Source organism: Oreochromis niloticus, unplaced genomic scaffold, assembly GCF_001858045.2.
Source record: "Oreochromis niloticus isolate F11D_XX unplaced genomic scaffold, O_niloticus_UMD_NMBU tig00000768_pilon, whole genome shotgun sequence".
In the NCBI taxonomy this organism is placed as follows: domain Eukaryota; kingdom Metazoa; phylum Chordata; class Actinopteri; order Cichliformes; family Cichlidae; genus Oreochromis; species Oreochromis niloticus.
This window is the reverse complement of record NW_020327243.1, coordinates 547,651-619,739: the sequence shown is the minus strand read 5'-3', so window position 1 is coordinate 619,739 and position 72,089 is coordinate 547,651. Positions and strand designations below refer to the sequence as shown.

The window sequence follows — 72,089 nt, the reverse complement described above, 5'->3', positions numbered from 1 at the left end:
TGGTCTGTCTGGTTTCCTGGATGCTGTTTCAATCTGTCTGACCTCATGTTCATCATTGACCTCTGCAGTCCCTCCCTCTGTGATGTAGAGCTCTGTGTAGATCTGATTCAGAAGGGTTGGGTTTCCTGCTTTAGCGATCCCCTCAAACACACACTGGAACTTCTTCTTCAGTGCAGATTTAAAGTTATGATGACAAACTCCAATGAGAGTTCCTAAAGGAACAATGGAGTAATTATCTCCAACAACAATTTATCAAATACAGGGCTCGCAAAATTTCAAAATCCCTTGTAGCCCTTCGGGCAGGAACTCTTTAGTTTTTGGTAGCCCAAAATAAATTTAAGTAGCCCTAATAAAAAAGGGAGCAATTTTTTATGTTTTGTTTCCTGTTTTGTTTCCGTTACAATATTATACATTAAAGTATAATATTGTAACGGAAACAAAACATTAATTAAAAAATGGTTGAAACACAAATTACAACATTGTATAAAAATTACAATCATCAACTCAAATACTTGGTTCTAATTGAACAGAAATTTCTATGAACTTGTAAGAACTGTGTAGAACATGAATCAGTCTGTGTCAGATCCTGAATTTGAAATTTCCACTAAAGTCACGGGTAAGAGGCAAGTGGAACCAAGATCTAGGACATTTGCTTTTTGAAGTTTGCAAAGACTGCTACATTTTGCCAGTGGCAGTTCACTCTTTACAACACAGTACGCTGTTCTAAACATATTTTTCAGGTTGATTTTTAGTATGTTATTTGCAGACTGAGCAATAATGCATTTCTTGCATTTTTCATGTGTTCTAATGGGGGCCTTTCTTAAAATTACTGGTCCCAGTAACAAAGGCACTTGTCGACTCAGAAATCGAGAGAAACCAACAACACACCCGGCAGAACATTATGTTATTTACAGGAGTGCACATAAGTGGTCCGCATATGCACATTCGCTGTCAATATAAAAGACGTGCACCAGATAAGAAGATGAAACGCGCGTTTGCATCCATATAAAAGGCACTGTTTTTGTCCGCTAGAGTGGGATTTTCACGGCACATTCTGCACCACATCTCTGTGCATTCATTATTTGTTTGAAGTCAGCTCACCTCCTGCAACCACTTTTCCGAGAATACGCGGTTCGGACTCCTTCTGACATTTCTTTGGAGGTGGAGGAACACCAAAGTAATTGCTTAAAGGAGCTTCTTCGACATCTTTAAGAGTTCTAAACAAATGTCTGTCCTCCTCCAGAAAATCTTATGTAGGCAAACACACGTTGCAACTTCTTATCTTGTGCGCGTTTTTTATTTTGACAGCGAATGCACACCTGCGGACCACTTATGTGCACCCCTGGTTATTTAGCTCGTCATATTGCAGCCACAGAAATTCTTTTGTCCATGAAACCATAAAGCTGCACTTTCTTTTCCCCTCATAGTCTGATTTGTCATAACTTTTCCGTTTTGTGGTTGGCTTTTCTTTGGCTGTCACTTCTTCACCCTGACCTGTCTTATTTGGCTCAGCAGAACTAAAATATATATCCTGCTGCTTTTACACACGCACTCACATAACGCTCAGCGATTCTCTGCGCGATCAACCTCTCACATGTTTAAGCTTGCTGCGGGAGAGTTCACTTGTCATGTTTGCATAGTAAGCTAACGATTGATAAGACGATGTCAGAGGAATTGGTGTGCAAATTATCGTCACTCTCCAATCAGTGCTGCCGTTCTCTATACACAGTTCACGCGATTGCAAAGTGAAAGCAAAAAACAAGCGCAAATTCAAACGCGATTTCAATGTGTCACATATTGACAGTGGCTCATCGATGCCAATGACATAATTACCCAGCTACATTTCCGAAAGAATGCAAAAGCATTGACATATATTTTTCCTTCCTATGATAGCCCGACGGGCAGGGCTGAGATAGATTTTGGTAGCCCGACTGGAAAAATCGCTAGCCCCAGGACGTCGGACTAGCGATTTTGCGAGCCCTGAAATACACATGCAAATTTCTACCCCCACAAAATAAGTATTTGGATAGATGTTCCAGTCATCAAGCAGCTTAAATTTTCAGAGAAATACTCTTACTGCTTTGCAGACGGTCAGCCAGCTCCTCCTGCTTCATTCTCCTCAGGAAGTCCACTGTGACCTTCACAAATGCCTCTCTGCTCCTCCTCCTCTGTTCATCATCCTCCCTCTGACTCTCTAAGCATTCTGGGTAATCTGGACTCAGAATCTTCTGGATCTTCTTCAGCTCGTTCTTCACAAAAGTGATGATGTTGTCCTCCAGCAGCTGGAACAGAATACTTTATAAATGAGCTAATCAGAGTGAAATCATGGATCCAAACATCAGATCATGTTGGACACACTGACGATCCACTGGTCTACAAAGAGCAGCATGGAGATGACTGTGAACAGAATAGATGTAAAAGTAGTTGTTGTACATGTACAGACCATAAATATGGAGTCCAGCTGTGTTTGATGCTGCTGGGCAGACTGACCACTGGGAACCTCTGAGCTCTGCTGGTCCACTCTGTGGAGGAACCATGGAGATTTAGATCAAGCACAGGATAAAGATCCAGTCAATTATATTTCAGCAAAGACAGTGATTTAGGTGACTACTAATAGTTCAACTAATCCCACAGAGAATCAACTGTTCAGTTTTTTTGTTTTGCGTTTTATTTGCTCTGCTGAGCATCAATCATCAGAGAGGTTTGAAGTCAAAAGTTTTAAAATCCTTAAATTGCATCTCAGATACATGCTTTAAAGACCTCAACCTCAGGACTTACCTCAAGCACTTGAGGTCCAATTAAGATCACTGGGAGGAGTAACCCAGTTACACATGACAATGTCTTCCAACAAAATACCAACATCAGCCCTCCGAGATGTTGTTAGTCCTTTCTCAGCTCAATAACTTTGGATGAAATAGATTATTCCGGCTTCCAAATTTCATTTCATTTCATTTCAAACTCAACTGCAGAGCTGCTAATTAGATCTAACTCAGCTGCTTCCCAATAGTCAATCATACATTTGACTACAACAGGATAATTATATTAGTTTAAATTGATCAAGGCTATTGAGTTACACCAACTGTGAGAATACTCGAATCACAGACAGAGGAGGAGTGGCAGCAATCTTCCAAGGTTTTCATTTTGGTGGTCTCAGAATCTCTTCTCTGCTTTTCGCAGATGATGTGGTTCTGTTGGCTTCATCGGGTGATGACCTCCAGGTCGCACTGGAATGGTTCGCAGCCAAGTATGAAGTGGTGGGAATGAGAATCAGCACCTCCAAATCCGAGGCCATGGTCCTCAGCCAGAAAAGGGTGGAGTGCCCACTCCGGGTCAGGGACGAGTTCCTGCTCCAAGTGGAGGAGTTTAAGTATCTCGGGGTCTTGTTCACGAGTGATGGTAGAAGGGAGTGGGAGATTGACAGATGGATTGCTGCTGTGGCGGCAGTGATGCGGACACTGTACCGGTCCGTCATCGTGAAGAGAGAGCAGAGTGTAAAAGCAAAGCTCTCAATTTATCGGTCGAGCTACATCCTTACCCTCACCAATGGTCATGAGCTGTGGGTAGTGACCAAAAAAAGATCACAGATACAAGTGGCGGAAATGAGCTTCCTCTGAAGGGTGGCTGTCCTCTCCCTTAGAGATAGGGTGAGAGGTTCGGCCATCCGGGAGGGGCTCAGAGTAGAGTCGCTGCTCCTCTACATTGAAAGGAGCCAGTTGAGGTGGTTTGGACATCTGACAAGGATGCCTCCTGGGCGCCTCCTGACTGAGGTGTTCTGGGCATGTCCCACCAGGAAGAGGCCCCGGGGCAGACCCAGGGCATGCTGGAGGGATTACATCACTCAGCTGGCCTGGGAACGCCTTGGTGTTCCACCGGACAAACTGGAGGAGGTGGCTGGGGAGAGGGAGGTATGGGCTTCTCTGCTTAGGCTGCTGCCCCCGCGACCCAGCCTCAGATAAGCAGAAGAACATGGATGGATGGATGGATGGATGGATGGATGGATGGGTGGGTTCTCTGAAACTGTAAAAGCCACCCACCACTTTAATCAAACTGTAGATCTTTTATCTGACATATGGCATAGAAAGAGATTATTAACAGTATTTCCTGAAAACCCTCTCTTGTCTGATCATTTCCTAATAACGTTTAAATTTACAATAATGGATTGCACAACAGTGGGGAGTACATTTCATTGCAATAGCTGTCTTTCTGAAAATGCTGTATCTAAGTTAAGGATATAATTCCTCCACTGTTATCTTCCTCAATGCATTGCATCAACAGATTGCAGAAGAGCTACCTGAACTCTTCTCCCACAGGGGTCTATTATTTTGTTAGTAGTGTTACATCCTCACTGTATACAACTCTGAATACTGTGGCTCCTCTGAAAAATAAAGCCTCAAATCAAAAGTACTTAACTCCCTTGTAGAACTCTCAAACACGCTCCTCAAAGCAGATAAGCGGCATCACACCAATTTAAAAGATTATTATTTTACCTGGAAAAAGAGCTTTAGCCTGGCTGACAAAGAGTCAGAACCAAGGATTCCTTTAACTGTAACTGGTAATGACTTCAAAATGTAACTAATAGAGAAAAAATGTTCACATTTATCATTGTGCAAAGCTAATTTCCAAAGTATTGATATTTATGTAGTCTTTTTCTCTATTGATCTTTTTGAGTTAACTTCAATAATGACTTCCTCCAAACCATCAACGTGTCTTTTAGACCCCATTCCTACAAAACTGCTCAAAGAAGTCCTGCAATTAATTAATCCTTCAATCTTAAATATGATCACCCTATCTCTAATAATCAGCTATGTACCACAGGCCTTCTATCACGATCCTAGGTCGGTGACCCAGTGTTTTGAGTTTTGTACTTTTATTTTTTAATTTCATCATAGCTTATGACTGCTAATACTTTGGTTTCTCTTTTGTATTTCTAGCTCTCTAGCTCTTTGTTCTGGGATTTCTAGTTCTTAGGTTTTGTTCTGGTGCCCCCATGTTTAGTGTAGGTTTAGTTCTGTCCTTGTGTTTGTCTTGTTCCCCAGTCAGTCATGTCGCTCCTGTCCCTGTACTCAGTATTCCGTCCGTTCGGTGTCTGGTCTGGGTCTCTGTCTGTCATGTACTTCCTGTTTCATTTTGACTTTTATTTTGACTGAATGGGTGCAGCGTTTAGCACCATCACCTCAAAGTGAGAACATCGAGGATTCGAGTCCACCGTTTGGCCAGGGCCAGGGCTTTTCTGTGTGGAGTTTGGATGAGGTTTGGTTAATTACAACAGACTATGGCTGCTGGGATAAGCTGCAGTAATATGCAGAAACAACCACAAATACGGGGCTCTGTTGTTAACATCTGGGGTAAAGCATCAGTGACAGCTGAAGGATGGAGCTAAACCTATCACAGCTCTGAAAACTTCACCAATGCAAATTACACAATATTTACTGACTTTGCAAATAAACAATCACTCATAGCAACAATGGTCACAGCCTTGCTTTTTTTAGGTTATCTGATGCAGTAAATTTCTCTGCAAACCTCAGTAATAACTGATCCTTTTGTGTTCCTTAACAGGCGACCATTCAAACAGCTCTGCCAGCCCCCACAGAAGGAGGATTTTACAACAAAACAACAAACAAGCTTTATTCGTCACATACACAATCATACAGAGTACCACATGTAGTGAAAGGTTTTGTGTCTGGGGTTTTGTGTCTGAACTGCGGACAGGCTGCAGACATAGTTGCGCCATTCCAGGGCTTTTTTTTTTCTTTTCTTTTTTTAGCATGGGGGGGTCTAGCCAGGACCCTTACTGGATACTGGGTGGGAATCGAACTTGCGACTCAAGCTCCAAAAGGTGTGCAGTCCAAAGGTGTGCAGTCTTACCACTACCACTTACCACTACCACAGACCAATCATTTCTCTATAGTCCTTTAGTACTGTGATACAAATGATGTGCGACAAGTGAACAACAAGCAGTAAAACTAGAAAAGCAAAAACTCTCATTCCTGATGTTGCCCTGCAGTTCAGAAAAATTAAAAATGAAAGTTTTGCTTTTCTCATTTTACTGCTCGTTGTTCAGCTGTCGCACATCATTTGTATCACAGTAAAAATTATGTCACCTCTGGATGTGAAATAAGAGCCTCCCTCTAATCAATGATTGCAGCTTATTGTTTCTGTTTTTTAGGTAGTCGTGACTACTACATGCTGCCTTTGACAGCTGTTTGACACGTCGGCCATCTTACTCCAGAACTTTCTCAGTTTCCTGCCACCTTAATAGTTTGGCTAACTTTGTTTATCTGGAATGGACTTCATCATCACATAAAGGGCCAAATCAGGATCAGCACACAAAATAACAGAATGATGCTGGTCTCTGCAGCAGACAACAGCTGACTCAACTCAGCAAGTCAAACAGCACAGCCTGTGTGGACAGATGGATGCTGAAAGCCTTCAAACATTTACATGGAAAAGCTTCAAATTTCTCTTTCTGTCAACAGTTCAGTGAGCAGAAGATGAACTGATCTCCAAAAGGCTCAAAGTCAGAGAGGAAATTTTCTTTTCTACATTTTAGCAGATTACAGTTTGAGTTATAGAAAAGAGGAGAGTGACTTTAGTTTTTAGAAGTTAAAATAATAACCAGTGTTTGAGTCATTTTTGATGCTCTGAGTTTTATGAGTAAAGTTGAAATCTGTGCAGCAAAGTTAGTGTTACCTCCTCTAACTTCCTCCAACATACAGCACAACACGACTGATGAAAACATGAGCACGAGTATCACTTCCTGTTTGTTGAAGTGGATTTTCAGTTGTTTAGAAACCAAAGGCTTGTTTTTGAGAGACAGTTTAAATGGGACTGAGTGAATGACGTGTTTGCACTGCAGTTTCTATCCAACAATATCAAGCTGTTAAATCAAAGAGTTCATGTTACTAACAACTCACCTCTCTGCAGCAGACGCCTGGTGGGTTTTAAAACTAACGGGGGGATGTTTGGACCGGCCACTCTTTAAGGACACACAGCTGGGTTCAGGTTCAGGTTCATGTTTACGTTTAGTTCCTCGTTTCTTCCTGTGAATAATGATGGAGCAGTGATGTGAGTGCTGAGCTGTGACATGGAGAAGAGTCATGGACAGTTAGAGATGGTCATCTCACCTCTGAGCTTTGGTCTGGCTCTCATGTTCCCCACACAGAGTGCTTTTAGAGGGAGGGACTCCCTCCTCTCTGTCCTCACACAGATCCATGCTGCTCAATTCACATCAGCTCACACACACTTTCTACCTTCACCTGCAGAGGAAACATAAATCATTCATGTGCACATCAACTGAAATCCTCCTTTCCATCATGTGTGCTGTCCAAATATCAGCTGCTTCTTTCCTGCTTCATCTCAGTGTCAGCTGAGAGAATGACAAACCCACTATGTTTCAACATGTGAAATGATATTGACTTAAATCTGTCCTGATGATAATGAGAAGCTTTGATGAGTTGTGACTGTCTGAGGTGTTACTAGGATGTAGAAACACTGGGGCTCAGCCCTGAAATCTTTGCTATTTTCACTTGACCACAGCAGCTGTTTAAAGTTATTGAGTGTGTTTGACAGTAAAGTGAATGTAAATGTGAGACACTGTGTGCTCACAGCTAAAGGCTGCAGTCAGCTGTGTTAGAGGGTCTTTCACACAATGATCCTTTAATAAACACTCAGAGCTCCATGTTGATCAAGCAGTCATGTGTGAGCTTGTGTGCTGACATGTTGACAGTGTGACTTCAGCTTTTACAGGCTTCCTGTTTCATATTACACTTTCTCCTCATAGTTGGCCTGATTGCCCAGCTGCAACTAAATTTCCTTAAGAAAATACACAGATGGCTGAAAGTGAAGGCATCACTTCCTGTATGCGAAGTTACAGCTATAATAAATAATCATTTACAAAGTCTGCTGCTCTCTCTTTAACCATCTGACCATCAACTAACTCTGCTGAAGCTGCTCGCATTCCCAAAGTGCAGAAATATATATTTTACTTGTGTTTTTAAGAGCTCTTAGCATTAGCTTAGTGTTAGCATGCTGTCTGGCTAGCTTAGAGTTAGAGTTCTGGCAGGTGTCTCGTGTGTAAATATTAATCACAGTGACGATAAAGCAGGTAAAGGCAATATAAACACTGCAGCTGAGCTGTGACATCTTCACGTACGGTGCGTCCTTGGATTCTGTGGACTCTGAGTGAACTCACAAAGTACAAACTATAGCTGTGTCCCAATTCATAGGCCGCATCCTTTGGAGGCTGCATTTGTAGGCCCAATTCGAAGGCTGCTCCAAATGCGGCCCACAAATGCGTCCTCCTTTTCCCCAGACTTGAAGGATGGATCGGGTATATTCTTCGTGGCCCACTCACTCTATGAATCCTCATTCTTAGTGCGGTGGTGGCGTTGAATAATTTTTTTGAAAAAATGGCAGACGGCTCAAACGGGGCGGCCGAAGATTAAACTTTTAAAAGTAAGCATTGATTTTTATGTCACTAGTGATGTTACTACTTAACGCGTCCAGGTTGTATTTGATTTTAAAGCTGTCAGGGGCTGAGTCTGTGACCAGCGTTTTGAGTTTATTTTGTATTTTTGAGTTTCTTATGTTAAGTTTGCGATAATAAGTTCTTGTGTTATTATTAGTTAGGATTTAGTTGAGTTTTAATCTATTTTTGGTTTCATCTAGGTCTCCTTGGGTCCATGTTGTCAAGTTGTGTCATGTCTATGTCTCTCCATGTTTCCTGTTTTCTTTTGAAGAGTCGAATGTTTCCATGTACATTGTGTTTTGTGAACTAGCTCCCCTGTGTCGTCATGTTCATTTGTGTCAGCTGTGTCTCCCCACGTCTTTCCACTTTCCTCATTACCATCCTGTGTATTTAAGTCCTCTGTCTCCTTCTGTTCTTTGTTGGGTTGTCTGTTTATGTCATGTCAAGTCACAGAGTCTTGTTTTCTACTGTTCAGGTTCATGTTCATGTCAGGTTTAGTTTTCTTCACGTTCATGTTTCATTTGTTCCTTTTCAATTTCATGTTCTAATTGTCTTAGTTGTTTAGCTGCTCCCAGTGTAGGCTTAGTTTTGTTTTTCCATCACGTTGGCTTGTTTTCTGTTTTGTTATCAGCTGCAATAAAGGCTCACTTTTTGTTATACTTTGTTTTTCTCCTGTGTCTGCGTATTGGGTCCGCTTCATAAACACACTGGCGTGTCCCACCGTAACAGTACGACCCAAGCATGTTGGACACAGCGGGCGTTTATTTCACAGACTTTTTGAGTTTAGTATCTGGGTTACTCAACCCCGTAGCCTATGGACCTTCTCCCCAAGAAAAGACAAGGAGTCCGTTTGGGCTCAGCTGGCTCAGATAGCCACGGACAACCCAGGGTTTATAGACTGAAGAGTCAAAAAATTTTCTCCTGGCCACAGTCTCCTCAGGCTTGGATTCACCTCCACAGCAGCCACCCTGCAAGCCAGCGCCACCTCCACAGCCTCGCTGCCCTGGGGCGATTGGAGTCGCCACACTGCGACTTACCTCAGCCTTCTTGCATCCCTGCGCTTTGTCACCACTGCCATCAGCGGTTCGCTCAAGGAGGAGGAGACGTCACCATTACGAGGAATTCATTGAACCGGACCACCAGGACCTCATAGCCACTCAAGCATTTTACCAGCTGCTAGGGATAAACATGTCTCCACCACAGATAAGACGCTCTCCCTCACCATCTCAGTTGCCACGGACAAGCCGCTCTCCCTCACCTTCAGTGTTGGTCAAGTTACTTGAAAAAAGTAATCAGTAACTAGTTACTGATTATAATAATTTGCATTTACTGAATATGTATTGACTGAGTACCACTGTTCAAAAGTTGAATAAAGAAACAAACTAATTTTTGCCTCTTTTTTTTTTTATTAAAACCACTTTATAGAACATCACATCAGTTACAGTGTAGAATCCATGTCATTTATAATTTATAAAAGACAAAATGTTTACATAAAATCATGACAGTGTTTACATGATATCACCCACTACTAACATTATTTTATTTACTGTATCTTTTGAAAAAAAATACCACTATTTATACAGCAAAAGACTTAAGAATATTTAACAGGAGCAAGTTTCATTTTTCCCTGGTTTTACTACCACACTGTTCACCGAACGCAGCAAACCTTCACCATCTTATCCAGAAGGGTCACCTCTTCACCCTCACATGGAAGAAGTAATCTGATTGGCATGGTGGTATGTTTGAAGCAGGTCCCTTGTGTAGCGCTGGAACCCAGTCACGATGTGTTTCATCCATTTCATAGGCTGGTTTGCCTGCAATAATGCCAAATAATTAGCAACTCTATAAATAGAAGGTAGTTCTGCAAAATCCCTCAATTTGTTCTAATTTGCTATGACCTCAGAGTGCATCGAAAATAAAACTAATAGGCTATAAAGAGTGATATGAACATATTTAGAACTTACCGGAATGAAAATGTCTGGAGCACCAACAGATGGAAGGAGATGGAAGAGAACTGGATATCAGCTCGTCTCACAGCTGCTATCCAGGCCAGACGCCTTCGTTTGGTAACATCGATACACGAGCTGCCTCATGTTGCTTCCAGGTTAGGAAAGAATGAAAAGATAAACCCTTTTCAAGCTTATTCTCTTGCCGGTCGTGCGATCGAACATTGCAGCCGACCACACGGCAAATACGAACCATGGCTGTTGTGTGTGCCTTCACTCCTTTTTCGCTTGCGCTTTGTTTTGACCCCGAAAATGGGCATCAGGCCAAAATCCTGTTCACGCCCACCCCCGTGACATCACGCTCCAAAGCCCTGTTGATCTGCACACAGCTGTTGTCATGAACGTCGCACTCGCTTACGTCACTGTCATGAGACATTCTCGCAAAAAAATCACGGTTTTAGTAACGCAGTAACACAGCATTCCTACGGGAAAGTAACGGTAATCTAATTACTGTTTTTGCAATAGTAATCCCTTACTTTACTCGTTACTTGACAAAAGTAGTCAGATTACGTGTTACTGCCCATCTCTGCTCACCATCACAGTCAGACCTCTCGTCACCTGCTTCATTTTTGGCAAGTGTACTGGAAGATTTCTTTATTCTATGTATTAATCACATATTTTAACCATATCACTTTAGTAGTAGTAGTAATATCACTTTCTCACAGTGTGGTATGCATGAATGTTATCACAACTGGGCCTTCATGTTTTATTGCACCTCCACAGAGGGCCTTTTGTAGAGTTGAAGATGTCCAGGTGCCCTGCTCAAGGGCGATAACGCTGAGTGAAAAACAGTCATAAGTCTCTCTGTGAGGGGGAAGGTTTTAGGATGGGGCTGAAGGTATAGCCCCCCTGTGAGATTGGGCCAGCATGTAAGAGCTGTGTAATGTTCTTTGTTTGAGAGTTTCTGTGTGTGTATAAAATAGTTCAGGGCAGTAGCTCATCTTCAGACTGCTTGGGTGTTTGACCAGAGCGTCTCTCCACATTGCAATGTGTTTTATTAAAACCACTTCAAATCACGCTCACGAGGTGTTTGCAGGTTATTTTTAAAACATCCATGACACAAGCATGTGAGCAAACAACGAGGAGTCCACCACCGCGTCACCCTCAGCTCCGGCGTCGGCTTCCCTCGCCACAGCTTCCAAGATGAAGCGGCGTCTGCGGGGCCGTCGAACTGTTCATCAGCCAATGTTTTTGGGGTTTTTTTCGCCTCAAAGCCTCCCTGAAACAAAGGAGAGCGAGTGTAGCTCTGAGGTAGCAGTTCATGGGCTCAGGAGTAAAGAAACTATTAATATTTCAGAGACAGAGACTCTTCATGTGTTTTGTCAATTCTATGGCTAGACAGTGCCTCACATTGCTAAAGACTGTTTTCCAGGGGTTCCAGCGATGAGGCTGCGCCCACCGTCCCTCTGGTAAATAATTTTGAAAATATTAATCATAAACTCACGTTTGGTATTAAAGATGTAAATATAACTTCTGATCATGGGCACTTTGACTTTGGAAGGAATACACTGCCATTACTTGACTGTAAAGTTAACCCTTCCAAAGGTGCCACAGACCATTCATTTCTGGACTCAAAGCCAAACAATGAACTGTTAGATAATGTGTTCATGAGCAATCAGGTGAAAGATGGGTTTTTTGGTTTTTGTGAAACTGAATCAGCTCTGCCAGAGACTGAGAGCCAGTCTGGGTCCCAGTTAAGAACCATGGAGACTGTTACAAATCATGCTAAGAGAGCTACGAATAACACTGTTTCTGACTCTGAAAATGTAAATCAAACTGTATTGAATGAACTAGCTCCCCTGGCACCCACTTCCGGGTGCCTTGGGACCGTTTTCACTGGAAAAGGGTTTGGTGCTAGGTTTGCCGTAAAGCTCAGCTAGGCCCCTGTGGGGCTGAGACCTGGGGCAGGTTGGATCCAGAAGCTGAGTCGAAGGACCCAGTTTGTGCTAGACCCCCCGAGTAGCCTGTGACAATTACCGTTGGGGTTGCTGGGAAGTTTGTGTAGCAGCCTCCTGTGCCAGCTGAGGGTTCAGGAGTTTCAGGTGAACCTAGCCAGCAGTTTTCATTGTCAGCTGGAGGGTCAAGAGAACCCTTCCAACACTCCATTACGTCAGTTGGAGGCTCAGGAGAACCTGTTCAGCTTACTGCCACGTTGCCGTTGGCTCAACTGCACAACCGCCTGTGGCTTTCACGCTGCTGCCTGCAGCTCCACCACTGGTTCAACCTCGTGCGGATGCCATGCTGTCACCTGCAGCAGCCACGCAGTTACTGGGTCAACCGCCTGCAGCTGCTACGTCCCTGCCAGAGGTCTCCACACCTGCTGGTCCTGCATCTGGTCCCACTGGAGGGCCAGAAGAGTTGCTCCAGTCATCTACGCCTGCCACTCTGCCATCAGCTCCACCACCTGCAGCTGCCACTCGTTCAACCGGTGATGGCCTCAATAAAGGCATCGGGTCCTGCCACGTCTCAGCCAGAGGTCGGCGCCTCACCTGGTTTTGCCTTTCCACATTCTCCACATCCTGCAAGGCCTGCACGTCCACATCTTGCGCCCAGCTTCAACAAGGCCACCTGAGGGCACTCATACACACCCGCTTCAAAGTCGCCGGCCGCCAACCAAGCCACCCGAGGGTCGTCACCCACGCCCGCTTTACAGTCACTGCTGCTGACTCTGGTGCCATCGACCTCTGGGTCGACCTCCTATACTGTTGGTTTATGGACACTTGTGATGTCGACCTCCAGGACATGTTGCTCTTTGATTTGGACCCTCCATCCTTGAAGTTGAAACCAAGCACACCATTGTTTTTCTTGTGACATTACCAATAAGTTTGATGTGTCACATGGCCCTCTTCCTATTGAAAAAACAAAAGTTGTATCCAAGATGGCCGACTTCTAAATGGCCACCATGGTCACCACCCATCTTGAGGAGTTTCCCCCCTCACATATACTAATGTGCCACAAACAGGACTTTAATATCACCAACCATTCCCATGTTATTACGGTGTATCCATATAAATGGCCCACCCTGTACTTTCTGTAAAGTGGTTTCAATAAAACAGAAAAGAAAAGTATGTTCATTTTACATGGCAACGCACAGCTGGCATCAATCGTGAATCGTTCATGTAGAGCAATTTTTGGGCCAGGTGCTGAGGAGAAGTCAATGTTATGTGCAACCTCTGGCTGTATCTTGGTCATATGGTCAACGTACTCATAAGCGTGGTTTAAGCGTGGTTCTGGCAGTCCTGCTATCAACACAGTGTGTTTGTTTTGATTTGTGGCCTTCTGACATGGCGCCGCGATCCCACAATGCACTGCGGTGTGACGTCAACTACAAAGCCCTATATGACCAAGGACCTTCCTTTGTTTCTATTGCCCAATAGTGTTTTATTGTAGGAAGACATCCTATGTGAGGGTTCTGTTTTCTTGTTTTGTAAACTACCTGCCTTTATGACCCTTTTGGTAAGCAGGAAGTCACACAAACGCTCCCCCAAACACAAACACACATTCAAACATGCGCACATGCATACACACACACACACACACACACACACACACACACACACCTAGTGCCTGACACTATAGGAGGGTTTTACAATGGGTGTCTTTGTAAACTGTGTGTAACAGAATAAAAGGCTGCAGGGGAAGGTGGTTCTTCAAAGTGGTCTGAGACCGAGGGCAGAAGGGCTGCTCTGAGATCCTTCCCATGCTAGCATGTGAAAAACCGGTTGAGCTGTTCGTCTTGCTTCGTTAACGGGAATAAATCTCTAAACCAGCAGGGCCTGTGGAAGCGCAGACCCAACACTTAAAATTAATGTTGGGTATTGAAATCAAACCCAACAATCCTGTTTTTACAGTCCCGTGACTCAGCCTCAGATACTAAACAAATTAAAAAATCTCATAAAAAAAACAAACAAACAAACTAAATTTTCTCCTTCATTTCTGATAAACACTGCTGCATAAATCGTTACCGTGAACTATGGAGCGGCAGATTTGTGGTGGAACTAAACTGCACACAGCTGACGTTAGCCAGGAAAACATTACACACTGACTTTAATGGAGAGACCAGAAATAAAAACACACAGTTTGTTGTGTGAAGAAATCAAACATGAGCTGAACAAACTGTAAAGTTCCTAAAGACAAACTGTTAAAGGAGGAAACAAAGCAAACTTACAGTTTCTTCACACACACCAACAACAAGCTCCACTCCACGAAGTTCAGCAAAGACAAAGTTTGAGCAGGAAGAAAACACCCAGAGAGGCGTTTGAGAACACCCAGGACCATCGAAACAAGGGTGCTGCGTTCAGGTGAAACTCGGAAATTCCAAAACCTCTGGCAGGTTGTGATTTATTTCTGCTGCTTTTCCTGTTTGAAACACACACACACAAACATCTGTCATCACTTTGTTGTTCTTCTTCCTGCAGCGTTTGAAAATCTTAGAAATATGGTATCTAACCAGAATCTTACTCTCGATAACTGTAACACTGTGAGGAACTTTGGAGTCATTTTTGACCAGGAAATGTCCTTCAATGCACATACTAAAAAAGAAATATCCTGTCTCAAAGTGACGCTGAAAAACTAGTTCATGCATTTATTACTTCTAAGCTAGACTACTGTAATTCATTATTATCAGGATGTCCTAAAAACTCCCTGAAAAGCCTTCAGTTAATCCAAAATGCTGCAGCAAGAGTCCTGACAGGGACTAGAAAGAGAGAGCATATTTCTCCTGTTTTGGCTTCCCTTCATTGGCTCCCTGTTAATTTATCTCCGAACCCATTGCAGGTTTTTCCAACGGTTCTTAAAACTACTGTAACTCTTCAATGGTTTGTGCAATCTCTAATATTCAAATGGTTCCAGAAGACATAGCATAAATTTTCACTGCTATGCAGATGACACGCAGCTCTATCTATCCATGAAGCCAGGTAACACACACCAATTAGTTAAACTGCAGGAATGTCTTAAAGACATAAAGACCTGGATGGCCGCTAACTTTCTGCTTCTTAATTCAGATAAAACTCAGGTTATTGTACTCGGCCCTGAAAATCTTAGAAATATGGTATCTAAGCAGATTCTTACTCTGGATGGCATTACCTTGGCCTCCAATAACACTGTGAGGAACCTTGGAGTCATTTTTGACCAGGACATGTCCTTCAGCGCACATATTAAACAAATATGTAGGACTGCTTTTTTCCATTTGCGCAACATCTCTAAAATTAGAAATATCCTAGATGGCGGCTTGAAGTAAGGTTGTACCAGAGAGTGCCAGCACACCGGTTCACTGATTTTACACTAACCCGCAGTTAAAGCTGCAACACGGATATTAACTTTTTGTAAGTCTGGGATGAGCATCAGCAACTACTTTTTGAAACAGTCCGACAACATGCCGCGAAGGAAAGCTGCAGTGTCTGACACCGCGGAGAGCTCCAACCTACAGAGTGGAGGAGCTAATGAGGAGACGAGCATGGGAGCTGACTCTGAGTTTGTTATCAGATCGGAACCAGCGGTCCACGAGGTGATTCGGGAAGTAACTGCGAACCTCACTAAAGTTATTGAAGATAAACTTGGAACAGTCTCTCTGCTTTTACAAGCGCAGGGAAAGCAACTGGAGGACCATGAGACAAGGATAAAGGAAGCGGAGGCCCGGATCTCGGTTTTGGAGGACACCACCAATCCAGCGCTGGATAAGCTCCAGTCGCTGGAGAAACGGGTAAAGGAGCTCTCGGAGTGCGTTGATGATTTGGAAAATAGAGGGAGGAGGAAAAATATTCGTATCATCGGTCTCCCGGAGGGCGTAGAAGGTAGCAACCCTATCAGTTTTTTTGAGTCCTGGCTGCCTGAGCTTCTCAATATCAAAACAAAAGCTGGTCGAGTTAAAGTGGAAAGAGCGCACCGCACAGTAGCGCAAGCCCCGTCCTCTGGACAGAGAGCACGTCCTGCACTGGTGAGGTTGCACAATTATCAAGACAAACAGCGGATCATGAATGCAGCATGGGCGATAAGCAGGGATAACCAGCCCTTGAAGCACGGGAACGCCACAGTGATGATTTTCCAGGACTACTCAGTCGCGGTTGTACGTAAACGGAAAAGTTTTGATGAGGTAAAGAAGTGCCTTAGGTCCATTGGAGCTGACTATAGGCAGATTTACCCCGCTTTGCTTAAGGTGACCCATCGCGGATCCACTAAGATCTTCAGAGATGCGGCTGAGGTAGAAGGCTTCATCGAGTCGCTGGACTTAACCCCGGCGGCTGATGACGAGTGAGTGCTGATTTCTCTTCCTGATTTTCGGACGTTGCATACACGGAGTTCCACTATCATTATCGTTCACTATGAGGTCTACTAGAATCATCCTGCGGAACATTTGTGGCACGTTGTGAGCGCTGCTAGAACTCCTGGTGCGTTTTTTTTCTTTCTTTTTTCTTCTGGGCAGGGAAGTATCTTCTGCTGTTAGGAAACCTCTACACTCAAGCTCCTCAATTTCAGGAGGGGGACAGTGGGTTCTTCTTATTTTTGTTTTGTTTTGGTAATGTTTAGTAGTGTTTGTTTAGCTTGGTATTTGTTTACCTGTTTTGTTTTGGCCCGGCTCTGTTTTTATGTTTACCTGTGTTACTGTCATTATTTAATTTTAGGAAGATGTTTAGAATACTCCAGACCCTATCTGAATAATAAAAGACCAGCATGTCAACAGTGAACATATGCACCTGGAATGTGAATGGTATCCATACGCCGGTTAAGCGAAGAAAGGTCTTGAATTGTCTCAGGAGCGAGCAGGTCCACATTGCTTTATTACAGGAGACGCATTTGAATCCTGTGGAACATGCTAAACTAGCGCAGGGGGGATATGGGCAAGTTTTTTCTTCATCCTTTACATCAAGGAGCAGGGGTACAGTTATATTAAAAATCTACCATTCACACCTCTTGATTGTATAAGGGATACTGATGGCCGTTTTGTTATAGTGAAAGGTGTCTTATACGGAGAGGAAATTGCCATTATGAATATTTACTGCCCCCCTGGTCATCCGGGAGACTTTTTGATTACAGCCTTCACAAAATTTGTGGACTTAAATGTTAGAAACTCATTCATTGGAGGGGACTTTAACTGTCATTTTAATCCAATTTTGGATAAATCTCCTCAGGGTAAACCATCTCTTTCACCTCAAGCCAAGACCCTCGTTACCTTATGCAGGGAACTGTTATATCAGACCATGCAGCAGTTTTTCTTCATTGCAATGTTAGGAATCGCGCCCCCCAGGATAGACTACCTCATAGAGGAACTTGGACAGTTCTTGTTAATTAATATACCTTCCACGGATAGCCCGTCGCTACTCTGGGAGACATTAAAGGCCTACTCAAGAGGTCTCATCATTTCATATACTAAAGGGAAAAAGCGTAGCAGAGCAAAGGAAGGTTTTGGAATCCAAGCTAAAACACACAGAAGGCGATTATCTGAAAAAACCTTCTAAGGGCAAACTCCAAGAAATCTATGCTCTACGTTCGGCATTAGACTGTCTACTGACGAAAGATGCAGAGACTAAAATTAGATTTGCTAGGCAAAAGTTATATGAACATGGTGACAAACCTGGGAAATACTTAGCCTACTTGACTAAGAAGAAATCAGACTCTCAGAATATCATTTCAATCCAAGATGTAAATGGTAAACAGTTTTTTGACAACATCATCATTAATAATATATTTAGAAATTTCTATGAAGACCTTTATGAAACACAAATTCAGACCAATACAGCAGACCTGTTGGATGTATTTTTTGCCCCTCTTAATCTTCCCAGGGTGTCTGAAGACCAGAACCTCAAATTGGATTTTCCCATATCGAAACAGGAAGTATTAGATGCCATTAAAGAGCTGAAGGCTGGTAAAGTAGCGGGACCAGACGGACTATGTGCCGAGTTTTATAAAGAATTCAGAGAAATCTTAGCTGGCCCGCTGTTGAATATGTACAATGACTCCTTTAAAAAGGGTCTCTTGCCCAATTCTCTAAGGGAAGCCAATATATCCCTTATACTTAAAAAGGGTAAGCTACCGGAAGATTGTGCCTCCTACAGGCCAATCTCTTTGTTGAATGTGGATCTGAAAATCCTCTCCAAGATATTAGTAAAACGTCTGGAACTTTTACTCCCCTCGCTCATTAATGAGGACCAAACGGGTTTCATTAAAGGGCGCAATTCATATAATAACATGCGTAGGTTGTTGAATATGATCCAGTTCTTCCAAGAAAAATCTCTACCTGGTGTGGTAATTTCCCTTGATGCCGAGAAGGCATTTGACCGTGTTGAATGGTCTTATCTGTTTTTTACATTACACCAATTCGGCTTCAGTGAAAACTTTATAAAATGGATTAAGCTACTTTATAACAATCCCTGCTCTGCAGTCTTGACAAACGGGGTGCGGTCCTCCAACTTTCGGATACAGAAGGGAACCAGACAAGGCTGCCCTCTCTCACCTTTGCTCTTTGCCTTAGCCATAGAGTCATTGGCAGAAGCAGTACAAGTTCAGGCGGATATAAATGGTCTATCTGTAGGACAAAGACAGCATAAGATTATTCTGTATGCTGATGATGTACTTGTTGTGTTGACTCAGCCGGAAACATCAATCCCCTCTCTGGTTGAAACTATTAATAAGTTTAGTGAAATCTCAGGCTATAAAATTAATTTTAATAAATCAGAAGCGATGCCATTGGGCAGCCTGAAACAAGAACCACGGGTCCCTTCTCCATTTCCCTTCACTTGGTCCCCACAGGGCTTTACGTATCTGGGGATTAGGGTCACGCCCACCTTTGAACAGATGTATATAAAAGTAACTTTACCCCCCTATTTGAGCAGGTCAAACTAGATCTGGAGAGATGGAAGTCCTTACCCTTATCCTGGCTCGGTCGTATTGCTCTTCTGAAAATGAACATTCTACCTAGGCTACTTTACCCAGTACAGATGGTCCCGACTCTTTTCCCACATAAAACTATCCAAACTCTAAATGGCTGGTTTAGCTCCTTTGTTTGGGCAGGGAGGAAACCTCATCTTAAAATATCCACGCTATGTCTTCCATCCTCAAAAGGGGGCCTTGATTTCCCAGATATAAGGAAATATCAGCTGAGCACCCATATGCGTATAGCTGCCGACTGGGTACAACAGCCTTCTCCTGTCTGGTTGGATATTGAGAGCTCTATGTCTAACTTCCCTCTGAAAAGTTTGCTCTTTGTGGGGAAACTTAAGACCTTAATGACGCTCTGTAGCAACCCACTCACATTAGCTACTGTTAAAGCTTGGCGAATGGTTCAAAAACTAGAAGGAAGGTCTCACTTAACATCTCTTTTCACTCCCTTATCCGATTATCCTCTTTTTGTGCCTGGGACCACTGACCCTGGCTTTTGGAAATGGGCTGCGAATGGTATTTCTACCTTTTCTGACTTAATGGACGGGTCTAACCTTATGTCCTTTAACCAGCTAATCGATAAATACAACATTCATAGGCATGACTTTTTTAGATATTTACAAGTGAGGGACCATATACAAAGGGCTACAACGATACTTACTAACCAGACCGTCTCTAAATGTGAAAAGCAGATATTCCAGCCAAATCTTAGAGCTTCTATAAAAATTTGCTATGGCCTGTTAACAAAACTTGGGGTCACTGACACAACCCATTTGAAGAGGACTTGGGAAAAAGAATTACATATAGAGATCAGTGATGGGGTATGGGACGAGGTATGGGAGAATGCTAAATCTCTGAGCGTCTGTAATAAAGTAAAGGCAATCCAAATTAAAATCCTACACAGAGTTCACATATCGCCTTCTCAACGCCATAAATACAATTCAGATCTCTCTCCGCTGTGCCCTAAATGTAAAATAGAGGTGGGCAACCTAACGCACTGTCTGTGGTCCTGCCAGAAAATACAACAATTCTGGTTTCTCATAAAGAGCGAACTGGATAACATGTTCACCACTGACACTGAATGCAATCCACTGTGCATGCTACTTGGAGTGGCAAACAACAAAATCAGGGGGAAGTTTGGAAAGCAGCTCTACGCACTGTTAAGGTTCTGTGCAAGGAAATGTGTCCTTTTGAACTGGATCACAGACACGGCCCCATCTAAGACTCAATGGCACCGGACGGTAGTGGAATATGTATCACTAGATTTCCTAACATACAAGTTACATAGTAGGGACAAAAAGTTTCATAAAATATGGGACCCATTTATGGCTTATGCCGGTTTGGATAGTTCTGCTATTTTGTCACGGGCCCTGGTATAATACAAGCGTGTCACTGCTATTTTACATATGTGTATTTCAATTGTATCTCATAATCAAAGTGTCTGGATTTTCTATTTATTTATTTGTATTCTTGAGCTGGGTTGTTTGTTTTGTCTGTTTTGCTTTGATATGTTGGTTTTGTTTTGTTTAATGGTGGTATCAGTGTAAAGTTTAAAACTCAATAAATGCATGGAAGAAAAAAAACTGTTCTTAATGATTCCTTGTAAACTTCTTCCTCTTCAGTCCTTTAAAGATGGAAGCTCCCATTATTCCAGGATCCACATGTTGTTTTTCAGTCTTTTTCCACTCAAAGCTTCACAGTGAATCTCAGTATGTTGTGTTTCTCTGAAGCTCAGTTCACAACCAGCTCCTCTGCATTTTCAACAAGTCTGAGCTCATTAAAATGTATATAAATGTTTGATTTCTCTTTCTTAATTGTATTTTTCCACCATGGCTGATTAAGTGGACATTCAATAGTACTCAGTGTATCAAATATTAAAGACATTCAGCATCTCTCATGTTTCTGTCATTCTATAAAAACAGCTGCTTTTAAAAACTGATCCAATCACAGAAACGTGAACTTCCATATTGATCAGATCCATACTCTCTGATGTCACTAACATCTCCTTGAACTCTTCATTGATGGTGATTTGTGGCCCTCTGCTGGTGATAAGATGAACTGCATGATGTCAGTTTAATGAGCACAGAGGACATGAAGTGTTTTCAAATCTGCTTTTACTAATTGTTCTGGGTCGTGCTCCAGGAAACAGCTTCAACAAACTCTGGCTTTCAAAATAAGACCTCAGTCTGAGTTTTTTAAAAGGCTCTTATTTTGGAGGGAGCTGATATTTAATCTTCATGTTATCAGTCCATCAGTGGCCGTTATTAGCAGTTATCAGCCCCATAACTGTGGCTCAGATTGGCCCTCCTGCACCTGCTAACAGGCTCAGTAGGTTGTTATCACCGATTGGTGAGTCGGATCGCTCTGTCGCTGTTGGAGGGATGACGATGAATCCAGATCCAGTACAGACAGACTCCAGTTCACTTCACACTGAGACGGGCACATAGCAGCTAACTACTGAAAAATGTCTATTTAATCAGTTTGAATATGATTTCCTCATGAACAGAAACAGATTTCATAATGAAAAGGCTTCTGAAAGTTATTCTTTTGCCACGAGCATCATCTGTATGATGGAAGTTGAGCCTGGAAATAGTTTTTTGCTAGTATATTACTTTAGCTGATGCTAACTTCAAAGAACAGCATGAGAGTGTTAAATAACGTTACTAATGTTCAGTTACACTTTACTAGGTTACATCTGTGACACACGTCACTTAAATAAAGAAGCAAATATTGGCTCTGTTTTATCTGCTGGGCCCAAAAGTGACTCCCCGTATTTAAACTGCTATGAATAACTTGTTGGTCTATAATATGTGAAACATGTGTCAAATGTATCCATCATGAAAGATATCAGGTCATCTTGAGCCACAAAAACATTCCTATCATGAGGTAGAAGCTGGAATCAGTTTGTTGCAGAGGGACGTTTATATATCCCATATTTATCCAGTTAAAGTCACATTGAAATTCAAAAATGTCTTTTCAAGAGTCGTCTGTCCAAGAGGAGCAGAAACAAATATAACAACAGTTATTTAAGCTGTTTTAAAGGCCACAAAGGAGCAGATTGGTTATAATGCAGCTGCTTCAGAGGAATAAAGATGAAACACTGTTTTTATTTCATGTGTAACACCTTTCAATCATGTGTTGACTAAAGTCTATTGACCAGTATAAGTAAAGACATCACACACACACACATGGAAACACTGAAACCTGTTTTTGGTGCAGCAGCGGTCCCAGCTGCTCGCCTTTATCTAGACTGGGTCGGCTGCTTATCTCAATATAATCAATGTTTAAAGTTCTCAGTGTTTCTGTGTTGCTTCGTATAGGATCTCCCAGCATCATCACTGTGCTGTCCAATCATTGTGTGCTAGGTTACCCTTATAGTGCGATGTGTGTTTGCACAAAGAGAAGCATATAAATAAGCACAGAACAGAAAAAGCTGCCAGTTTCTTCTATTTAGAGTCAAGTTAGTGTTTTGTGTCTTTGTTTGAGGCCTAATGTCAAGCAGAGGTGTGTGTAACTGGACTGCTCTGTTATATGTGTGAAATGTGTGCTTCAGCATCATCTTCCTCACTGCTGATTCCTTTGTGTCATCATGTGTTGAGAAGAGAGAACAGTTATAACGGAGGAGCAACAGGAAGCCCTGAAATCTGCATCAACAAGGAAGTGTTGGGTCACCAGTGATCCCAGCAGAGCCACTGGTTTGGCTCCAGTTGTTCTAGATTCAATGATGTTGTTCCTACAGATACATGTTAGCATCTTTATTGTAGTAAAGTCTTGTAATGTGAAGCTAGAAACAAGGCAGGAAACAGCTCCATGATCTGATCTTAATGATGTTGTTTTTATTTCTGTCTTTCAGAACTGGATTGAAACTATCAAAGGTCTAAAAACAGCCTCAACCCTCCCAAAGACAAACTTTACACACGTCATCTTTCAGCTACAATCTTTGTTGCAGGGATCTTCTGCCAAACAAGGCTGAGAGAAGATTTCTTACAGCTGTCATGTTGATGCTGTTTCAATCTTTGGGCAAACACACTCATATATTAGGGCTGATATCAGGGCTGCACAAGTTCTTTGTGATCATGAATAATAGAAGTGTGCCTGTTGAAGATCATGTTTCTACATGATTATATGTCCTGTTATTGTTCTGTATTATATTCAGCTGTCAGCATCCTTTCCCAGCCCCTGTTACACCATCCATACAAAGCCAATCTGACTGTGAGCCAATGTGTTTGGTAGTTTGTGTTGGATCAATAGATTTGACAGACTTGGTTCTCATCCAGAGGGAAACAGTCCAAATTCAGATCTAATGAAATGATGGAGGCTGTTTCCTACCACGGTGCTAATGTGTGACTAACAAGGCTCATGGTCTCCAGCAGACAAGCGCCTGGAATGAGGTGAGCTGAGTGTTGCTTTGGTGGGTCTGTGCCCACGTCATGCATCAGGATTCATATTGGCAATAGTTCATATCTCTGTTCTTTAGCCTTCATCACAAAGCTGTGAAGGAAAAACAAACATCTAACAGGATTTGATGGATGCAAAGTCCACTGAGCTCTTTGTCATTTACAAACTTGTCCAACCAACAAGAGCACAGATGAAAAACACAGTGACACTTAAAGGATTTTGCCATATATGAGCATAGATTACTTTCATATAGATTTGCAATGCAGGCTTTTGGTGAGCCGCTGGGTTCTGTCTAATAATCATCTCAGCATTTTACAATAGAATAGCTCTTTATTAGCTCTTCATTTATTGTTATTGGACATGAAACAAGGAAGCTGTGTTTCTCATTGGATGTTAGTTTCATGTTCATCAGGATCATTTTCTAAAGAGCTGATATTTAGACCATTTACTGCACTGGCTGCACATTCTGTCTACATTTCTCTGTATGTGCTGTGTTTGTCTTTCATATTTCTCCATATTGACACAAACAGTGAACAGCAGTAGATCTACTCTTCATCTGTTTTAGGCCCAGTGAAAGATCTGAAGCAGAAATGGTGTCATTAGGAGAAGAAGAACGGCGAGGAGGCAGCAGCTCTTAAAGATGAAACACAGCAACTTAGCCCTGAGCTCAGAGAGCTTCACATGAAAAAGCTCCTCAAGCAGATCATGTCAGAGGTTTGTCATCAACAGGAGGAACTGTTCATATCATAGAATGAAGGATGCTGTCAGCTGGATGAAGAAGGTTATTTAATGGCAAACGTTCACATTGAAGTCAAATTGTTGTGGTGTTGAACAGATTCATGGACTGATTGTCTCCAGAATGTTAGAAGAGCTTCAATGAATCATTAGAAACAACTTACAGCTGCACAGTTGTGTCAAACACATCTTTGTGTCATTGTGGGATTTTTGTGTTTCTACATGTGACACACGTCTAAAACATGCACACAATTTGAAGACAAACAGGGACTCATTTGTTCCCACAGCCAGATGCTGAGAGCCATTTCCTTGTAGTCCTGTGTCTATATATATGTACCATTAGATGTTATTGGAATGATTGTCAGCTTTGATAGTTTCATGTATGTTTAGCTGGACGGCTGTTTGATCCTCCACATGTTTAAAGGTGTCCAGTCCTGAGACACTGGGGGTGGAAACAGCTGTGATGTCATTGGACTGTCACAAAGACAGAAGTGCATGAAGTGAGCAGCCAAGGAGCCGCTGATGTTTTGGATTCAACAGCATTTGAAAGGTTGACACAGACACATTTGCACATAGAAAGCTGAATTTGTCATATGCCACAGTGAACTCACTGTTCAGTGTTTTTCAGGAAGCTTCTTAACTGCCTCTGCTGCCAAACAAGCAGCTGATGTCCTTGAGAAGAAGCTGAAGAAGTCTTCAACAACAAATACAGGAAGTGGACTTTCAAATACTAGATTCACTTTAGACTCACACAAGAAATGACTCAACTAGCTGTGTTTGATTGACTCCTTTGACTCTATGAAAGCTCAGTGTGTGTCTGTACACAGACTGTTGTGTTGGACTATTATTCAGTTGTTTTCAAATGTCTGCATCTCAGTGTAGATGAGGCTGGGGGTCATGGGAGGCCACCATAGCAGTCTCTTCAACATCATGACATCATCATAAATGCTGCTGGACTGTCTGATGGGCTGACGGTGAAAAAGCCGTCGGGAAGGAAACAGAAGACATTTCAGAGGCTGCAGCAGATTTCTTTGATTTGGGGCCTTTTTCAGCTTTATTGGACAGAGCAGTGAAGATAAGTGACAGCAAAGCAGAGGGAGAGAGAAAGGGGGCGTGGTCAGAATCAAAGCCAGGCCAGCTGCTCTCCACCTCGTGGCACATGGTCACCTGCTCATCCTAGTGAGCTCCACCAGCAGCCCTTTCACACAGTTTACACTGTCAAACACTGTGTGTGGACCTCAGCTAACAATAGGCTGCATTTAAGTCTGGACTACATGCTTTTATATTGAGGCAGATTTTTACCTGTTTTTATTCCATCAGCAGCTCAACATCATGAGCAGCTTTGACATAAAGACATCAAACTCAAGCTGACTTTAAACTGGATCTACTTTTAATACAGGGGCTCAAAAACAACTCACATCTTTATTATATATCAGGACAGAAAGTCATCTCAAATGGAAAACAGCTTTATTTGGAATAACCAGCACTATCAACTGGTTTGGGATCTCCACCAGTTTCATGTCTTTACAGCTTCTCCAACAAAGTTCCTGTAAAATCAGCATCTTTATTGGTTTGATAGTGATTGATTATTCAGTCCCAATCTGCTGTCATCTAAAGAACAAAATGATGTTTCTATGAGTCAAAAAGCTCCAGATGTTGTTCACAAAGAAAACAAAGATTAGGAAGTTAAACACAAAGTGTTTGGAGCCAAAATGTTCCCAAGCTGCTCTTTTTGAAATGGCAGAGGTACAGTGGTGTCTAACAGCACACTGTGGAAGGCAAACATGTTCTTGTTGGATGAAACTTCATGAATCCTTTGTAGATTTGAGCTTTTGGAGCCTTTCTTTTCTCTTCAGGTGTACAGAGGCTGAGGAGGCAGGTGAAGCAGGTGGAGCTGTTGTAATGCTGGCAGAGGGTGTGTCTTAGTAACTCTGTGAGGTAGAACTGGATCCAACATTGTGGATGTGTTGATGTTGGAGCCATTAAGATTCTCTGCACACTGTAGGATTTCCCTGTGATTCACTGCGGGGGCATTTTGGAGTCTGTCAATGAAACTCTTCATATTTGTGTTTGACACCAGTTTATAGAAACAGACAAATGTGTCATGCTTTTGTTCGGCCTCCACAAATATACACATTTGTTCATTGGTTGGACTTTTTGGAAGGAGACACATTGAAAACCATGTTAATAAGATCTTGTTGTTTCCTGTGGATCCGACACAGAGAGTGGACTTCAGACAGAAAGCATGGAAGAGATTTTAGAGGCCGTGTGTGGCAACAGGAAGTTTCTGTATGTTTGCTGATCTTCCATGTGGAAAACAACACGTGATGTTTGTGAAGTTCTACAATGATCATTGTTCTGACAGCATTTTGAGTGGGAACAGTTCAAACTGGGAGTAGTGGGAGTTATTTACTGATTGAAACAAGCTGAATGTTTCTGTGCACGATGAAGATCAGCAGCTCAGCTGATCAATGAATTGACATCTATCAGTCATTTCATGAGATGAAGTCATCAGCAGACATTTGTTCTAACTGTGTGATAAATGTCAGAACGTCAGGGCTCTGCTTTAGTCACTACTTGATGATCATTGGCTCATTGTTGAATCACGTGGCCCAGTCTGACCTCTGACCCTTTGCTGCAGGTCTTCTGTGTTATCTCCACTTTCATGTCTGATCTTCTGCTGTATCGTCCAAAATAAACATCTGAATCATTTCCAACACTTCAGCAGATCTTTAGTTTGGGCAGCACAGTACAAAATAACACATATTGTACTATACTGCCCACTTCCTGCTCTTATTGGATCTGTGTGTGAGGTTGGTGAAGGAAACACATGTTTACTGAGTGAATCGCTGCCATTAGGAACTAGTTTTTATATCACAGCCTAGAAATCACACAGGACCATTTCTGCAAGTGAAAAGTCCTAATTGGAGGAAAATAATTGTGTAGTTTGTGCGACTGTTGTTTGTAAATGAAGAATTGTCCCAACTACATGTGCTGCTGACCTTTGACCTTTTCTTTAGGTGCACAGAGGAGTCTGTGGAAACATCCTGAGGCAGTGCTACAGATGTCTTCAAATAAAGTGGTGTATTATCCACGTTTTCTATGGATCACATCAATATCCTGATCTAACAAGCCCCCTTTTTGTGGATTTTAGAGCCTCTGACTTTTGCTGCGTCTGCGTCTCATTTCAAGCACAAGAGCAAGAAGTGGATGAAGAAATGGGGCGAGTGGGGTCAGTGTGGTGCATGTCAGCTGTGCTCATGCTTTCACAAAGAACATGTGTATTCATTGGCAGCATTAAGGTGCACTTTAGTCTTCATAATAATAAAGTATTCTGACTTTATTATTGTGAATCCTCACAGTCATGTTGCAGCTCTGCTTTGCTTTAAGAAAATGTTCTACCAGGATGTTACTTTCCTAAACGTGTTCTCCAAATGTTCCCAAAGACTTTGTTCTAAGTAGTTCTACATGATGAAACATTGACACTAAGTTTAAGAAGGACACACAAACACCATCTGTCCTTTCATCATGTGTACAAATGTGTTCAGATGTCAAATGTACCGTGAATGGATGCAAATGTGGATCGTTCCAATAAAATGAGACAGTTTTGTAAGTGGATCCCAGTTTGAAGTTCATTGAAACCTATAAGAACATGTTATTCAAACCAACTTTATCCAACAGGAAGAAGCATCAGGGGAACAGGAAACATTCAAACATGTTTACTGTAAGAAGTGCACAAAGGAAGGAAACACAATCCTACACACGAGGACTTTAAAATGGACATTTAGCTTTTCAAACATCAGGGAGTGCTGCAATAACAACACTGTGCCCATTCTGATCAGACTGAAAGATTTATAGAGATTTATCCATGTGCTGGAAAAGGATTTGATATCAACATATATGCAGATTAGTAGGAGCATTTTCTTCATATTGATTTAGAGTTCAGTACTAGGAATATGTAGAATTAACATCTGTGTACATGACGAGGGATGAAAACTTTCAAAGGACATCAGAATTGGTGTCTCTATCTGTGACTGTCCCAGAGGAACCTACCTGAGGGATTATTAAAGATCTGTCTGTCTAGAAAGACTTGCATTGATTCACAGTGTACAATTCTTTCTAATCTATTAACATCTTCCTCCAAATCCTGTTTCTGCTGCATCAGAAGGGCTCAAACCTCCTGCTGTTGTCTGCTGGACCATCAATTCTACTTTATGATGATCTTCAAAGATAAAAACGTGAGTTTATTTGTGAACTCTGTGAAATGATGTTTAGTTTGAACCAATCCTGTGTCAGCTGCAGCCACATCATTGCCACACATACAAATGGCTGCGTTCCTGTTTAGACCTGCTGGCTGTCAATGGGCTTCATTCCATTTCAGACTGCCGGTGGTCGCTGTGATCTAAACTCAACATGGCTCCTGTGTTAGAAGAGCCTCTGATTTTAAATTTGCACATTGAATAGTTTCTTTGCAACACTATGGAGCTACCAGCCCAGTATATGTAGCCCACAGTAGATGGAGTTATCAAGCTGCACTGACAAACATCAGGACTCATGTGATCCCTACATGTGGACCTTTCACACATGGATCCAAGTGCAGATTCAACTCTGCATTACATTTGACTTCAGCTGTTACACACTTTCATTTTCTAGCTGTGTCACTTCCTGCTTTTTGGATCAGATAGTTTATCCATGTCCACAAATGTTTGGCTGCATATTTGTATCATCTATATTCTCCAGTCTTCATACAGCCGATATTTCTCCAGTGTTTGATGGAAATCTCCTCCTGAAACAATGAACCAGGTTAAAATACTTTAAATCAGTGCAGATGTGTAATGTAATTTAACATGTGGATAATGGTTGTAGTGGGCTTGTAATGTAAATGTGTCTGATTAAATGTGACATTAATGGTGACGCTGCATAAACCTGATAAAACAGTTCTATTAGTGGGTCTGTGTGATCAGCATCAGTGGGTTAAGGTGAGGCCTTGACTAGTAGAACGTCATGTTGGTGTCTGACAACACATGAGCCAACATCAGACTCCGAGCGCTACGATGCTAAAGATCAGAAGATCCAGTGTGACATCATCGTTACCTGGCAACAGCAGCCCTCATCTGACTTTATTGGAGGATATTTACACCAGCAACACTGTTTAGTTTGATATGACGGATTAACAACATGCTGTGATATCCAGTTCATCTGTAATAGATACTGGATCTAATCAGTCAGCAGATATTTGATCAGCTTATTTATAACTATACTAGAAACGAACACAACTGTGTTGGTGATTTATGCAAACTTGCATATCAGCTTTTTAAGTTTTTGTAGTATTGAGAACAAAGAGGTTGTGTTAGGGCTGAAAACCCCGACTTGTTCTCCTCTGCAGGTCATCAAATGCACCACAGAAGTTTGTATTTGCACAGCCTGTATATGTTTGATGGCTTTATTATTCTCTGTTCAAAGACAATAAATGTGCAAAATGTCTCATGTAGTATCAGCTTCATTTAAAATGACTGCAAACATTTAGAGAACATGTGCTGCTGTTTGTCCTACATTTCAACACTGAATGAACCCTGAAAACGTGATGGCAGGTGGCAGATTGGAGTTCACAGATTCAGATCAAACTAACAGTCCAATACCCACACTCCTCAGTCTGAAACCACACAACTCAGAGAAAAAAACACACCTGAAGACAGTCGGGAGAAATGGGTAAAGAACTTTTCAGACCGGAATCTCACTGAACCTGAAAAGAAGGTTTTAGCCAAAGGACTCAATTTCCCCATTTCTCCGCAACAGTTGCCCATAGTGGACCTCATCACAGCCACAGAAACCGCCATACGGATTAATAAATTATCACAGACAGAAGCAGAACAAATCAGGATGAAAGTCTCAGCCACCCTCTCCAGTGCCAAAGTCCCTCCGTCTAACCTCACACTACAAGAAAAGAAGGCCGTCGCTTCCCTGAGCAAAGACCACAACATCACTATATTACCAGCGGATAAGGGAAGGTGCACCGTGGTCCTAAACACAACAGATTACCACACAAAGATCACTACTCTCCTCAGTGACAACAACACCTACGAAGCTTTAAAACGAGACCCCACAAGCAGCTACAAAAAGAAAGTTATAGCTTGCCTTCAAGACCTTGAAAAGGACAAAATCATTGACCGCCTCAAATATCACCGCCTTTATCCAGGGGATGCCATACCCTGCATTTATGGACTTCCTAAGATCCACAAGGAAGGGGTCCCACTCAGACCCATAGTCAGTAGCATAAACTCAGCCACTTATAACATTGCGAAACACCTTGCTACCATCCTGGCACCTCTCGTGGGGAACACCCCACACCACATCAAGAACTCCACCGACTTCACCGACAAGGTCCAGAAACTTACCCTGGATCCAGATGAAACCATGGTGTCCTTTGATGTAGTCTCACTCTTCACTTGCATACCCACCACGGAGGCAGTGGAGACTGTCAGAAAACGACTACAAGAAGACAGCTCCTTGGAAGACAGGACCAACTTCACACCCGATCAGATTTGCACACTGTTAGACCTCTGCCTTACCACAACATACTTCAAATACAACGAAGGCTTCTACAGACAAAAACATGGCTGTGCCATGGGCTCCCCCGTGTCACCTATTGTAGCCAACCTTTACATGGAGGAAGTGGAAAGAAAGGCTCTTGGCTCTTTTAAAGGGAGAGTACCCAGCCACTGGTACAGATACGTAGACGACACCTGGGTCAAAATCAAGACACAAGAAGTGGAATCCTTCACTGCGCACATTAACACCGTGGATAAAAACATCAAGTTCACCAGGGAAGACACTAAGGACAACTGTTTGCCTTTCCTGGACTGCGCTGTGCACATTGAAGAGAATGGCAACCTCAACATTGAAGTTTACCGGAAGCCCACACACACGGACCAGTACCTCCTCTTTGACTCCCATCACCCTCTGGAACACAAACTTGGAGTAATTAGGACCCTACACCACCGGGCAGAACTTGTTCCCTCTAAGCCTGAAGGGAAAAAGAAGGAACACACACATGTAAAGGAAGCACTGAAAACATGTGGTTATCCGAACTGGGCGTTCATAAAGTCAGCAAAAAGGCACAGAAAAGAAGATCCAACACCAGCGAGGGAGGATAAGAAAGACAGACGCAACAACGTTGTCATCCCCTATGTAGCCGGTGTATCAGAGAAACTCAGGAGAGTTTTCTCCAAGCACGACATCCCAGTGTACTTCAGACCCAGCAACACACTCAGACACAAACTGGTTCACCCGAAAGACAAAACTCCAAAACACAGACTGAACAACGTGGTGTATGCTGTACAGTGCAGCGAGGAATGCCCAGACCTCTACATTGGAGAGACCAAACAGCCACTTCACAAGCGCATGGCACAACATAGAAGAGCCACCTCCACAGGACAAGACTCAGCAGTCCACCTGCATCTTAAGGATAAAGGTCACTCTTTCAAGGATGCCAATGTTCACATATTGGACAGAGAGGACAGATGGTTTGAAAGAGGAGTGAAAGAGGCCATCTATGTCCACTGTGAGCGACCATCTTTGAACAGAGGCGGTGGTTTACGACACCAACTGTCTGCCATCTATAATCCAGTTTTGAGTTCCCTCCCCAGACGCCTTAATGCCCACTCACATCCTGGGCCATCTGACCTCAGGAAATCACATGATAGGGTGGGGCCAGGTTTCACAATGAGCTCACCCAAAACCCTGGCTGATTAGGTACCACACCCGCTTTCACACCTTGTCGCATGTGATTAGAGGATCACCAGGGGGTCCTTTGTCCCTCCTTGGGGGGGATACTCCCACTGGGTTTAAATCTGGGACTCTCCACCATTTGAGCTTAGAACTGAAGAAGCTTCTCGGATGAGAGGTGAAACGTCTTCAAGCAACTCAAAGAAGTCCAGACGCTTTTCTTTGCAAACTCCTTTGACTACGATGACCTGGATGACTGAGAACCTTCACAGACAGTCCAAAGCAGCAACTTTCAAATCACTGGATTCTTCTTGGTGGCTTTCAGATGAGCTCATGTTACAATCAGCTGCTGTGTGTGTTGTTGTTGTGTAGCTGAAGCTCTGACTCACATTTCATATGTGACCAAAGGAAACTTGGTGCTGTGTGACACACTTTAGATTCTCTGCTGCTGCTTTGAACTCTTCAAACTAAAGAGCCAAACTGATGATTGACTGTGCAGCTCTGACATGGCACCAAATGTCCCTGTTATCAGCTGCTGGATGGACGTTATCAGAGCTTTTTAGTCCCACACGGATCACCAGGAGCTCCTCCTCGGTCTGCAAACAGGCTCAGCAGCTCTGATCATTCATTGGAGTCAGCACAGAGTGTGGAGACATCTAGTGGTTGTGGAGAGTAGCGCCATCAAAGCTCTGCTGGTGAATGTAGTTACTGTAAGGTCTCTGATGGAGCTCTGTGATTGGTGGGTTGTCCAAACTAAATCAAGGTATCAAGTTTCTTTGTCCTCCGATAAACCATGAAAGGACCAATCAGCTGATCAGCAGTCAGGACGTCAGTATCGTGACCAGTGATGGGAGTAACGGCGTTACATTTTTCAGTAACAAGTAATCTAACTAATTACTATTCCTATTGTTACAACGCCTTTACAGTTACTAACTAGAAAATGCGGTCCGTTACTATTTTTCAACATACAGACGGTTGAAGCTGTGTTCAGCTTACAGCATCTTATATCAGCTGCAGGAAGTAGCTGTAAGTAATCTGGACGCTACAGCTTTAAGCAGCTGCGCGCTCCCCGCGGACGGTAATCACGATCACTGTCTAGCACAACACCTGGAGCTCAGGGGGCAAAACAATCGCATGAGTGCTGCTGTTTGACTGAGGAAGAATAAAGTAGTGTTAAGGTTCAAAAATGTTGAGGGGGAATCCAAAAATAAGCACAGATCCGGGCGGGTGCAATTAGACGGCATTTTAATGAACACATGTGTGAGTCCGAACGCTGTGCAGATTTCAGCGTCGAACTACCTTACAATAGTCAAAGGTTTTATAGGGTTGGGGGTGATACTGCTCCCCCCCCTCTCTCAGAGACAATACAGCATACGTCAACTCAAAACCACAATGACTTTTAACATAGTTTAAAACAGAACATCATCTTCGCGTCGAAGGCAGGTGCTTCCCCTCAGCTCCATCCTCGCTGTCGCTTATCTCTGGGACATCTGGTGTACTTCCTGGAACAGACTAACACGTACACCCCGACTTTGCAGCCATAAGCAAAACATCATTAAACTCTTGCCTACTAAATGAGTCTATCTAATATGTGTGTGCGTGCACGTGCGGGGGCGCGTGCGTGCTGTGTACTGCGTACGTGTCGTGACCTCTCTCACTATTTGTGTCTGTATGTGTGTGTATGTCTCGTCTGTCTGTGCGTGCACAGATGCTCTCTGCACCTTAGTTGACCTCAACTTAAGCAACCAGGCTAAGGCCATCCTGTGTGTAATGATCTTGACTTATATGTAAAATATATAAAACAACTGTTTCAATCTAACACAACTACTTAAGGCTTAATCAGCGCTTAATCAACGATAAATGCATAAAGACACCCTGCTCTTAACTTGCACTCACTCTGCTTTCGGTTTCACTTCTGCAGAAGCATGTAACTTCAAAAACATGTACTTCCTGTCGCTGCAGCTCAGTTTTCTCACCCACTGAAGACTTCAGTGTAAGAATATAAAAACATTCAAAAGCCTTTACAATTATAGATTCAACTCAACAATTTGAAGTGGTTCTTACTGGACTTGTAATAAAGACTAATATAATACCAATATGTTTGAACATCTGAATGCATCTGAATGCAACATCACTATTAATAATGAAATGGTAATGATGATTATAAAAATAGCAGCCAATAATAGCAGTAAAGCATTTCTCCTCCTGACAGTAGTCCACTTAAAGACAAAGCAACAAGGTGATATATACCAGTTTATAATTGTGTTGATAGGCCACGTAAACCAGAGTCATGATAAACAAGATATACGCGGCGTTTTTTCCTCAATAGTTTCATCACGTTTACTGTCTAAGGACAGCGCAGCGAGACCTCTCTGCTTATGCTTATGTCTGCATAAGCAGAGAGTAGAAAAACACTGTGAACTCTGGCAGAGGTCTTACTCTGGAGGAAACTCTCAGCACTTTCCAGCAGCTCCTCCATCATGGAGGACGCTCCCTCACTGTGGAGGAGAGGAAGCACAGACAGCATCAGGTCAGAGCCACACTGCGCAGAGTCTATGGGAGGAAAGCAGCTGGTCCTGACGGTGCAGCCGGTGGAGTGCTTAAAGCATGTGCAGACCAACTAGCAGAGGTTTTCACCACCATCTTCAACCTCTCACTGCTACAGTCTGTAGAAGGCAAACAGGTGGACAGAGGACGCCATAATTACAGCTCTTCACACAACCCTCACACATCTGGACAGTAGGAAACACGTACGTGAGAATGCTGTTTGTGGACTTTACCTTCAACACAGTTCAAGCCCACAAACTGGTTCATAAACTCAGCAACTTAGGACCCAGCAGCTCACTGTGCAGCTGGATACTGGACTTCCTGAGCAACACACCCCAGAACGTCAGGATGGGAGCCACACCTCCTCCACCCTCACTCTGAACGTGTGTCCTCAGTCCCCTCTTATACTCACTTTTCACCCATGACTGTTCTCCAGTCCACACCAGTAACACCATTATAAATGTGCTGATGACACCACCATCATAGGACTGATGGACAACAACGATGATTCAGCTACAGAGAGGAGGTTCAGCATCTGAAGCAATGGTGTGACCACAACAACCTGCATCTGAACCTGATCCTCCTCTTTACACTGTACCTGCAGATATATCTATAGATTTGTTTCTGTATAGAACTTGTGCAGATCCTTTTGTTTACTTCACTTATTGTGCATTACACACATTCCCTGTGTAGGTACCTCTGAAACTTGTTCTTATCTTTATTGATCTTCTTCTATTATCCTGAGAATCTGAATGTAAACAGATACAAGCTGCCAATGGAGAGATGCCAAACTACTCATTGTTCTGGTAACAGTGACAATAAAGATCTTCTATCTTATCCTGATAGAATTTCTATGAATTTGTGTCAAACTGTGGACTCACAGGACGAGTCTTCAGATGACGTCTCTGCTCATCGCAAGAACTCGAGCAACTAACCATAAACGTTCATCCTCTCTGTGTCTGACTTTTAGCTTCAAAATCGCTTCATTTCATTTTCTTCTTTTCTTCTTAACATAGAAAATTCCATCATGAACATTTGGCTGCATATGAATATACTTCACTTTATGAAGCATCAACCCATGCAGTTCATCTTCAGTTAGATTCACCATCAGCTCATTTTCACATCAACATCCACATAATGTCTTTTTGATTCAAATACACAGGAAAACTTTCTTCCCAGAAACAAATATATTCAGTATAATTGATTTGATTTCCATGTTAATGTTATATTAGTGGCTCCTCCATCCTTTCCACACAGACTCTCAGTGTGGGGCCTACAGAGTTATTATCAGATTTTCTTATTCGTTGCTTTGGTTAAACTTATACCTGATTGTATTCTAAACAGTTTCAGTCAGTTAAGCAGGATTAACTATCAGCACAATCACATATGAATTATGACTCTATTGTTAACTCTTAATGTCTTTTATCAGGATGGAGTTCTGGCACATTTCTTATCTTCCAACATTCCTGCAGCCACACACACACTAATCTCTCAAAGCTGAGTCTACACACACAACATCTACACATTTAAATCATGTCAATCATTCAACATATTCATTAAACTTCTGATTCAGAATGAAGATGATTTACTAACAGCACTTCATATCATTGTAAACACAACAGCCTAAATGTTAAAACCTTTTTATTTCTCTCAGAGCCAATAAGAGGTGAGGGGGGGACTTCTGTCTCTCTCTGTCCCACCTCTCTCAACAAGGGCTCATTAAATTCATCCCACTTTCATCATCCATTAAAAACATATTTATGCTGACTATGTGATGTAATGCAAGAACAGTAGAGGTGAATGGATGGATAATACAATAATAAAATGTCATATAATAACTGCAGCTGTCAGCAGGCGCAGAGCAGCTGAACTAGAACAGCAGTCGTACATTTATTTACAAACCCCACGTGTACAGGGCAGGATGTGCAATGGTCCAGGGGAAAAGGACAAAGTCCAACACTCGCTCCGCTCACTCGCTCCTCTCATATTTGTTTTCAGCACACTCACTCCACTCCACTCCACGCCACCAGGGAAACAGATCGGGGTCACGGACGAGTGCGAGAACCTGAGCACAAGAGAACTGCGGTGAGCATAAACAGAGTAATCATACGACAAACGGGGTTTATCGGGGCTGTACTGACGAGAGTAAGTCCACCACCCAGCGAAGAAGCCTTCTGAGCCTCAGCTTAAATAGCCCAGGAGTCCAGGTCATCAGGTAGATTCACGGCAGGTGCGTGGGCCAAGGGCGGAGCCCAGCTGAGCTCCGCCCAGGCAGACAGGTGAGAGACAGGAGAGAGAAACATATAACCATAGTATGCTAATAGCAGATTCTTTTGTCAGGTTTAAAGTGAGATCCTGCTTTAAGGGCAGCTTCATCTGCTGGTAATGACAGATGTTTCTAGTATATCAGGCTTGGCCAACATTACAGGGACTTACTTGCAGAGACCCACGAGCTCCAAACTTGGTGCTTTATGATTGGTGCAGATGCTCTAAGCTACTATTAACCAATAAGAACCACGGGGTCAGGTTTCACTACAAGAACTTATCAGCCACCAACTTGTATATATAACTTTACTCACACTTGTAAAACTCTGTAAGTAGAATTCAATGGGGCAGAGTGACCTGAGCACAGGCCCACTCTGTGACACTCAGAGCTTTGTGGATATCATCTGCAGGTGCACGTACTGGGAGTACTGGACACAGTGCATGTGCAGCCAGCTTGCAGCCACTTTGCCACCACTTTAGGACAATGTTTACAGTAGACTGAACCACACTGACTGTGAGCAGTCATTGTGCTGCTGCATGGCTGATGGCACTGTCCCTGCAGCTGTCAGGGACAACAAGAACCACTCAGCTACCTCAGCCAAGCCAAGACTGTGCTGATGTTGTGACCTGAGACCAAGACACTAACCCAGGATGGAGATATGATGGTGTGAGAGTGGGTGGATGAGCCCATCCACCTTAAATATGGATCATATAAATATCTGTAATGCAACACATGTTTTATGCAACATGAACATATTTCCAGCTGTTTCATGTTGTGTTTCCAAGATTTCAGTTTCCTGTAACTTTCATTTGTGTTTCCTTCAGTCTGTTAATCTTGGAGCTGTGAGCAGCTTCTTATTACCAGGTGAGAATATGTAACAGTCTGTAGATGTGATGACACTATGGAGCGGATCTCCTGTCTAGTTCTGCACAGAAAGCTGATGTCACTGCAGCTGCTAATATGTGCTGCAGCCAAGCCTACATGAGAGGGCTGTGCTGTGGAACAGGGTGGTGCAGGTGGTGTCATCTACATGTGAACATTAGACAACAGTCACATGAAGACATTTGATGTTGTTAGCTAAAGACCTACAATAAGAGAAAGAGAGCAGCAGCACTAGTGCAGCAACAGCAGCTCATGTTATAAAAACACTGATCAATGATTTGACTGTAACTGCTCCAACTGTCTGTGTCAGTGATGCTGTTGGAGACGTTTCAGTAACACTGACTGAGACTGAAATGGTTTAACACTGGTTTCATGTTCAGATAGATTTGACTGTTAAATGTCACATATTTCTGATATATGTATAATACATAATCATGCTCTGTTACACACATTCATATGTGACTGTTACTGTATCATATTCAGTCCTCGTCTTACACTCAGGTGTTCATCGCAGTCACAGACGTGTCTGTAGGTGTTGTTGTCAGTGTGTGTGTGTGTGTGCGTGTGTGCGTGTGTGTGTGTGTGTGTGTATGTGAACCCATAAAATGACTTCCTAAACCTGCTGGCCTGGAAGTCCAGCAGTTCATCTAAACAAAATGCACTTAGAGTAAAACAGACATAGATACGTTTATCCTACCATAAAACAATAAAAGAAGGTACGACCTCTCCCATGCTCCCAGGATGTGGGTGTGAAAACCAGAACACTCTGGAACCACACAAGCTTCCTAGGATGAGACATTCTTTCAGGATACTATCAACTACATACTTCTAAACACAAATGATTACATGCAGCATTCTACCATAAGTAAACCTATATAATTAAAAGATAATACTGACATTCTATTCTATTCTATTGACAACTGTAATAGTGTGAATTTCATGAGTTGTTAGTAAGACTGGTTGCTATAGCTGCTGCTTTTGCAGTTTTGTCAGCAAAATTGTTTCCCTTTGTAACTTCAGAGTCATCCTTCTGATGTGCTGCACGTTTGCAAATTGCTAAATGTCGCGGCAGTTGTACTGTTTTTAACAGTTGCTTCAGTAGATCTGCATGCTGAACTGGGTTTTGTCATGGTTCAAAAATTGGAGAAAAGAGTACGGAGGTTCTCAACATCAAATGATGACACTGGTCCAGAAGGTATGATCAAAGCGAAGATTTATTGTTTACACGCGTGGAGCTCAACGCTGGGCAAGGTCAGCGATTGAACTGAACTTAAAATAATTAGACAAAGGTTTTATAGGGGTAAGACAACAAAGCCCCCTCTTTTGCAAGAACAGACAAAGTACAGCTTACGTCAACCCAAACCACAAAATGTTCTGTGAACTTTTTCTAACATAGTTTAAAGAACATTACGTCTCATCTCCATCCCGGTGTCGCACCATGTACGCCTCCTTATCTCCCAGAACATCAGGTGCGCTTCCTCTAAGCATCTGACAGTACGCCGGCACAATTCTGCACTTGCAGCAAAAACACATCTTAACTTTTTACCTACTAAAGTGAATCTACTATGGTGTGTATGTGTGTGCGTGAGTGTGTGTGTGTGTGTGTATGCTATGTATGTGTCATGACCTCTCCTGCACCCTGGCTCACCTCACACCTCTCGCCCTAGCCAGACATAAGGCCTGCGCTCATACACAGCTGAACTATGTGTGGCTTCTAGACTAAATGTCACACTCAAATGATGATACTCAAACCATGAAGGAAACTTACTTAAAATGAACATAAATGAAACTTAAAACTTACTTCAAAGGATATAAGTGATAAATGATACAAACTTAAATCTTAGCTCTAAAGAATATAAGTAATAAAAGATAAAAATAACTCCAGGCGTATGTCATGTAAGCAGGTGTGTTGCAATTCCTTTCAGAGCTCCTGTCCTCCTCACCGTGTATTGGCTGATCATAACGCCCGCCAAGAGTTTCTGACCTTCACTTGACCAGGAGCCACAGCTCTTTAATAAGCTCAAATGCAATCATGTATAAAAGGTTAAAATCATTTTCATAACACAGGTTTTCCTTCTCAGATCGGCCAATCTGTTTGCTCGTCTCTACTACAGTTTAATCATTGAAAATCACAGTGATCAGCATACTATGTGGAAATTACAGATTACATAATGGCAAAAGCATTTTATCAGACCCCTCAGTTTCCAGAGGAGGTAACCATTCCTCTGGTATCCCATATTTTTGCAAAGTGGTGAAACCTTCTTGTGGTGTACTATAAATGTCAGCACGTGGTTTAGTTTCCTCTTCTAATTTGTCCATGCAGCAATGTGCTTTTCCCTCCGTGGGTGTTGGCAACAATATGCTATGATTTAAAGGTCCACATCTCACTATGTTGATGTGGTACTGTGAAAGCAGTATGCCAACATAGGAGAGTTGCCTAGCATGTGTTAAGAAAGGCAAATGTGCTTGTAGCAGTATAGAAGTTACTAGATGTGGTACTCTAACAGTCAGAGTGTGTCCTAAAACTATGTCAGCAGATTTTTGCACCGCCTCTGCAGCTGCTGCACATGCTTGTACACAGGTGGGCATTCCTGAGGCCACTGAATCGAGTTTGCTCGAATAGAAAGCTAGTGGCCTTTGTTTTTCTCCAAATGATTGTGTCAGTACTGCTTTCATGTGTCCCTGTGTTCCGTCTACATTTAAGTAGAATGGTTTGTCATAATCTGGTAATGCAAGCACAACATTAGTTTGGAGCATGAGTTTTAGTTTAGTAAATGCTCTTTCTGCCTCTGGTGTCCACTGTATTTTATCTTTTATGTTACTTCAGGTCTCCATAATTGGAGTTTATTCAGAGACACTTTGTGGCCTTGCTCAGCCAAGTGACGTAACACAGCCATAGTATTTTGTTTACACCCTTCCTCTGTGTGGCCAGTCACTAAAATGTCATCTACATAAAGTAGAAACTGTCCTCCTGTTGGCAGGAGGCAGGACATCATTGATTTCTTTAAGGCTTCAGCATAGAGAGTGGGGCTGTTCTGAAATCCCTGAGGTAACCTAGTATAGGTGTATCTCTGTCCCTCAAAGGTGAAGCCAAACAGATGTGAGTTAGGATGTAAAGGCACTGAGAAAAAGGCGTTTGATAAATCTATCACTGAGAACCATTGTTCTTTTGGGGTGACTTTATTCAGTATAGTGTGAGGATTTGCTACTACTGGAGGTATCATTTCAGTGATTTCATTTATTGCTCGCAGATAATGTACCAAGCGATACTTTCCAGTATTAGCTTTCTTTACTGGGAAGATTGGAGTATTGCAGGTAGCAGAATTAGTTTTTATTAGAATTCCTGCTTTTTCCATATCTTTTATCACTGGCTTAATCCCTTCCATCGCTTCCTTAGATAAAGGATATTGTGGTTTAATGGGCCTGTGGGATGAAACAGTCTGTACTGTTACTGAGTCTGCGTTTTTTATTAATCCCACATCAGTTGGTCCATCCGACCACAATGTTAATGGTAGGTTTTCAAGTGCTGGTTCCTCCTCCAGCGAGAACATTTCTCATTCTTGTGTGCTGTCGTACAGATGAGTGTTGGGTGTAGTTCTTATCACCCAGCCAAGTGTGTATCTCATGCACCCTGTTCTTTTACCCTGTGCCCAACCCTCTTCCTCTGTAGGTGTATATTTATCATTTTCTACCTTTTGCAGGATGTTACCTAATTGATACCATTGTGTACCTGCTGTTTTTGCAACAGACACATAGGGTTTTGTGATCCTGTTTAGTTTTTTTACTGGGTCTGGTTGGATCACTGAGCATACTGCATTTCCGCTTTTTGTGACATATAAATGTTGCAAAGTCAGATATGGGTTTTTTAGGCTGTGCACCTGTTTATCATACAGAGGGTCTGGGCCTGGGGTTTATTTATAGCGCAGGGTGCTGTGATACTCAGTTGGCTTCATTTTTTCGGCACTTGAGGGGAGATGTTTTTCAGCTGCTTCTTTGAGCTGCATAAGCGGTGGCAAACCTAATGACCAGTAGTAGTTTGGCTCTACCTTTCCTTCCCTCTGATAGGGGTCTCCCTCTGTTAACATTATTTCTGCTGTCATGCCTGTTTCTGTGGGGACAACTCCTTGTCAGTGGCATTGTTAGTGGTTGGGTTTTTACATGCCCTGACGCTGTTTTCACCATTATTACTTGTCTAGAAAAGGTTGTGCGTGGGGGCTCTGCCTTAAGTACTGTTTATCACACAACACTTGCAGCTTTTTGCCATTTACATTGTTAAGATATTCATTGTGTGTACTCATGTTGTACAATATGTTTAACAGAGAGACAGTATTTTAATTGTCACCACAAGGAGGCACTGTTCATTGTAAGGGCACGTATGCTGCGTCATCACGCCTGTAAGGAGAAGTGTACCCCCAACAAGTGGCACCCGTGAGGAAAGTTTTGCTGCGTGTTCATGCGGAATAAAGTTCCCAAACTATTAAGGATATTTTTGCCTCCATCGTCATTTTCCTTCGAGTTGATCGCTGTCGATGCTGCAATACTCAACATACATAGACCGTAAGTGCTGGCTTTCCGTCCAGAAAACTTACTAGCTGATGAATGTTGTATACTTCAGCTTCATCCTGTTCTAAATTGTTTTCTGCCTCTGTCCTTGTGGTGGTTGTTGTTTGTGTAGTGCCAGCTACTGTTATTGAAGCTAGTCATTCTGTGTCTGGTGCCTTTTGCGTCTTGCAATGGCGTGCAAAGTGACCTTCTTTTCCACACTTCCAGCATGCAGTACTAGAGTCACCATCAGTGGCGTGTCTAGAAAATTTTTGATGGGGGGGGCAGGTAGGGGCACAGATTTGGAGAAGGGTGGCAGATGTAATTGGCAAATAATGTTAAAAAAAATTCTACCAACCATTAACCATAATTCAATAATACTATAAACCTAATAACCGGATGCGCTTTTAACTTTCATTAGAATAAGATTTTCACCACTACAGTGCAAAGTTTTTAGATACTGTGTTGATCAAGTACAAGAGATACAATCAGTGCTTTGTCAGTTTCTTCAGCATTCAAGGACAAGTATTTTTACTGACATATAGTGCACATTTTGGGCAAAAAAAATTTTAACATTAAACTACAAACATTTTTAACATACAATTGGCAAATTAGCCAATGCAATGCAAAACTTTTTTTTTAAAAAAAAAAGAAGATAATCTTCTCACAAGAAGGTGTTTGATTTTGAAACAGGAAAAAACGAATGAAAAGACTAACATTTGAATTAAAGTACTTGCACTCAATTATAGTATTTGTGCCAAAGTTTAGTATTTCTGCCAAATCATATTATCTCTGCTAAATCATAGTGTCTGCCAAATCATAATATTTGTGCCTAAGCACAGCATTTGTACCAAAACATAGTATTGCTGCTATATCATAGTATTTGAGCCAAATCATAGTATATGTCCTAAAACAGTATTTCTGCCAAATCATAGTATTTGTCCTAAAGCATAGTATTTCAACAAAATCACAGTATTTCTGCTATGTTATAGTATTTGTGCTTGTAGAAAAACCTGTGTTATTGTGAGCTACATTACCCAGCAGCCTCTGAGCAGTGAGGGAATTCATGGGACTTCTGAGCTAGATGGTCTTCCTTCGTTCCTGGGCTAACGACTGAGGAGAGAGCTGCTGGGAAGGGGAGCAAATAGCCCATCCTGTATTTGTTGGGGATGGTGTGTGTCACATAAACGTGAGTTAATGTTCCATGCTTAAGATGTTTACCCTGCTACTTGTGTGTATTGGTTTTAGTTACCTTTAGCGTATGTGCTAGTTAGCGATAGCTATGGCAGCACAGTTATTTTATTGTTTTGGGCTTGTTCCTGCTTTGTTTGTTCCCCCTGCAAATTTATGTGAATTTGTACACTGTAATATCGCTGTATTACGTAGTGGCTAAGTAGGAGGCTGACTGTTACTAAGTGCATCAGTGTACATAGGTCATCTCTTGTGTTGGAGTGCCCTCTTGTGGTGCCTTTTGGGTAGTGCCTTAGTAAACGTGAACACTGCAAAGAAGTGGTATCAGACTGGTTTGTAGTGGAGGAATTTGTTGCCAGTTTCCTTAATCTTTAATCCATATTCATGTTGTAATGTAGTAACTTTTGTGGCACAAATACCACAATATGGCAGAAATACCATGTTTTGGCACAAATACTTTGATTTGGTATACTTTAGCTTCTTCACCCCTTTTTTAAGATAAGATAAGATAAGATAAGATAACCTTTATTAGTCCCACACGTGGGAAATTTGTTTTGTCACAGCAGGAAGTGGACAGTGCAAAAGTTATGAAGCAAAAATTAGAATAAAATAAAATAAGAATAAATACAGTACACAACTGTACAGAATAGAATAAAATACTATATACACAGTAGAATAAAATAGAATAAAATATACAATAAGATAAAAATAGAATACACATGTTATATACAACTCAGTAAAAATACAACAATGCCATCATGTGCTCCACTCTCAGTCTGCACTTTCATTCATGACTTCAACAGGTTGAAATGAGCTTTGAACAAACATCAGTTTAGTGCTGAAATATTCAAATGCTGCAGGAAGAACAACAACAAAGTGATGACAGATGTTTGTGCTTCAAACTGGAAAACTAGCAGAAATAAATCACAGCCTGCCAGAGGTTTAGCACTAGAAGTCCCAGGCTTTTCTAACCCTCTGTCAGCCAAGTGGAAGCTAACTTGGCTAGTCTGTTAGCATCAATTCATATGTAAATTGGGTCGTTACCTGAGAATTGTGGAGGGGAGTGGGGGTGTGTGAATGATTGCGGATTTCTAACTGCAAACTGCCTCTTTGTTTGTGTGTGGGGAGGGGGAACTGCTAAAAGCTGTGAACTTCATTTTGTGTTCGTCTTGATGCATTCTCAATCATCCAGGAAAATAAATCTCCAAAAGATTTATTGATAAAAACAGTACAAAAAAACCAAAAAATATTTCTACAAAAACAACCATTTGTACACATATTTACAGATAATAATAAAAAGTGAGTGAGTACATTTCAATCACTCACAATCCTGGCACTGCCATGGTATCTGTAGTCTGCATTTACCACATGTGTATCTGTAGCAGTGAACACATTGCACAGTGGCATGATTGTTCTTGCATTTGTGTTTGACCTGACACGTGGCTCTTTTTCCAGGGCTAGGTGTGGAGGGTTGTGTCCGAAGCAACTGTTCTTTTCTTGCCTTCTTCCCAGCCATATGAGAGTTAGCCAACTCTCTTGCAAACTCCACCAGGAAGTCCACCCGTCTTTCCTGCGTCCCGGTGCATGCTTGATACAGCACATGTGCATTCAGTGCTGCCATGTCAATCATGTTATAGGACCGTGTACTCCCGCACCATCTGGTCCATCACATCCACGCCACACTGTGTGGTGTTGTAAAGTGCGACAGTGTTTGGCTTCCTTTTGGTGGTGTTATCAGTCTGAACCACGCTGTGCATGCTGCTAAGAATATAGACTGTCTTCTTCCGTTTGGCCACATACGCCGTCAGCGTGGCAGCAGAGGTTGAAAACACCTAAGAAATAAGATAAATTGTTATTTCCATAGCACTTTTACACACAATGAAACAAATAAACATAGAACCACAAAAGACCTGCAGCCTACCTGAGTGGTGAATTCATTGCGATTTGTGTATCTAGCGGATTGAGGAATTTCCCGGCGAATCTTGTTGACTGTGCCGAGGATGGTGGTTTTCCATCTAAGAAGTTTTTGCGCAAGTGTATAGCGATGTGAAGAAATTGTCCGTGGTAACATTTCTGCCCTTGTCTAGGAATGGTTCCATCAGCCTCATCACTACATTTTCAGACAGTCTCTCCCCACTGGGACGATTGGGGTCCTTGCCAAGATATGGGAGGACATTGCAAATGTACTTGGATTTTAGGTCGCAGGCCACCCAAAACTTGATCCCAAACTTGTCAGGTTTACTTGCAATATACTGCAGGAAACAGCACCGAGTCTTTGATCTTGATCTTGATCAAAGATCTTGATCTTGCGGGGGGTTACTAGGGTTCCATCACTACGTGACTGCTGGTCAGCAAACCTGGGAAACCCACAGATCATTGGAACTATGCCGCGTAACCGCTTCCAAGACATCATGCAACACCTACGCTTTGATGACAGGTCCACCCGCAGTGATCGAGCAAAGACTGATAAGTTCGCTGCAGTTTCCAGTGTGTGAGGATCATTTGTCACCAACTGCATCACGTGCTACAACCCTGGTCTACATATCACCGTTGATGAACAGCTCTTCCCATCAAAGACTCGGTGCTGTTTCCTGCAGTATATTGCAAGTAAACCTGACAGGTTTGGGATCAAGTTTTGGGTGGCCTGCGACCTAAAATCCAAGTACATTTGCAATGTCCTCCCATATCTTGGCAAGGACCCCAATCGTCCCAGTGGGGAGAGACTGTCTGAAAATGTAGTGATGAGGCTGATGGAACCATTCCTAGACAAGGGCAGAAATGTTACCACGGACAATTTCTTCACATCGCTTTCACTTGCTCAAAAACTTCTTAGACGGAAAACCACCATCCTCGGCACAGTCAACAAGATTCGCCGGGAAATTCCTCAATCCGCTAGATACACAAATCGCAATGAATTCACCACTCAGGTAGGCTGCAGGTCTTTTGTGGTTCTATGTTTATGTGTTTCATTGTGTGTAAAAGTGCTATGGAAATAACAATTTATCTTATTTCTTAGGTGTTTTCAACCTCTGCTGCCACGCTGATGGCGTATGCGGCCAAACGGAAGAAGACAGTCTATATTCTTAGCAGCATGCACAGCGTGGTTCAGACTGATAACACCACCAAAAGGAAGCCAAACACTGTCACCCTTTACAACACTACAAAGTGTGGCGTGGATGTGATGGACCAGATGGTGCGGGAGTACACGGTCCGCAGAGGAACGCGGCGCTGGCCAGTTGCCGTGTTCTATAACATGATTGACATGGCAGCACTGAATGCACATGTGCTGTATCAAGCATGCACCGGGACGCAGGAAAGACGGGTGGACTTCCTGGTGGAGTTTGCAAGAGAGTTGGCTAACTCTCATATGGCTGGGAAGAAGGCAAGAAAAGAACAGTTGCTTCGGACACAACCCTCCACACCTAGCCCTGGAAAAAGAGCCACGTGTCAGGTCAAACACAAATGCAAGAACAATCATGCCACTGTGCGATGTGTTCACTGCTACAGATACACATGTGGTAAATGCAGACTACAGATACCATAGCAGTGCCAGGATTGTGAGTGATTGCTGAAAATGTTGAAATGTACTCACTCACTTTTTATTGTTATTTGTAAATATGTGTACAAATGGTTGTTTTTTTATTTTTGTTTTTTTGTACTGTTTTATCAATAAATCTCAGCAACAATGGAAATACACCCATGTGTGTTGATTTCTCCCTAAGGCAAACTGAAACACAAGTTTCCTTGTGGCTCAGGAAACTAACCACTCCAAGTGGTTCAGCATGGCCCCACCTTATTTACATAACAAAAGCAGCTGTTCACAGGTGATTAAGGATATTAGCTAAAAGCCTACCAGCCATTTGGCTCGATGGTGGGTTTTATAGGTAGAAAAGCCAAATGGCTCTTCTCTGGGACTTCTAGTGTTAGGAGTTTCTGAACACAGCACAGTGTTTCAATGCCCCTGATTGTCCTCAAACGCCGCATTAGGCTCAAATTTTACTTTCACTTCCTGAACTTCGTGGAGTGGAGCTTGTTGTTGGTGTGTGAAGAAATGGAAAGTTTGCTTTGTTTCCTCCTTTAACAGTTTGTCTTTAGGAACTTTACTGTTTGTTCAGCTCATGTTTGATTTCTTCACACAACAAACTGTGTGTTTGTATTTCCGGTCTCTTCGTTAAAGTCAGTGTGTAATGTTTTCCTGGCTAACATCAGCTGTGTGCAGCTTAGTTCAGCACAAATCTGCCGCTCCATAGTTCACGGTAACGGACTCACAGCTGGACCAATGAGGCCGAGTGTGTCCTCTCTCTGAGCTACGTTCGTGTTTGTGTACTTGTAGTTTGTACTTTGTGAGTTCACTCAGAGCCCACAGAGGACGCAGCGTACGTGATGACGTCACAGCCCTTTACCTCCTTTAGTGTCACTGTGATTAATATTTACACACGACACGAGACACCTGCAGAGCTCTGACGCTAAGCTAGCCACACAGCATGCTAACGCTAAGCTACGCTAACACTAAGAGCTCTTACACGAGTTAAAATGCTGCTTTAGTGTTTAATCAGAGTCCAGGACTGAGAGCAGCAGCAGAGCTGATGGATGATGAATTACTGGATGGAAGAAGCTTCTCATTAGCAGTGAATCAGTGTGTGTGCAGTTCTCTGCAAACTCAGCAGGAAGAATTAGTGTGAAGCTTTAACTCTGCTGATCCTCTTTGAATCATGGATCAGCTGAAATGTTTAAAATGTTGTTCACACTTGTTGGACTGACTGAAGCTTCCAGTCACAGTGAATCAGTGTGTGTCAGTGAATGCATCGTGTGTGCTTCACGGCTCCATCTAGTGGACTGATAGTAGAGCAGCTGATGGCAGCTTCCTCTGCCTCACACTGCTGTCTGACTGCATTCAGCTGACACTGAGATGAAGCAGGAAAGAAGCAGCTGATATTTGGACAGCACACATGATGGAAAGGAGGATTTCAGTTGATGTGCACATGAATGATTTGTGTTTCCTCTGCAGGTGAAGGTAGAAAGTGTGTGTGAGCTGAATTGAGCAGCATGGATCAGTGTGAGGACAGAGAGGAGGGAGTCCCTCCCTCTAAAAGCACTCTGTGTGGGGAACATGAGAGCCAGACCAAAGCTCAGAGGTGAGATGACCATCTCTAACTGTCCATGACTCTTCTCCATGTCACAGCTCAGCACTCCCATCACTGCTCCATCATTATTCACAGGAGGAAACAAGGAACTAAACGCAAACATGAACCTGAACCTGGACCCAGCTGTGTGTCCTTACAGAGTGGCCGGTCTAAAGATGGTATTCCTGACTTTAAATCAAGTGTGTGTCGTCCTGCAGAGAGGTAATATGTGTGTAAATGTTGTAAATCCTCTATCATGTTTAATGTCAGCTCAGCTCTGTTTCACACACATTCCTATGTTCATATGTGAAGCGGTGTGTGATGGAGTGTTTCCACAAACACAGCAAATACTCAGAGAGATTAGTTTTAGGAAGGGGAGATGTTCTCAAACTGTCTGTCCTAAAACTCTTCACTCAGTCTGATCCCCACTTCCTGCTCCTCAGCAGTGCTGCCATGTTCATCTTTGGTCTTTCATTGTTAATCTCCCCTTCAGTGTCACAGAGACAGGATCTGATGAGCTTCTTGTTCCTATAATGAGCAGTGGCGTGTCTAGAAAATTTTTGTTGGGGGGGCCAGGTAGGGGCACAGATTTGGAGAAGGGTGGCAGATGTAATTGGCAGATAATGTTAAAAAAAAATTCTACCAACCGTTAACCATCATTCAATAACCCTGTAAACCTAATAACTGAATTTGCTTTTAACTCTTATTAGAATGAGGTTTTAACCACTACGGTGCAAAGTTTTTAGATACTGCGTTGATGAAGTACAAGAGATACAATCAGTGCTTTGTCAGTGTTTACTCAGCATTCAAGGACAGCAATATTTGCATAGTATTTTTACTGACATATAGGGCACATATGTTTTGGGCAAAAACATTTTTGAATATTAAAATACAAACATTTTTAACATACAATTGGCAAATTAGCCAATGCAAAACTTTATCTGCCTATTAAAAAAAGAAGATAATCTTCTTACAAACTGGTGTTTGATTTTGAAACAGGGAAAAAGTGGGGAAACAAATGAAAAGACTAACATTTGAATGAAACCTGAAAGCAAGTAAATACTTTCTATGCTGCCTTATGGTAAACTTTGGTAATATTGATGTATAAAGAACAACACTGGCTGATGATGAAATACAGTCAGCTGGCATGGTGACACTGCCAGTATTAACCTGCAGGGCTGGACTGGGACAAAAAAATCAGACATTTTGACTACAGACCGGCCCACCAGGTATTAAAGCCATAAAGCCTTTGAATGAAAACAAACGCTGTTGTGACAGTGATGTACACGGTCTTGTTGGTATATGTATGATTTCTATCAATTTTACGTCAGATAAAAACTTTGTTTGCAAGATTCAGATAATTATTTAATAAAAGCTAGATATTTTAAATGAGAATAAGAAAGAAAAGTATTTCTTTGTGCCCCCCTTTCCCTGTTAATGCCCTACCTGGCCCCCTGGCATAACTTTGCTAGACCCGCCCCTGCACAGTTACCAGCTGTCAGCTACGTAGAAAAGGATCCTGGTGTTATTTGTCTCTCAGAAACAGTTCATAACTTCCCTTCAACTCATCCATGTCACCTAAAAGGTAAACCTGTTTCTCCATCACCTGTTCAGCTCTGATGATTCAGTAAGGACATCTCCTGGTTTCATCTTCATGTTTCCCTCTCACCACATATCCAAACCGACATCATGACCAGCAGCTTTACAGCTGTGGCTCCAGCAAACATCAGCTGATACTAGAAATTAATATTAAATAAATTCTAACAACAGCTGATCAAGCTTAAAGGTGCTGCTGTTGTTTAGTGCGACATCCGCTGGTTTCCTCTTTCTGGCGCAAAGTGGGCGATAAACAAACAAGAGAGAAAAGCCGATCAGCTGATCATTGATCAGTTTCATGATTGAAGTAGCAACAGGAGAGAGAGGGGAGAGAATGAGAGAAGAAGAGGCAGCTGTGCAGCAAAGACACAGAATAACTCCAGCTTTGTGTCTTTTTCATTGTAGCTGAAGTTCGGGACAAACTGCGTCTCTTCTCAACTCAATACAAAACCTGTAATATTTTCTCTGAATGAGGGACCATTTCATTTTTAAGGAGCCGTTGGCAACTCTACTAACTAACCTTATGAATAAAATAAAGTTCACCATCAGTAACATCATAGCACCCACCCAGCTGTATAGAAACTCTGTCATGCTAGCTAGCACGCAGTAAGAGTTATTGTAACTGACTGTAAAAAGTCAGCACAACGAAAATAAACTCCACCTAAACTTGGTTTATATCTGACCCAGATAGACTGCAGGTCATAACTTCTTACCTGAAGTTCAGTTCACCTGACACTCGGACCAGCAGCCGCCTCGGGTCTCTCCTCCTCCTGCCTACCCTTCCCTCATCCACCTGCTGGCCTCTGTGGAAGCTCCGCCATGCTCGATGGCCAGTCCAGCTATGTTAAACTGTTAATCTTTTGCCGAAAAACTGTTTTCTGTGATGCTGTCTTTCGTGCTTGGCTCTCCTACCTTTGCTAACATGATGCTCATAGCGCAGAAGCCGATGCTGCATTCACTTACACTCGGATATCTGAGCTTCACTGTGAAAACATAATCGTACATTTGATATTTCATTGGATTTTATTGTTTTAGCTTCGGGGTGACACCTGGGGTGGCCAGTCTGGTTGGGGGGGGTGGCCTGTGCCCCCCCAGGCCACCCCGCTGGACACGCCACAGATAATGAAGTGACTGATAAAGAAAGCTCCTTTCAAACATGAAGCAGTGATCCAGCTGCTGTTGGCAGCAGGCCGACCACAGTGATGAATCTGCAGACAGCTGGATCAATGTGACAGATCGGGAGGAGTGCAGGATTCATCCAGAGGAGTTTACTACACCTTACTGACTGTGTTGATCTCACAGTGAGAGCAAGTTTGTTCCACAGTGTTGATGCTGAAACAGTGAAACACAGTCCTGTGTTTGAATCCTGACCTTTGACCCTGTAACAGTCATTTATTCTCTGGTCTGAGGGTCTCAGCTAGAAGCTGCTCTGAGATATAAAGTGCAGCTGTAACATGTAGACATTTGATTAAACTGGATTCTGCAGTGAACGTGAAGCTGCTGTAGTGATGTGTCCACTGTCCTCAGTGTGTGTAGGAGCTTTGCTGCTGTGTGTTGTACTGACTGTAGACGAGACACTGCTGCATCATTTAGGCCTGAACACACTGAGCTGCAATCATGTGATCAGGAGGAAATGAGGGTGTGGATCAGCTGATCAGGAGCATTGATCAGACTCTAGAAACCTTTGTAACCTGTACAAATGAGACTGAACTAGACTTCTGTTTGCTGCTTAACATTCACATGCTGATCAAAGATGAGCTCAGATTTCTATCAGTGTTTTCAGTAAGTTATTAGTTGTTCAAGGAGGAGAGATTAGATTAAAAATGCCTTTGGCTGTTTCTCAACACTCAAGTACTCACGTTCTTGGCAGAGATGGCATCATACCACTGTTTTATGTACTGATATCATGAATTTGGATATGAATCTGATACGGTCTATTTTATAATCACTAAAACTGCTTTTTTAAATCTATTTTGCTGCATTTTTTTACTCAAATTTAAAAACAAACAAACACTAAAGCTGTTCTGTTATACCTGTATGCAAAAACTACACTGCACCCAAAATATCTCACAGTTCACTGATCTTTTTATATAAACTGTTAGCAAGTATCTATATAAATGGCCCACCCTGCAGTCTGTGTGATCACAGCTGCTTCAATCATGTTTGTGTCTGCAGAGGTCAGACGGACAGCACTCCTCCAGCTGTCCGTCTGTGAGGAGTGACCGGTCCAAAAATAATCCTCCACTCTTCAGTGGTGAACCTGGACCAACGAGGTCAGAGAGCTGTGATGACTCCTTTACATGTTTGTGTTTCCTGGATAAATCTGACCTGAAACATCCTCAGATTGTTACAAAGATTCATTAAAAAGAAAACAATGACAGAGAAAAGATCCAAATGTTCGACTTGGTCATTTGCTGTTTGAGGACAGTGATGCTCATATCTGTGGGGAAAGTGTGACCTGAGTGGGTTCATGTTTGTCTTTAAAGAGCTGCTCTGATTCTCTTTGTGTCTGATCTGTTAAACAGTCTGAGAGGTCACACAGAGACCCAGCAGCTAAAGCCTGGATCATACTGGCTGCTGTTACTCCATCAGGACAACACTGAACCACAGTGGTGTGGATGTAGTGGATAAATCCCACCATACTGATGCTCAGAGTTAATCACAGGGAACAAAACCAGATGTGACCTTCAGATTGTGACCTTTGGAGTGGACGATGCAGATTTCAATAGAGAATAAATGTTGTTGTTTTTCAGCTGTGAAAAAAGAATCTAATTTTCTGAACTTAAGAATTTATGATGCTGTTAAAAACATGGTGACTATAACACAACATTTCCACTGTATTCATAGAATGAATGTAAAACTGTCAGACATTCATTAAATATGCAAAATGTCCACAGAAACATCAGAGGGTCAGATGTGAAGCACTCAGTGATTTTGATCAAATGACTCATCAGTTATTGATCTGTACTACACTGATCTACCACGTTAGTAAAGTTGCTGTTCTGGTGGTGGAGGGAGACCTCGGATCATGTTCTGGTTTTGGAGCAGTGATCTGCTGATGGTTCAGTTTAATGAGCTTCTTCAAAATCATCCCTGACATCACCACTGAAAGGACGTCCATGAAAACAGACTGAAAATTACTGATATGTTCACAATCTGAGAGTTTAAAACTTGACAGACTTGATTCAGATGAAGTTATTTGGATCTTTATCCTGTGTTGATCTAATCCTTCATGGTTCCTCCACAGAGTGGACCAGCAGAGCTCAGAGGTTCCCAGTGGTCAGTCTGCCCAGCAGCATCAAACACAGCTGGACTCCATATTTATGGTCTGTACATGTACAACAATTACTGTTACATCTGTTCTGTTCACAGTCATCTCCATGCTGCTCTTTGTAGACCAGTGGATTGTCAGTGTGTCCAACATGGATCTGATGTTTGGCTCCATGATTTCAGTCTGATTGGCTCATTCATAAATATTCTGTTCCAGCTGCTGGAGGACAACATCATCACTTTTGTGAAGAACGAGCTGAAGAAGATCCAGAAGGTTCTGAGTCCAGATTACCCAGAATGCTTAGAGAGTCAGAGGAGCAGCAGCAGAGAGGCATTTGTGAAGATCACACTGAACTTCCTGAGGAGAATGAAACAGGAGGAGCTGGCTGACCGTCTGCAGAACAGTAAGAGGATTTCTCTAAAGATTTAAAGTTTTGGATAAATGAGACATTTTCCAGAGATGGAAGATGGAGCAACATGTTTTAAAGATTAGTTCTTTTTGGAATTGAGTGTTTATTTTTCTTCCCATTCAGAACTTCCAGATGCAGTTTGTCATCGTAACCTTAAATCCACCCTGAAGAAGAAGTTCCAGTGTGTGTTTGAGGGCATCGCTAAAGCAGGAAACCCAACCCTTCTGAATCAGATCTACACAGAGCTCTACATCACAGAGGGAGGGACTGCAGAGGTCAATGATGAACATGAGGTCAGACAGATTGAAACAGCATCCAGGAAACCAGACAGACCAGAAACAACCATCAGACAAGAAGACATCTTTAAAGCCTCACCTGGAAGAGACGAACCAATCAGAACAGTGCTGACAAAGGGAGTGGCTGGCATTGGGAAAACTGTCTTAACACAGAAATACACCCTGGACTGGGCTGAAGGCAAAGCCAACCAGGACATCCAGTTCATATTTCCATTCACTTTCAGAGAGCTGAATGTGCTGAAAGAGGAAAAGTTCAGCTTGGTGGGACTTGTTCATCACTTCTTTACTGAAACCAAAGAAGCAGGAATCTGCAGCTTTGAAGACTTCCAGGTTGTGTTCATCTTTGATGGTCTGGATGAGTGTCGACTTCCTCTGGACTTCCACAAAACTACAATCCTAACTGACCCTAGAAAGTCCACCTCAGTGGATGTGCTGCTGATAAACCTCATCAGGGGGAAACTGCTTCCCTCTGCTCACCTCTGGATAACCACACGACCTGCAGCAGCCAATCAGATCCCTCCTGACTGTGTTGGCATGGTGACAGAGGTCAGAGGGTTCACTGACCCACAGAAGGAGGAGTACTTCAGGAAGAGATTCAGAGATGAGGAGCAGGCCAGCAGGATCATCTCCCACATCAAGACATCACGAAGCCTCCACATCATGTGCCACATCCCAGTCTTCTGCTGGATCACTGCTACAGTTCTGGAGGATGTGCTGGAAACCAGAGAGGGAGGACAGCTGCCCAAGACCCTGACTGAGATGTACATCCACTTCCTGGTGGTTCAGGCCAAAGTGAAGAAGGTCAAGTATGATGGAGGAGCTGAGACAGATCCACACTGGAGTCCAGAGAGCAGGAAGATGATTGAGTCTCTGGGAAAACTGGCTTTTGATCAGCTGCAGAAAGGAAACCTGATCTTCTATGAATCAGACCTGACAGAGTGTGGCATCGATATCAGAGCAGCCTCAGTGTACTCAGGAGTGTTCACACAGATCTTTAAAGAGGAGAGAGGACTGTACCAGGACAAGGTGTTCTGCTTCATCCATCTGAGTGTTCAGGAGTTTCTGGCTGCTCTTCATGTCCATCTGACCTTCATCAACTCTGGACTCAATCTGCTGGAAGACGATCAAACAACCTCTACATGGTCTAAACTATTTAACAAACTAAAACTTCAATCTCTCCACCAGAGTGCTGTGGACAAGGCCTTACAGAGTCCAAATGGCCACCTGGACTTGTTCCTCCGCTTCCTCCTGGGTCTTTCACTGCAGACCAATCAGACTCTCCTACGAGGCCTGCTGACACAGACAGGAAGTAGCTCACAGACCAATCAGGAAACAGTCCAGTACATCAAGGAGAAGCTCAGTGAGAGTCTGTCTGCAGAGAAAAGCATCAATCTGTTCCACTGTCTGAATGAACTGAATGATCGTTCTCTAGTGGAGGAGATCCAACAGTCCCTGAGATCAGGAAGTCTCTCCACAGATAAACTGTCTCCTGCTCAGTGGTCAGCTCTGGTCTTCATCTTACTGTCATCAGAAAAAGATCTGGATGTGTTTGACCTGCAGAAATACTCTGCTTCAGAGGAGGCTCTTCTGAGGCTGCTGCCAGTGGTCAAAGCCTCCAACAAAGCTCTGTGAGTACATTTGTACTCATGTCTTTACTTTTAACATCCAACTGTGTCAGTAATTTATTTCACCAGTCTTTCTGTCTTTGTATGAATTTGTGTCCTAAAGTTTTGGGATTTCTCCAATACAACTGTAACCTCTTTGATGCCTCCAGAACTCGGTGCACTCGAGACGCTGAATCCACCATAAACTCTGATCATCACTGCTGCTGTTATGTTATCAGTCTTTGTTTAAACACTTAGGCTGCATGTGCCTAATGTTGTGATACTTTATATTCACATGCATGCTCCTAGATACATTTCTACTGCAGGTCTATTTTTAGTCACAAATATTGGTGAAACACTTGCTTTTCCATGCATGGTGGGTCCTGCATTAAAGAAAGCATTTGAATTACTTGGTGAATCACTGCAGCCAGAGAAACATCCTTAGTTCCACTTTAAACTCTGCTTCGGTCCTCCACAGTGTGTTCGTTGTTTCTTTGTTGTTGTTGGCCTGCTCTCTCCTCTCACTCCAATCTGGTTGCAGCAGATGTTTGTCCCTCCCTGAACCTGCTTTTCTTCCAGTTTTTCTTTCACACTGTTGTCAAAATGTTGGTACAGACTTTGGCGCAGCACCTCAGTTCATCTTCAGTCTGAAACCAGCTGTTTTAGCTATATCCCCTCAAGCACACCTTCCCTGGTCATCTCTGCTGTGGTTGCTATTAAATTTAATCTTGATTAAAAAAAAAAAGAAAAAACTCAAGTCAAACTTGATGCCATTTATCGGCAGCATGGAGCCTGTTTGTCTTTGATGATAAACTGCAGCACAGTCTAAAGCAAACCTTCTGACTTTATTGACTTTATGCATGTATATGTTCTTCCTGTTCACCTTGGACACACAACAGCTCTCTGTTTGTTGTGATTGGATCTAGAACACAATTCAGATCAGCCAACATATCCTAATCTAGATGATTTTTAAGGAGGTATCTGGGAGGAAAAGTTAAAAATCAGCTTGGATGGCCTGTACTGTATGATGGCCTTGGTTGCACCACATTGACAGCCATGCAGGGTGGTTCACTCTTTGGACAAGAAGACCGAGGAGTGAGCCACCCTTGGTCAAAGCTTGGTCATTCAAGCTCACTGTTTTCCCCTTGTTGGCTGATGATAAGTATTTTTTACCTGACTTATAGTCATCATTGTCTTCAAATTAACTCACACACTGCTGACTGCTGTAGCTTACCTGGCTGAGCAGGTGACCCATGTACTGAAGGTTAGAGTCGTGACTCCAGGGCCTGGTTTGAGTCTGCCCAAGACCATTTCCTGTGTGTCATTCTCCTCACTTCTCCCTCCCTTCCTGTCTTCTCTGTCCTATACAGTGAAGACAAAAGGCCTCAAGTTCTGAAAACTCTTCCCCTTCATCATCTTCCACATCATCTCTCTCATCTCAAATAACTTGTATTGTCTGAGTAGAGAATCTTTTCACAATCTTGAATGATAAGGATCCAAGTGGGTAAAGTTATGTATTTGCAGCTGTGAAAAAGCTGCCAAAATTACATTCAGTTTAGAAGAAAAACATTGAGTGAAGTGTTTGTTTCATCATCCTTCACAACTCATCCACCAGGTGTCACAAACTGCAGCAGAGCAGTACAAAGCATGTCTTACTGGATGGCTGCAACAACCAGAGTTTTACCTACCTTTGGTATTTCTTGACAGCATGAGCGTAATATTTACTGAACAGAGTCGTCTTCTGTAATCTTTTCAGATTCAGATTTAGAACACTGTATTTATTTTCAAGGGGCAGTTAGGATTCTGACCTTGCCAACCGTACATACAATACACAAACATCACATTGGGGAGACAGGTCAGGCTAGGTAGCTGGCCGGTCAGCCGCTAGAGCAGCGACCCGGAACCGAACAGCGGAAAATGCACAACATCAGGAAAGATGAGGAGAAAAAAGAACTCCCCCCAGACTGAGCTCCAACAGGGAGATCAGTTTGAGAACAGAAAAAAAAAACGACCTTAGCGCAGAGCACATGAAAACTCTTAATACGCCATAGAAACACATGACAAGCAACAGGGATGGGTAACAGGTGAGAGACAGCCGGTGTAGACAGCGCATCCGGGCCTGCAGCATTTGCGCTGGTCCCCTCGACCCACCATCGGGAGGGGATAAGCATGCTTAGGATGGGAAGGAACAGTCTAAACACCGTCTGTTATCAGGGTGAGATTTGTTATGTTCAGCTCCAGCCTTGAGACCACAGCTGGCGCCAGTTTGTTAGCCACATGAAATGATGGTGGTTTTCTTTGATGCGAGCAACTGCATGTCAGTTTCACAGCTGATCTAACAGTCCGTCACTCGTCTCTCAATCTCCCGTTGGAGAGCCATGAGCTTCTCCGAGAGGTTAGCAGTTTAGCGCTCAAAGAGCAAAGTCTGAGAAGTCATGACCGCCATGAGCTTCTTCAAGATCTTATCCGTGCTGCGTTCAATGAGCCCATTTTGAGAAGTCACGACCCGTCCCATTGTTTCAGTCACAGCGGGCAGCCTGGTGGGGTTTTGAACAGCTGATTCTGCTTTCTTTAATCTTCAATAAGCCAGGGCCAAGCCAGCTCAGATCAACAAGAACCCTTTGCTGCTGTGAATGTCCGTGCTGCTATATTTCAGTATCAGGCTCTAAATGTACAAATGGATCTGAGAAGATCTCCAATCATGTTTCTACTAGATTTACAGTTTGTTTTCATGTCTTCTGACTCAGAAGGTGGAGCAGGTGGAGCTTACAAGGTGTAAGTGCTGATATAGAAGAAGAGTTGTGTTTTAATGAAGCTATTGAGTTAACCAATAATTGTATTGCATGCTGGCATTAAAAATGTTTCATTTGACTGATTTAATTAATTTGTTTGTTTGTTTTCTTCCAGACTGAGTGGCTGTAACCTCTCAGAGAGAAGCTGTGATGCTCTGTCCTCAGTCCTCAGCTCCCAGTCCTCTAGTCTGAAAGAGCTGGACCTGAGTAACAATGACCTGCAGGATTCAGGAGTGAAGCTTCTGTCTGCTGCACTGCAGAGTCCACATTGTACACTGGAAACTCTCAGGTCAGGATCCAAACATCCCCACTGCTGATCATTAAATGATATTATTGTATAAACAACCAAGCTTTATAGAATTGGCAGGTGAACTTTTCTTTATCTTTGGATTGCTTAGGAGATTCTTAATTACTGTCTGAAGATTCTTTACAGTCACATATTTTGTTTTAATGGTAAAACAGAATTATTGTTCAGTTCAGTGAGCAGGTAGCTGTGAGATTCATAATAATGGGGTATATTTGTATTAAAGATGACTAAACTTGAACAGTAGCTGTGTGAGTTACTGTGTTTACTCATGTGTGCTGATGTTGTGAGTAATTTAAAGCTGAAGTAAACTTGTAATGAGTTTAATAGAGTTTCTGAAATAAGTGTACTTGGAGATATTTATGTGTTTACTAAAGTACAGGAGCAGGAGGCTGTGTGTAGCATAGAGGAACCCAGACCTCAGCTTTGTCTCCTGGGTTTCTGTTGCTGCTGTTACAGTTTCCCCTCATTGTTCCCTTCAACAGTCTCCTCACTGTAACAAATCAAAGTGTTACTGTACAGATTCACGTCTGAATGTTGCCATGTGCTATTAAAACTAAAAGCGATGTTTCATACACCCACGTGGTTCAGTCACACAGTAACTGATGGTAAATAATGTTTGTGTTGAGCACATCGTACAGGTCAGCTGCTCCACACAGATCTCAGGTTTACATGCTGGAACAGTTTGTGATCATGAAGGATAAACCTCACTTCCTCTTTGTTTCATACAGATGTGACATGAACAATAACACGTTCATGAAATCCTGTTAGGAACACAAACACTATTGTAGCTGGAGAATATATTTGAATGTAGGATAATGTAGGGGATCATCAACAACAGTAATAACTAACCACCACCTCACCATTTGGGTTGGTAGCTGCATGTTGATTGATGAAGTCATTTTCTTCTTCCTCCATTTCTACCTTATTACCATCAGATTAAAAGCTGCACAGAGACAGACACTGGACATGTTTAGCCTAGCTTAGTACAAGGACTGGACCCACGGGGGAAACGGCTCTAATCACTGGATCAAAACATGAAAACAAATCTGAAGTAAAGTTTTGTTGAAGTGAACTGTGGTGGTGCCCAATGTTCCCTCTAAGCTGCGCGTGTGCGCAATTGCACACTGCTGGCACGGCCTCTGCGCACCGAAAATCTGCATTGCGCTCAAAAAAAAAAAAAATCAAATCTCAATTGAAATTAAAATGAAAACTTTAACAATCAGTGTTAGTAAGTGACTGGCTGCTCCTGTATGGGATTAGAACGATGCCACCTTATCCCATAGTCCAGCCAATAATGCGATTCACATTCATATATACGCAGCTAATCAACGTCGTTGACAGGCTATGACAGCGTCCTTATGTGCCGACACCGGTGTTTTAGCTGGCAAAGCGGCGTGGCTGATGTGGAGTGAAGCCACGTTAATGACAACGTGTACAACCATTGGAGATGTGAGCAGGACAGACGGAACAACTGACGGAAAAAGTGTGGACTTTATACCAGTTTTTAAATTGTGTTGATCGGCCGTAAAACCAGAGTTATGATAAAAATATCTGCAATGTTTGGTTTTCTTCATGAATACTGTCGTTGTTTATATTTACTGTGGGAAGAAACGGTAAAAACGGCGTTTTATAAGGAAAACGCTCGAAAGCCTGTGAGCAAAAACAAAACCAAAAACCCCACCATTTCCTAAGAAATCATCACAGTCCAGCTTCACTGAAGCCTTAAAGTCTCTGATATGAAATGAGAAATGAAGCAGCCAGAGCTTTTTCATGAGTGGAAATCCACTGTGACTGTGAGCTGCTGCTACAGCCTCCAGATTAGCCAGCAGCTCATCCTGCTCAACATTTTCTCACCAACTTTATTGGAAGTGTGATGTTTTCAGCTGGAGTGATGGTCAGGGTGGCCTCCCTCTCCTCTTCCTCTCCTCTTCCTCTTTCATTTGTAAAGCCACTTCTGCTGCTTTCATTCATGTGGAAGTCCTGTAGCTGAGTTTGGGAGAGACTAACAGCCTCGGCAGCAGAGGGGAGAAAGGCTGTAACACCACCACTTTACTCTGTTCTACCTGTCACATCATTTTATCAGGAAACATATGTGTGCTCATGTTTTTAGTATGTTTGGCTTGAAAAGCTAAAATATAAGAAGATCAAATGGTGCTTTTTATTATCGTGTTGGTTTTGTTTCCTGTCTCTTGGATGGAGCACAGCTGTGCGTGGCCCCTGGGCCTGTGGTCAGAGTGTGTGTTGGATAATCCGGCCCAGGATGAGGCCAAACTGAAATGGGATTAAATGTCTGTCACATATTTGAGCCTAATTTAAAAACATCCTCCATAAATATTGAAGAATAACAATAATAATAAAGGGTCAGAAGATGACTTGTTGGAATGAAAATGAGCTTGTAGTTTGTCTGCTTTAATAATGTGACTGGAAAAAGGTGTTGGACTTCAAATATGTCCATTTCTTTCACACTTCACCTTTAAAAGTGAAGCCTTGTTGTTCCTGGAAGGAAAAACACGACTTTTTCATGTTTTTATGATAAATGTACAACTTTAATGTGAAACATTCAGAGTTTTTTCTCTTGTTTGTTTGAAGCTGCTTCCTGTTGGCTTCAGCTGTTTGGAGTTTCCATTTTCTAAACTTCTATATTCTGAACCTTCTTCAGCTCTGAACAGATGATGAAACACTGAATGATTTCAAGCTCACACTTTGTCTAATAAACTCACATCTTTCATTCTTTATACAGATTGAAGGACTGTGGTTTGTCAGAGATCAGCTGTGCTTATCTGGCAGCAGCACTGAAGTCCAACCCCTCGTATCCCAGAGTGCTGGACCTGAGTGGAACCTACAACAACCTGCAGGATTCAGGAGTGAAGCAGCTGTGTGTTCTTCTGGAGAGTCCACGATGTCGATTTGAAACTCTGAGGTCAGTCACCATGTTTTAGTTGTACTGAGATGAATATGACGTGAAAGTTGTGCTGACACTGTGGATCAGTAGGCCCGCAGACCTCTATACAGGAAGTCTGGTTCTACTCTTTGTAGAACTTCTGATCCCTGATCCCCTGAGTCTGACTCAGTAGATAATGCAGAGTTCTGAGCTGATGTGGGAGAGCGGACTCAGGCAGCCTGACAAAGTTGATGTCCAGGTCTTCCCTGCTTGTCCTGATACAAATAAACATGAGTATCCTTGCAGGTCAGATCTCATCAGTCACACCTGTTAGTGCAGCTCTCCTCTAGATTTTAGTGCTTGTTAAACTAGGATGGTTTTAGAAGCCTGGACAGCAGAGCCAAGGGAAGATATTACTTGGAAAGGCTAAAGTAACCTATTAGAGGTGTTTGCACGAACATAGATAAATACTCAGATTTACACCTTTAGTGTCTCACAAAGGGTTAAAAAGTGAATGTGCACAGAGAGGTTGGTGGTGAGATGGGCACTTTCAGCACTGTAGATGTGTTCCAGCTCAGTGTTCATGGAAATAATCCAGAGAGCAGGATTGCTTGATGGCATGCCCTTCACTGATCTTCAGCCCCACCTTATTATCACCCCCCTCTCTCTTTTACATCTGAATAATCTTCACTTCACATTTCAGTCAGTTCAGATTTCATTAGCACGTTCACTTTAGCATAATCCATTTTAATCCAAACACCTTTCTCTTTAAACTCTGTTTGTCAGTCACAGTATATCCAGTACAATCCTCTTTTTCACTGAGTCACACATTCAGAGATCAGAGTGTCCTGTGTGCTCTCATTCACTCACACTCACTCTCATATGGCTGAAGTATGTTTGTACACAGGCTAACCTCAAGAAATCACATGATAGGGTGGGGCTAGGTTTCACAATGAGCAACCTTGGCTGATTGTGACTTACACCCATTTTTACACCTTGGCTCGTGTGATTAGGTAGAGGATCAACAGGGGGGTTCATGACCCCCTTGGCGGACTCTCCCACAGGGCTTGAATCTGGGACTCTCCACCATTTGACCCTAGAAATAAAGAAGCTTCTTGGATGAGAGGTGAAACGTCTTCAAGAAACTTAAAGAAGTCCAGATGCCTTTTTTTCTAAGCTCTTTAGATGACTGCGAACCTTCACAGACACCTCATCAGTGGGACTCTCAGAGCTACCAGCCCTTTCCTAAAATCACAAAGCTCTTCATTGAAATCAATGATATCAAAGCTGGAATCCAATGAGTCCAAGTCTTCTGCTGATTCAGAATCACATTCATCTTTTGTCCTTGTTCTGCATCCCCACCATGGACTTCATTCCTTTCCAAGCCAGCCTTGAGTGTCCTTTATTCAACTTGTGCTCTGCTTTACTTTTAGACCTGATTTTAGCTGCTTTATCTCTCTTTCAACAAGTTTCTGTGCCTCAATCTTTTTCTTCTCTCCCTCATAACAAGACAGTTTCTTCTGACTGAGAACATGTTTGAGTGATTTACTAATCCAGGGCTGCTTATTGGGGAAAACACTTCCTGTTTTCAAAGTAATCCCCATTTTTCCCAGAAAGAAATGTAAGTAGAAATAAATGATCTAAGTGAGAACATGAGCCTTTAAAAAGGCTCTTCTGAGGCTGCTGCCAGTGGTCAAAGCCTCCAACAAAGCTCTGCAAGTAAATCTGTGATCATAGCTTTAGTTTTTAAATGTTTATTCTAGTTAACACAGATCAGGTGAGAACAACTCAAATAAAATATCAAAACTATTAAGTGGTCATCGGTACTGAGTGTCATGGTTCGTATTTGAGGAAGAGACAAACGACTGCAAGGTCCCAGAGTGTCAAAGCAATGATTTTATTTACACACACGTGTGTGGGGAAGATGAGCTCTGCAAAACATCAGCCTCGATCTCCCCCGAACAATAAATGAGCAGTTGTATTTATACTATCAGGATATCAGGAAATATAACGGCCCTTGTGCTCCAAAGCAGATAGATAACATGCATCAGTTCCAGTAATCCCACCCTTGGACACATTCAAAAATAACCTTTCCTTCCTTTGTTCCTCCACCCAATGCATCCTGTTATTTCACTTAATGTCCTTTACTTTGGAACTACTGTCACGTATGCAGGTAAAACAACTTTGCAGTTCTGAGCAAAACAAGTTTAGATACTGTGTATGTGTGCAGGCAAATTATGTGTGTCTTGACCTCAGTGCATGACCTTACTCTGAGTCATCTGTTACCAGGCAGAACTCCAATGCAGTCGGTGGCTGAACACACAGGCCTCTATTCAGTTTCTAAGTTATATGTGATGTATTGTAAGCATGTATGCAATTCTGTCATAGCTCAAGGTCACTTTACTCAATAGATCAGTCGGACCTCGCGCCGCTGAAGCTTCCAACCATCAATTAATTGACCGAGCTTCAACTCTTTAATTAGCACAACAATGCAAATGTATATAACTGTGTGATTACCCCTGAAATACAGACTTGAAATACAGACTTTGATGTAACATCAACAGTTTCAATAAATGCTCTGATGAAATGATAATGACCAGTGATGCAACAGAAACAATAATAGTTATGAAAAGTAACAGTAAAATAATTCTTTAATCTCCACATGAGTTTGTTCAATACTGAATACATTGGAGCACAAATTGTCCACATTTCTGAAATATTTCTGGGTGTAACTGTTACCAAAGTGCAATTTAGACCTGACCTGTGGTTGTTATCTAAGTGATAATCATCAATTCTACTAAAACAAATACAAAATAAAGAAATTTGACACATTTTGTTGATATCAAAAGCACACTGAACAATTCAGTGTTGTTTTACTGCTGTTCTCTCTTCACTTCTTCTCCTCTGATTCTCTCCATGTGTTGCTCTGCATCAGTGCTCAGTTTCCTGACAAAAATAAGATTAAATATTGCTAAATATCATAGTATCTCATTACACTTCAACATAAGTGTTTTATTTTTTTCAATGGTTTATCTGTTATTTTTCAGACTGAGTCACTGTGACCTGTCAGAGAGAAGCTGTGAAGCTCTGTCCTCAGGTCTCAGCTCTCAGACCTCTAATCTGAGACAGCTGGACCTGAGTAACAGTAACCTGAAGGATTCAGGCGTGAAGCTTCTGTCTGAAGGACTGAAGAGTCCACACTGTACACTGGAAACTCTCAGGTGAGATCAAGCATTTGTCTTTCATCAACTGACAGAATTAGCAGATTAATAATAAGGCAGTCCTCTAATAAGAGGAGAAGTGGAGGTGTTTTGAAGGGCAACATACTCTTATGTTAACAAGACAGGAAGTAGTTCCTGGGAACTGCTTCCTTTGTTATTGTCTAAGTAGAAACATGATGGTAAAACAGTGATGAGTTTGCAGAGGTGAATCCACAGCACACAGCACAACAATGCTGTTGCGTGCTGAAAGCAGACTTCTCACAGATTCTGAGACTGCAGGTTTCATCACTGTCCAACCAAAATTCACTGAACCAGCAGTAAATGAACGTCCAAAACTACGCTTCATGTTTAAAAACAGATGATCAGGGGGATTTGTTTACACATCTTTGTTGTGTAATCTGTTCACCTGCTGTTTTAGCTGTTTGGTGGTTGTTGAGATGGTTTTGTGAGCTTTTAGCTGAGATTCTGACATTTCTGTAGATACCACACATGTCTAATTACTTTGTATAGCATGAATGGCCATAACGAGGTGTTTAACAGTAAGAAAAGTTGTAAAACTTAAGAAAATATAGTTAAAGTCCAAAACCTTCTACGTCTGGTCGCTTGTGGTAAGGAGCAGATCAAGCGAGTAAAGAATTACGTTATAATTATAAATGACTTCAACAGCACATTCAGGTCTGTGAGACTCATTCAGACACTGAGCCGTGGCTCTGTGCTATATGCACATATTTCTGCATCTCTGCCATTCAGACACACTTTATATATAGTTTATTTTATGTAGTATTCAATACTGAACTGTACATTTAGTCTTTTTAAAGGCAGCAATTTTTATTCAGTGTTTTCATAAAAGCCTTATTTTTATCCATTTACTGCTATTAGGAAGAACACGTGAGGTTTAAGACCTGGACGAGTTTGAAACCTTTTGTCCTCCACAATGGAAAATGGGTGGAAATAAAAATGGGTCTCACTTTGGCCAGCTCCTAATTTTATCAGTCCTACTCTCAGCGTCTCCTGTCTCCTATATAAATGTTGCACTCAGCTTTGTGGTCTCCAATATCACTGAAATGCAGCCAGATGCTGCTCATTTTGCCTTTTCACTCTTTCCTGACACGCTTGTATTTCAATACAGCTCCCATTTCTCTGTGTGCCTGGTCTCTACCACTACCCTTGCTGTCTATGGGACATTTCCGTCTTCTTTCACATAATGGTATGATCCCAGTCTGTCTCTTACAGCGTTTGGCCACATGGTTTGCTCATCAGAATAAAACCTCAGCCGTGCTCACATTGATTATCAGCAAGCCTGAAAATTCATCAATATTTGACATATGAAATTATCTCAAGGGCTGGATTTGGCCCACGGGCCATATGTTTGACACCCCTGGTTTACACAGTTTGGTATTCAATGTACAAGTGAGTTAGCTCTCAGCTAACTAGCAGACAAGCTAACTGCTGGGACTGCGTCTTTCTAACAAGAGCGTCAGACACTCAGACTGGTTTTCTTTGTGGATGATGATGTGTTCTCACACTGATCCTTCATGGTGATGCTGCCATCCACCCACTGCTCCTGGATTCCTCATCATCATCTCCATCAGCCCTCACAATACTCCACCTTCATCAGCTTCATGTTCAGGAGCCTGGATGGACAGTAATTCTTTCCATAGGTTATGGTGGGACATTGAGAGCTGAAGTCAAACAGCAGTGAGAAATGAAAGACTGATTCATTTCTATTTAGTCTTGTGATGTGCAGCTTTGTTCAGAGCATTAAGGCCCAGCAAAGATTACTGAGGTCATAGAGTCCCTGATGAAACCTGTGTGCTTATAGAAACTGAAACCAGATGAACCAGAATAGAAGGACATTAAAATGAAGTGTCAGCTACACAAAGGCAAAGCTGTTCAGTTGTTGGTGTGAGTTATTTAAATGGAGGATGGAGTCAGACTTTAAGCTGCTGGACTCAGTCACTATATCCTGTTCTCCTCATAGGACCTGGATACACAGACTCACCTGTGACACAGTGACACACAGTGTGGCTACACACACATTAGAAAGTGGATCAGTCACACTTGTACAATCATTTGTTGTGCTGGGAAACCATGAACACTTTGAATCACCATTAATGGCATTGTTACAGCAACATTCAATCATGAGTTCAAAAGTAGTGTATTGTGTACTTATTTTAATAGTACTGCAGTATGAGAAGTGCAACATTCAGTGTGCAGAAACAAATCAGGTGCTTTCTAACAGCAGTGTTCCCTTTAACACAGTAGCAGTTCAGATATTTCTGTCAATCTGAGCTGAAACATGAATCTAATCAAATCAAGTATCAAATCAAAGTTCTTTGCCTCTGCCAGGACGTTAACATTTGATCTAGTTTGTTCCAAACAAAGTTCCCCTCAGAGTCCAGAGCCACCAACATAACATTATAAAAGGCACCTTTGATCAACAGCAAGTGAACATTTATAAATGTGTGTTTTCAGAACAGGAACCAGCAGAACTATTTTTCTGTTATCAGGCAGCAGCACAAACGCTCATCAGCTCATTTACTGTGCAGGACTTTGAGTGTGTGAAGTGTGTGTTTGTGCTGGATTTCCTTTGGAGAATCTCAGTCAGAAACAAGACAAAGAAAAACACTTTCAGTCGTCCAGGTTGAGTTGACAACATGAACTGCATTTATCTTCCTCTGACTTGACATTTTCTTCCTCCTCTGCACCGAGCCAGCTGCTAAGACTCACAAGCTCATTGACATTTCTGTACATTATGAGCAGCAACAGAGAACAAGCTCTCACAGGTACAGATGTTGCAGCTGTGGCCAAGTACATGTGCTGCATGTTTGGAGCAGCAGTCTAATGGACAGGCCTCTGTACTGATGGTGGGCTCTGCTCTGTATCCACCACACTGTTCTCAGCTGAGTCTTCCTCCTGTTCACACTCTGATGAAGCACCAATAGGACCAACTTTTTCTCTGGTGGCTCGGATGTTGTTGCTTCCACAAGTTTCCCTCCAACAACCCTCTGTCCCTTCAGTAAGTTCAGTAAGATCTGGGTAAACACTTGAGTTCCTTGAATCTGGCTCCAGTGCAGCAGCAGTTTTCACATATACAATGTTGGCATTTTGCTTGCGTGTCTCCAGGTCTGTTCTGAATGTAGACTTGAATTTGACCACGTAGGCGGGGTCATCATCTGAGCTCTCCATCACCTGGGAGAGATGACAAAACACAGAATCACAGAGCATGAAACCAACTTTTCTCCTCCCAGAAGTTCAGTCACAGACCTGCAACAGAAACAAGAATCAAAGATTCAGATGACGTAGAGCATTCATGTCCTTATATACACAAACATGTCCTCTACATATTCATGCTGTATTTACACACACACACAGAGGCTGTTTGTCTCTCACACTCAGACAGGACACTGAGAAATACATCATGTTAAATATACCTGCAGGGTTCCAGCTGTGCACGTTGTCCCTGTCAGCTGTGATTGCCATGGCAACCTTGGTGTTGTGCGCGATGCAGGGACGTGTTCAAAGGCAGACGTCTGGCAGCAGCATCATATTTGATGCACTATCTGTACTGAGTGTGCTGACTTTATTTCAAATGTCCCACTGCTGTGCAACATGAATCACATGTTCTGCACGTTTCTGTAACTCCCAGGTAACCATGGTTACCCAGCCACGCCCAGTAGTCTCCAGAGAGACCAACAGCTGGTGCACGTTGTAACACCGTGGCTTTCGTAGTCTCTCCTTTTTCTACAGCTCATGTGTTCTTCTTGTGATGGTGCGTCTTGAGGCTCATACATGCCGTCATTTGTTGATCCTAAGAACGTTCCTCAGACCGACTTCTTCAATCAACAGTGTGTAATGCATTTAAGTGATACTTCAGACTTGAAGTACTCCGACGATAAAAAACTCAACTTTGCTTCCAGATAACTTTAGTTGTATCAACACTGCCTCCTGGAACAGTTTAAAATGAACATGTCAAAGATCTGTACCTGTCTCCATGTTTCTGTCCCCGCCCCTTTCTTTCTGTCCTGGGTCATGTGAGCGCTGCAGTAGTATTAGGCCCACCCTCAATGCTCTCATTGGCTGAGACGCATAATGACGCCCATTTCAAGCCAGCACTGGTCAACATCCCTCCTGTGACCCATGGCTTTTATATTCAGAGCCAGGCAGCACTTTCACAATAATCATGATTTTAAAAACTGTGATTAAAATAATTGTTGGTGTTAATCAATTAATGAGTTAACGAGATAATAACAGGTTAACCTGCACTAATAATTAGACTTTGGTGACAAACTGATGTGATCTCCATGTTTCCTTTGTTGGACTGTGGGCGAGTGTCAGAACTGAATGTACTGAGTAACATGAAGTGTTTAAATATGTGTCAGTTCCAGTTTTAGAGCTCTAAAGTGCAGCTATCATGTTAGGAATATGTTAGGAATAGACAGAAACACTGAGGTCAAATCTTTATTTTACCACTCGCTGCATTGTTGATGTTCATGAATTCAGCAGGTTCATGATTGTCTGCAGCATTAATCTCATATTTCCATCTAAAGTGTTGAATTTGACTGTTTGATGTTCTTTATGATCTCTGGCACCAGTTCATCTGTAGGCTGAGCTCAGTCCATCCATTTAGTGAAATGATGGTTAAAGGTCTCCTTGTTCTGTGAGCGTGCACAGATCCTGAAGCAGAAAGCCTGGGTTAACAGAGAAATGATCATCACTGTGATGATGCTCATCATCTCTGACTGGGATTTGAGGTTTTGTCAAAGCAGCAAAGAAAGCCTGGCTGTGTTGGACTGGGTGTGGAAGCAGCTCCCAGTTTGAGTTCAGGAGACAGACACCCTCTCTACTTTGAAGATCAGCTTCAAACTTTCCTTTTTCATAAAGCTTATAGTTCGAGCTGGATCAGGTGACCCTGAACCATCCCTTAGTTATGCTGCCATAGAGATGGATAACAGACGGATTGTTGTTTTGTGTGTCTGCAGTCTGTCAGGCTGTCTGATCACAGAGGAAGGCTGTACTTCTCTGGCCTCAGCTCTGAGCTCCAACCCCTCCCATCTGAGAGAGCTGGACCTGAGCTACAATCATCCAGGAGACTCAGGACTGAAGCTGCTGTCGGCTGGACTGAAGGATCCAGGCTGGAGACTGGACACTCTCAGGTAAGGAGAGAATGTCTGATAGAGGAGGAAGAGCTGGAAACATTTCCTGTGTCCTTCAATCACTTCCTGTTTGTTTCGTGCAGATGAGACATGAACAATCACACATGCAGGAATATTTTCAGGGACACACTAATCTAGCTGGATAGTACATGGATATTTATGTAGGGGGTCTCCAAGGAGTCTGTTTGCAGGAGCATTAATGATAACTGATAAGTCATGTTGAGCGTTTCATTAAAAGTAGACCTACAGTTAGGTCCATAAATATTTGGACAGAGACAATATTTTGTAACTTTAGATACACTTTATTAGGTCACATGTGTACCTGAGATAGATGCCACTGTGTACCTAATAAAGTGTCAGCCATGTGTATGTTTCCCATGCTGTATGTCCACAGTGATAGTGACAGAAGGATAAAACAAGGCTGTGAATCATTTCAGCCTGTGTGTGTGACAAAGAGGCAGACAGGAGCAGCTAACATTTGGAAATGGAAGCTTAAATACTGGAAACTCTAGATTCACAGCTGAATTCACAATAAATTTGTCCTCAAGTGCACATTTAGCAGCTAATGCTAATACTGTTTTCTCTTGCTTTCTACAACTTGGCCAGCTATTGCTAAGTAGGCCACTTTGCTCTGCTAAGGATTTGTGTGACCATGATGAAAACTCTGATAAGCTAATGCTGCTAAGCTAATGCTGTTTAGCATTAACGTCACATCATTATAACACAAGAGAAAAGGGTATTAGCATTAGCTACTAGTGCTTATTCGCCTCAAATTACCTTTAGCTGCTAATGGCAGCCTACTTAGCATTAACTCCTTACCAATACATTTATATCAAATTTTACATCAGATGAGCATTAGCTGCTCATATTGTTATAAGGAACGAGAAAACGGTATTAGCATTAGCTGCTAATAATTATTCACCCCTAATTAGAGTTAGCCCCTAATGGCAGCCTACTTAGCATTAACTCCTGACATTGTTATTATTTATTTTATTTTCAGTTGTTACAGATAGGACAGACATGACTGGGCTATTGTTAAAATGTAAGAAAAAACATTGTTAGCATTAGAGGATAAATTAGCATTAGCTGCTAATAGTAGCCTATTTAGCATAAACTTCTTAATGCTAAATGAAGTTAATTAATGCTAAATAGGCTTAACTGAACTGAAAGTAGTGTTAGCATTAGCTGCTATCATCCTTACAAAGCAAACAATTAGCCACTAATGGCGTATTGTTAAAAAGTAAGAAAAAACATTGTTAGCGTTCGTGGATAATGCTAATTCACCTAAATTAGCATTAGCTAATACTGGGTACGTACCTAGCATTAGCTACTGATATTGATATAAAGCAAGAAAATTTGGTATTAGCATTAGCTTCTAATGCTTTTTCTAAAATTAAATTAGCCACTAATGGCGTCCTATTTAGTATTAACTCTTCACATCGCAGACTAAAAGTTAAAATTGAATAAAAAATGTGTTCAAATTAGCTACTCGTATTGTTAAAAAGTAAGAAAAAATATTGTTAGCATAGGCGGATAATGCTAATTCACCTCAAATTAGCATTAGCTAATAACAGCAGCCTTCTTAGCATTAGCTGCTCATATTGTTATAATGCAAGGGAAAAGAGTTAGCATTAATGGATTATGCTAAGTCGCGTCAAATTAGCATTAGCTAGTAATGGCAGCCTACTTAGCTGGAGCACTGTGACAAAAAATAATTTCCCCTAGGGATCAATGAAGTATTCTTATTCTGATTCTGATAAGTCCTCACATCGTTATAATGCAAAGGAAAATAGTTAGCAT

The 72,089-nt window shown here is 42.3% G+C and overlaps 3 long non-coding RNA genes across 3 annotated transcripts; 1 reads left to right on the top strand and 2 right to left on the bottom strand.

Annotated features, from left to right (window-relative positions):
* Positions 1-2,459: 2,459 nt before the first annotated feature.
* On the bottom strand, positions 2,460-7,186 carry LOC109201653 (uncharacterized). The gene is made up of 3 exons (XR_002061718.2): positions 7,125-7,186; positions 6,915-7,040; positions 2,460-2,522 (listed from the first exon to the last, which is right to left on the bottom strand). It is a non-coding gene; the product is annotated as an uncharacterized LOC109201653 (long non-coding RNA).
* A 29,122-nt stretch (positions 7,187-36,308) lies between these two features.
* On the bottom strand, positions 36,309-37,062 carry LOC112844705 (uncharacterized). The gene is made up of 2 exons (XR_003217442.1): positions 36,894-37,062; positions 36,309-36,817 (listed from the first exon to the last, which is right to left on the bottom strand). It is a non-coding gene; the product is annotated as an uncharacterized LOC112844705 (long non-coding RNA).
* A 16,933-nt stretch (positions 37,063-53,995) lies between these two features.
* Positions 53,996-54,315, top strand: LOC112844704 (uncharacterized). Its single transcript, XR_003217441.1, has 2 exons — positions 53,996-54,026; positions 54,156-54,315. It is a non-coding gene; the product is annotated as an uncharacterized LOC112844704 (long non-coding RNA).
* The last annotated feature ends 17,774 nt before the right edge of the window (positions 54,316-72,089 follow it).